Below are 72,089 nucleotides of genomic sequence, written 5' to 3'. Positions count from 1 at the left end.
TCTAACTGCCAACTACACCCAGCCATGTGAACTGGTTCAGGCTGTAGGTGTCAAATCTGGCAGAGGCGAAGAAATGCCAACTTTCTAAAAAATAAAATGATTTTTTCAAAATTGTAATTTAAAATCCAACTTTACCATTAAGGAAGAATTTTAATAAAAAGTTCATAGATACCGAACTTAAAATGCTTATCTGCCCTCAATCAAAAGATAGCATGTATTAAATGTAATAAAGCAATACAATGTTATCCTATGAGACAAGTAGACCTCACAGTAGTGAAAAATTGATTTTTTGAGTTTTTCACTACCAGGGCATGTAAAACTTAAAAGTACATGTCCAACCTTTTAATTACAATGCATCCTGCTCTATGGGCTACCTAGGGTCTACTATAGGGTTGAAATAGTCAATAAAAGGGTAGTTTAAGGCTTGACAAGTGGGTTATGTTGCCAAGTCAAGTTGTCAGTTTAAAACTGCATTCAGGGTGCAATGGCAGGCATGAGACATGTTTTAAGGAGCTACTTAAGTGAGTGGCACAATAAGCGCCACAGGCCCACTAGTAGCCTTTAATTTACCAGGCCTGGGTATGGCCTCTACAATGGACTTATAAGTAAATTAAATATGGTAATTTATTTATTTATTTTTATTTATTTAAGCTTATATCGCGCACAGCTACCCACAATGGGTTTCCCGGCGCTAGGGATAGACTGTAGAAGAAAGGAGGTATATCACCTGACTTAAAGCCACAACTGACTATTGGCCACGCTGAGTAAAAAGCAAAGTCTTCAAAGCTTTACGGAAGCGGAGTAGGTTGGTCTCTGATTTTAGTGCCAATGGGAGGGAGTTCCAATATTTGGGGCCCAGAGTAGAAAAGGAACGGCCTCCCATTTTTGTCAGCTTCCATCTTGGCACAGTGAAGTTTAATCAGGTGCAAACCATGTTGCCATGTTTGTGGGGGAGAACTCAAGCACTATAGCACTGGTGAGCAGTGGTAAAGTTCACAGAGTCCTATGGCCAACAAACATAAATTCAGCAAAAATAGTAGGAGTGCAGGCAAAAAGTTGTTTGGGGGTGATCCCGCAGAGGGAGGCGAAGTCCACTTCTCCCATAGAAAAATAGGCATGATGGGTACATGATGGGTACAGAAGTGGACAGAAGAAGAGAGTATGACACTGAAAATAGAGGAATAAAAAGGCACAAGTAGGAAGCCAATTGCGACAGAATGGGATCAAGTTCATTTCTCCTTTACACTAAATCAAGACATGGTGCAACAGGTGCCTGAAGGTTCGAAATTTGAAGAAGTAAAAACTATAAGAAAGCCTGAGTCAGAATGAGCAAATGACCTGCGGCCAGAAGGGTACTGCGCTAACTCGTTCTCCAGCTTTTCCCATTTCACCCATCCCATTATTTCGAGACTAGCAGCCCGTCCCGACGTTGTACGGGTGTGAATTGCTGCCGGCCAGTAGTATATTGTTTTGTAGGATTTCGTTTTGATAGCATTTCTTATCTGTGACAGGCCTGTGAAACGCTCCGATTCACAGTGCACTGCTGATGCACTTAAGAGTGCGCGTTCAGTAGTGTGTGAACTCGAGTTTCCCTACTTTATTTTTCCTTGCAATATTATATAGCGCGAACTCGACAACATGGCATGAGCACAATATACATTACAGAAGAACACATTCATTTGTGGTAGGCACGGGGAGACACAGCGATTTGCCTGGAATCACAGGGTGTTGAGCTGATGCCGAGATTAGAACGTAGCTCCCCAGCTCTAAAGTTCGCAATTGTAGAACTTGTGGCGGGATGTGTGTCTAAAAGTGTATGTCGGTGCTGGCCATCAATGAGAGAGACCTGTGCATTTTTCAAATGGGTGGTGAAAAAATATGAGTATGTTGCGGGAGATGCGGGCCGCCGTGCCACCAATGTACCTACCGGGGGAGGGTAAACACCCATTATTCCGCAACTTTCTTTCCGCATACCAAGACTCCGCATACTTTCATTACGAAAGTACCATGACTCCGCAATGCCATTATAACGCATGACATTACATTTTATATGCTTTTACCACGCATACATTTACAACGAAATTCGTTGTAAATGCATGAATGGTAAAAGCATGTTTTTTTAAATGTTTGGATAAGGTAAGTATGGGTATAGGGGTATATATTTTGGGGTCCTGAGGTATATGTTTTGGGGTGTTTGGGTATTTTAAGGGTTCAGATATAGTTTTTTATATGGGGTACAGGGGTAGTTTTAGGGTTTAGGGATAGGTATGGGTTTTGGGGTACAGGGGTATTTTTAGGGTTCAGGGCTAGGTTTGGGTTTGGGGTATAGGGGTATTTTAAGGGTTCAGGGGTAGGTTTGGGTTTTGGGGTACAGGGGTATTTTAAGGGTTCAGGGCTAGGTTTGGGGTTTGGGGTACAGGGGTATTTTTAGGGTTCAGGGCTAGGTTTGGGTTTTGGGCTTACAGGGGTATTTTAGGATTCAGGGGTAGGTTTGGGTTTTGGGGTACAGGGTTATTTTTAGGGTTCAGGGCTAGTTTTGGGGTACAGGGTATTTTAAGGGTTGAGGGCTAGGTTTGGGTTTTGGGGTACAGGGGTATTTTTAGGGTTCAGGGGTAGGTTTGGGTTTTGGGGTACAGTGGTATTTTTAGGGTTCAGGGCTAGGTTTGGGTTTTGGGGTACAGGGGTATTTTTAGGGTTCAGGGGTAGGTTTGGGTTTTGAGGTACAGGGGTATTTATAGGGTTCAGGGCTAAGTTTGGGTTTTGGAGTAAAGGGGTATTCTTGGGGTTTAGGGATAGCTTTGGGTTTTGGGGTACAGGGTATATTTATTGGGTTAAGATGGGTTAGTGTTTAAGAGTGTTGGGGTATTTTAAGGAGTAAAGGTGGGTTATGATTATGGGGTGCAGGGGTATTTAAAGGGAGCAGGGTGGGATTAGCACACGATATGAGACATGGCATGAAGGGCGGACCGTACCACACGCCCCCAGCGTTTGTCACAACCCCGGCACACGTCCACAGCACAACGCAGACACGTCCACAAGGGACTACTTTGCTGGCACGATTCTTTTACCTTTTAAATGTATATGGTGGGGGTCTGTATAGCCTATGTCCTTCTGCTGCAACTGCCCTTTCCTACGCTGTATTGGGTGTTGTTATTGGTGCTGTGGTTCCTGAGATTACCCGGCTCAAAGGTTTGGGCTCTCTCTTTATTATATTAGTATGGATATGGATATGGATACGCTAAATCAGAACACACAGGCAATACATACATACACATCGTAAATACACATCGAGAAGCTGAAACAGACCTTCCAGACTCAACTCAAAAAGAGAAAAAGACTTAAAGATTAATGTTTAAAGTTTTTACTTGTTGACTTAAACTTGAAACAGCGCAGGTAAGTACATAATGGCAGGCTTGAATATTTGCATAATGTAAATTATATGTAACATGATAAACTGGCCTAAAACATGATTATAGAAATTGCTTTTAAAAGTTATTAGTCAATCATTGTTTTTGACCCCCTCCCCACGACTCTTTTCCCCTCTCCCCTTGTTGAACTGTGTGAAACTTGAGATGAAACTTGAGTTTCCTGAACTGAACTTCACGTGCTAACACCCTCCCAAATTTCATGTAGCTTAATTAAATAACACTAGAGTTATTCGTTTTAACTTTGCCTCCTCCCACCTGTTGGACATGCATGAAACTTCTATACCAAACATTCTAAACGTCTGCCAAATTTCTTGAAGATTTGTTAAATGTTGCCACACTTATTAGCAGATAAAAACATACACATTGGTATCCTCCCCCCCTCCCCCCCCACATTTAACTGTGCCCTCAGTTGACGGATCTGCTACCACTGAAAATACTAAGAGTAAGTTAGACATGCTGAGCATGTGTCAAATGTTGTGGAAGATTGTCAAACAAAGCTAAAGTTATGGGCAAATCAAAAAAGTACTTTTCATCTGTCATGATATAACTAACTTTTAACCCTTTGAAGTCCACCTGATGCATTTTTGTAATGCTTATTTCTCAAAAGCGAGTGAACTGACTTACCCCAAACCAAACAAAGGCTCTCTGAGTTGCTCCTTGCCAAGTTTGATGCAATTTTGTCCATGGTCTATTTCTGTCGCCAACAGCAAAGATTCCTATGGTAGTAAAAATGGCAAGTGTTCATTTGTTGACTCTACGCTCCATCCGTTATTTCAAGTTTTTCAATGGAAGCTCTGATCCAATCATAAGATCACACCAGTGAAAATAAATGTGGCCAAATAACGAGTAATTTGGAACAAGTGTACTACTAAACACAGTTACTCATTATTACTAGACTGCAAATGTGCTATTTCCACAGTATTAAATGACTTAAAAAAACACTGCTTCATACCTCAAAGACAGTATTCTAGAATCAGCACTCACAAGGCATAGTTAGTGTGATTTTATATCAAGGCATTGGTTTAACTCCTGTAGGCTGGCTATTATTACACAGCCTTGTATACTTCTCCACATGAACAAATTATGGCATAACCCCTACATGCTGGTGTGCAAAGTGGAATATGCACCACTGATAGCATAATTTGAGTGACTAAGGTACAATATGAATAAAATAGAGGTCACTACATAACTTTGACTTACCTTTACAATATCGTGTTTTTTCAGGGCTTGCTAAAAATATCCTAGTTTTAACTCTTTCCCGCATTTCACTATATGCATTGATAATCAAAACAAGTAGGCCTAGGCCCTTTTCCAATAATTTCTTCTATAACAGGTCTCAATCGATCCTATACAGTACAGTTGAAAAACTTAGTAATGGTATACTGAAGTGATAACACCCCAGTCGTCGCCAAAGACAACGCAGCTTTTATATGCATGCCACAGTACTGTGCGTAATCGATATTTATCTTGAAGACTCCAACCTGTCTAAACAGTGTTACTGGAGTTACTCATCATCATCATCTTTATTCAATCTAAAATATTAGACCATAAAAGCACAACACAAATATACAATGAGTATGTAATCAAATACTCTCAGATATATTACATATCATATAAACTCATATATAGAAAAAGACAGCGTGTAAAATACATATAAAATGTCCTACGTACATAAAATATTCCTTACTATAATTGCTTAAAAGACATATAAAAGTAATATTAGATTGTGTTGATTAAAAAATTCTAGAAGTAAGGTGGTAGAGCAACACACAAGATGTTAAGAACCTCAAAACTGGGCTTGCCATACTATTTTGATGTGCCCCCCGATCCAACAGCTGTATATCACAGTATATCAATAGCCAACATGTCACAGAGTTGTTAAAACAGACTTCCTAGCATAGAGAACACTCCACAGAACAGATGACAGTCTTACTCAAATATTAATTGTTGATAATGACTGTAGAAATAAATATGCTGGGCGACATTGATGAAAGTATAGATGCTTCAAATAGCTTAATATGTAGCGCTTCCTCCATTCTTTATACAATTTACAAAAAAGAACAAGGTGCATTGTTGTCCGGGATGAGGCATTAACGCAGTGACCATTAGATAACATGAAGGACCAGTCATTTCGTTCTGGAAACGTAACCATGCGATGGAAGGTATCTATCTTAAAACGAGTTAGAACAAATCTAAGCTTTTGGTGTGTAACCTCCCGCAGATATAGTTGCATATCGTAACTGGTTAAGATTAGCTGTTTCTTTGAACTGAGGGTTTTACAAGTTCCGTGGACAACCTGATGTTTTCCAGATGTGCTAAGCAATCAGCTTTTAGATCTTTCCTGTTCAAATTTACTAAATTCAGGCTTATTAAAATATTCAGGGTGGCCTAGGTCTTTACAAAAACATTCTACATACTTTAATCAGGGAGTTTTTGTATAATGGGATGTGTTTAGACAATCCTTAATGACAAGTTGATTCAAAATGGTATACTCAGATGTCCATACTTTATGCCATAGCAGGAGCGGTTAGATCTTAATTAAATCCGCAAGGAAAGATAGTCCCAGCTCTGAATGACAAACAAAAGTTGGTGTGGATTTGGGAGTGGTGAGTAAGTACCTTAGAAATGTGTTCTCCACTAATTGTATAGTCGTGCAGTTTACGTGTCCCCACATGCCTGCCCCATAAACTGCTTTGCTAACACATTTTGCCTTATAGATGGTGAGCATTTCCCTCGGTGGATTAGTACCTAATCTTAAAGCAAATTTGAGTAAGGCCATGCAGGCACTTCTATAAAGCAGTAACCTTGTATTAATGGCTTGCCTCCATGAGCTAACTTTGTCAAATAACACTCCAAGATATGGGAAAGTGTTGGTAAATTCGATGGATGTATCCTGTATTCTCATAGGTCGGGAACCGCTTGATTTCTTCCCACACTTCATTACAAAGGTCTTGGCCTGGTTTACATGTAGGTCAAGATACTGCATGCATTTGACAAAGTCATTAAGTACCCGCTGCATTGAAATTGGGGTGCGCGCCATAAGTACGTCGTCGCCAGCATAGAGAAGTGCAGGCACAGCCAGATCTTTTTGGTAATCATACCAGAGCAGTGCCCTCGTTGTTGATATAAAGTGAATACAAAAAAGGTGAAAGGATACAGTCCTGCCTCACTCCTCTTCCTATGCAGAATGGCTGTGTACATTCGCAATGGATTCCATACCTAATCCTGGCATTGGCACCCAAGTATCATCCCTTAAAAAACAAATTATCTCAGGATCCACACCCATCTCCCAATGATTGCCCAGAGCTTAGAGTGATTTACACAGTCAAAGTCGGAGGAGAGGTCAACAAAGCCCAAATACAGGTTACCGCCTTTGATCTTTGTGTACTTCCCGATGAGAATCGACAGATTGAGGCTCTGTTCGATAGTCCCCAATCCAGTACGAAACCTATATTGTAAATCATTCAACACCCCCTTATTTTCAGTCCCCTCTTGCAATCTGTTCAAGATTATTCTGCCAACTATTTTGACAAGGGAGTCAAGGAGCAGATCGACCTGTAGAAAGGGTTGTGATGATCCCCTTTTTAATAAATGGGAACTATTGTAGATTCCGCCCAAGGTGGGAGGAATATGGATGTACAGCAAGCTTTTAGAACAATAATTAAAATGGGGCCCCACAACGGAATGTTTGCTTTATACATATCCACTGGGATAGCATCAGGGCCTGGTGCTTTGCCTCTTTTGCTAGAAGCTATTGTCTCAATCCCCTCATCTACTGTAAAAGGGGCAATAGATGGTAGCTTTACAGTGTCTGCATTATCATCGTTGGTCATAAAATTAGGGGCGGACTGTGCGGCATTAATAGCAGTGATCCAGCGGGTCTAAAGAAATTCTGTCTCATATATATTCTCTACACCAAGATACTCACTATTATTTATAAGTCTATTCACTAGGCCCATTCTTTACAAGGATTTGTATTTTTGACCTACTGAATCATATGACCTAATTATTTCAATCTCACACATACATTAATTAAGTCACATATAAAGGCAATGGATAACTAATGGTAACGCAAAGAAACAATCAAGACCAGCTTGTCATTTCAAAAATCCATTTTATTAATTTATTTCATAAAGAAAGCTTAAACTTTTATTTAGCAATTTCATTTTCAATCATAAATCATTAGTGGCACAAAAGGTCATGGTAATTCAATGAACCAACATCAGCATGAGAAAAAGCTCAAACAGTTATTTTTTATTTCTCCATAGCCTATTTCCCTAACTTAGCTAAAAGAGGAGACCTGTAAGTAAGCAAAATTATAAAGTCTTACGTGAAAGGGAAAACTGGCAGCGTCTCTGGAGCACAGGATCGATCGAACAGTGCTCTTAGCAAGGGGGCAATTCTTATAGTATTTTCCTATCTAAAACTAACTAAAAGAATACAAATATTCGAGTAGAACTGAATCTCATTGGCTGTTAGATGTCTTTCGATGCGGTCATCATCCGTTTCTCACATAGCCAGAGTCACTTTCAAAAATACTATTGTTCATGAGTATGACGTCGGCAGCTTCCGAAGAAAGTAACATTTAACTAAAGCAAAAACGTCCTTCGTCCGCTCATGCTTTTCCGTCTTTCCGCTGCCGAACAACAAGTACGGCCTTGACCAAGGAACAAATTGAACCAAATGTCCTAAACTTCCACACAGCCTTTGTTTGCAAGCCTCTCTCCAAGAATTAATGTAGATAGATATAATTTTTTTTTCATTCCTGCGTAGCTGTGCAAGGCTCACTCTGGTCAGGCTTTTCTGTCATCCATTTTAGAAGTATGCCTCAAGCCTTTTGCATGCAATGCAATGAGGGTGTCTAGTATGCAAAGAAACACAAGACAATAATGAATTCAAGAAATAATAATTATTCTGTTACCCACCCTTTCCACTAAGTTTAACCCATTGGCTATGTTACCTAGTTTTGCAAACAAACAAATAAACAAACACATACACATAAGACGACAATACGTAAACAAAAGCACATCTAAAGAATGCACATGCAATTATTTCCAAAACGGCTGCAGTTAGTAAATAACAAACAAGAGACAAAGTAAATGTATTGTTCAAAGCAAAACGACAAACATAATAAGAGCACAAATGATGAAACCCACGTGTTCATGATGGTGTATATTAATCTAGGTTGAGTCAGTAAACATATAAATCATGCAACACACATTAGTAAAAATAAAAATCACGAGAGTTTCATTTGTCACGAACTTTTTAGAAATAAATCTGAAAGTCCGCTCCATCAGCAGAGAAGTGTTTAATCCAGTCGTCCTCTGGGACTGCGACCACAATCCCTGGATCAATGCCTTTGCTCGGTGGGGCAGAATTTATTAACCTCCAAAATGTATTATTATCATTTAATCTACTTGCTTTTCACAGTGCATCCCAGGCCTCTTCTCTTAACCTTATTTTCTGCTTTTTCAAAGCGTTTCTGTAGTTCAGTCTACACTGATTGACCTCAATGGTGCTCCTGGGGATTCTGTGAAGTTCCTAGTTAAGCTTCTTATTTGCCTTGGTACAGTATGTGTAGAACCATCCAGCTCTACTCTTCTTTATTTTTGTTGTCAACTGCAAATTCTCTTTCACAGTCTTGCTAATGGCTAGAAACGAGTTAATGATGTCTTTTTCGGGTCCACTTTCGTCCAGGCATAACGCGAAAGCTTCCTCTGCATCTCCATTTAATTTTCTGAGGAAGTCCTCCGGGATGATCTTGTGCCACCACAAGGAAAAACCGTTGTCCGTACCTAAATCAAGGTCACTACAAAGAGCCTTATCAGCAATCTTAGCATCTATGTTCAGTTTGGACTTTGTTATTTGAACAGATTGAGGATAGTGATCACTAATGGGCTAAAGTGGGTTTTAAAATGTAAGACTGCAGAGCTCAGATTGTTTGAGATTAGGACATAATCAATAATACTGGGGTTGCCTCAACCGTTAGAAGTACATTTAAAAGGCGCATATGGTACTGACATCTCATCATCGAAAGATAAATCAAGCAAATATATCAATTAAATCAACTTATCTTCATAATTGTTATGTAAAAAATGTGTTTTACTTGAGCCATCTAGATTGTTCAAACCCCCATATTTTCTCATCCGGAGAGCAGCGTAATTGTGCATTAAAATCACCCCTCCATACAATCAATAGGTTTTTTTATTAGTATTATCAAATTTTTCCAGACACTCGTGGATGGTTCAGATGAGACACCATGTCTCCATTTTGGGTGATGTTATAAAGGTTCACCACAGCCATCCTAGCTCAACCTGTCCCTTCACATATTACCACAAGAAAGTAAGGGTAAGGTTGCCTAATAATTAGTTTAAAAGTTGGTGGGTCATTGGAAGCAAAAATACATTAACCACCTTTGGGTCTACCATGACTCCCTGGGACAGCAAGGACAAAGTATGTTCTAAAACCGTTTATATGTACAGGTTCAGTTAACCATGTCTCTTGTAAACATACAAAACTATACCCTGTTACAAAGTCTAACCATTCTTGGTTATTGATTTTAGTGTTAAGCCAAGCCACATTCCAGAACCGTAAACCAATACATTCATCCGGCAAGTACGGTGGAGTACGGCGGCTCTCCCTGTCTCCCTGACTCCCCTCACCCAGATGACTAAGCATATTTGTCCCCGACTGGTTCCGCTCCATTGCCGCATGACCATTTGCTGGTAGTCAGTCTATGTCCTCTAGGTTTTCAAGGCCCTGGAATCTGTTATAAGTTCGGACATTATAATGCTGGTGAACAGGAGGTAATTGGGTACTTTGTAAAGTAGTCAGTTGGATAGGCCCAATAGATCTGGTTGGTAAAAGTAACCCAAAGGTAGTGCAGAGATCGAGTTTGGGGTAATATGGGTTGGCCTAGTACTATTTACCACAGTCTCCACAAGTTTGGCAGTTTTAAAAGATAGGACTATGCAATCACCTGGTAGTGTTTTCTGTGATCTAACCACCCATTTAATTCTTCTCACCATCTTTAAGTCTGCAAATAAGTGTTTGTTTAACCCTGATCTTTTCCCCAGCCAATGTAAGGACTTCTTTGTAAGAGAAGTCCAGGATTCAGGGGTCTTATGATTTAGGGTCTGGACGTTTGCTAAAATTAGAACATATGCGGTAGCAGCAGAAGGGAGGTCAAGAAACTCAGTTGGATTCAGCAGCAAGGCATCTGTATGAATTGGATCATTGTACGGATGCGTCGGTCTAATGAGGATTGTCTCTTGTTTCCCTGCGTTGTTTCTTTGGCCCTGTGATATAGAACAGTGTGGGTTATGTGTACTTACATTATGTAATTGCCTCTCCGGATTACATTCTTTTACATTAATATTGCCCATCACAATCCTCGTAGGCTCGTTTATTGTTTGGGTATTTAATTTGTCCACACAGTTCGCACATTTGGCTTAAATCTCAGTTAGTAATATGTTAATACTTTCTACACTGTTTCTCACAAATAGCTCAAGAGATTGAACAGCTGTGAACAGTGTGTCCAATTTCCCATCGTTTAAACCGTCACTCTGTTTAGGCTGATCAGAGATGACCATAATGGCTTTTTTGGCAGTTTTATGTTGCTAGTAGCTTCTTTATTTTGAGTGTTAGTTGTCGAACAAATACGTGATTTTTTGATCTGTTTAGCCAGGAGTGGTGAAACTGTTTTAGAGGAGTTAATAGTATCTGAAATATTCAGAATACACCCGTTTACTTCTGTGTTGGTTGACAATACCGTTTTACTATCTAAACTTTGTGCTATCAATGGGGGTGGCAAATTCTGTTCTCCACATACTAGAAGTGACTCTTCAACATATTTCCACATCAGCTTGTTAGGGATTTGATTGAGATTACAGAATGAAATCTGGTATAACTGTGATTTTATATTGTTTTTAATGTAAATTTTAAGGACAAATATATGAATATGGTTAGCTGTATCCTGTTTTGTTTTTGATATATTCTGCTGGAACTGTGTGTTTTGAATATTTCGAAATAAAATACTATTTGTGACTTTGTAAACTGTATACTTTTATGATTCTTTTTTTTTAATCGAATAAAGTTATCACTGACTGACTCTTCAACACTCTATCTGGCATTCATGGACCTCAAGGCGGCATTTGACAGCGAGGTCCATGATAAATAATGGGACATAATGGAGTTGATGGGTGTTGAACTGGCTATTTAAAACTTTATAAGGCAATCTTATGCACACGCTACAGCATCAGTGCGCTACACTAAAACTGGTGACTGTACACGCCATTTCAAATTTTCCAAAAAAGTGAGACTGGGCTGTGTACTGGCCCCTTTTCTCTTCTCCTTATACACAAATGGAGTTGAGAAGTCACTGACAGTGGCTACCAGGGAGGTTCCTATCTTCGAAAATCAAATGTTACCAATACTGTCCTGTGCTGACGACGCTGTTCTAATTGCAAGAAGAGGGATTGGGCTACAAAGGCTCATAACAGCGTATGTCTCCTTTATGGACTCATTACACCTAAAAGAAAATCAAGCAAAGTCTTTTATAATAATAGCTGGTAGCACTAAAAGAGACAAAGTCCCCACATTTTACCGCGGACACAGGGAAAATTGAGATTGTAGACTCTTCCCTATCTGGGTATTCTTTTTGACAAAGACTTGTCATGGGAAAAACTGATGGAAGGAAGGAGGCTGGTGATGGAGAGGGGTATCATGACCATAAAAACCTTTGCAAAGAAATTGGGTGCCAAACCCTTACTGCCAATAAAAAACATATCAGGCATGAGTAAAAGTGGCAGTGACCTACGTTGCTGGGGTAAGGGGGCACGGTTACACCACCACAAATTATAGAAAATACATTTTTTAAATCAGTAGTGGTCTTCCCCCTTCCTTTGCAAATGGCATGTTGCATACTGAATTGGCCCTCCCTTATATATCAGAATATATACAATTAGCCCTGCTCCTCCTATGGCACTCTATATGGAGTACAGATACAGTACCGTTGACCCAAACGGTAATAAGGAACTGTATAGCGATGGATAACTGGAAAAGGTCAAAGTGGCTAAGTTACGTGGAGTCAGCCTTAAAAGAAATAGGGCTCCACGAACTTTTGAAAGAACCCCTGGCATGCAAGAAGGTGTCTAAGCAGAAAGTTATCGGTATGTTTATGTTAAAGGCTGAACACAAGCACAGAGAATATTACCAAGAGAAATCTACAGCACAGGCTTATCACCTTAACCCGCCACCTACGGTGGGGGACTTTTCCTATTTAGCCAACATAAACAGCACACACCATCAATTTATACTGCTAAGATTCTGCACTCATTTAATTTCCTTAATGTTTGGTTATCCAGAAAAAAACATATAACCTTTCCAATCTAATCATGTGCCCGTGTGATAATTTATCACCCCAAACCGAACTGCATATAGTGTTGTTCTGTGGGCTCTATGAGAGCGAAAGGAAGGCCTACCTGAAGCCAATTCTAAAGAAAATGGGACACAAGCAGTGCCGGGTAGTATTACTCTTTTTAAAAACACTACCCGAACCCTTGGTTTGCTATTCTGTAGCAACATGTTTATGGGCCTGTATGAAGAAGAGGAAGGGGTTGACATTTAGCCCATTAAGCTGATTGTAAATTTTAATGAACTCATATCCGAGAAATAAATTGCCTTTTATTATGTTTTTTAATGCACTCTCATCTTATTCTAGGATCATATAGAAAATTTTGGGTATTATAATGATAATATTTTTGTAACAACATTTTTATTTATGTATTTATTATGTGTGCTTTTATGGTCATTTCTAATATGATCGAATAAAGATGATGATGATGACTCTTCAACATTAATAATTTGTTTTTCTAGTGCACCCATGGCTCCTGTTATAAACTTCATAAGTGAGGTCTGTGTTGGAGTATTAGATTTTCCTTGCTCCGTTGGTAATTTCCTTTTCCCCATACTTAGATTGTGGCGACCACTATTACGCTTCCGGTAAGCAATAGGGCAATAAATCGTTTTACAATCGTGTTCAGTGTAAGATCTACCCCGATATAGGAATTTAAATTTGAAATTAGATTATGTGTGTAAAAAGAGCGACCCTACTGGCCAAGAGACAGGGTACCACATCTAAATGTAACCGGAAAGCTCTCTTGGACATGCAACAACCATAAATCAAGCAAACACAACTATATTCTCCTTCAAACACACATATGCACACACATCAGGGAATTATTGTAATACAAAGACCATAAGGGTAAACCCAAGAGAGACAGCTGTATATTACTCAAAGATAAACATCAAAACCTATAAACTATGAGACACAAATAGGGTTTGTTACATAAAATACAAAAAAATGACAATAAAGCATTATAAACAATAAAATACATATATTCAAGTATAAAAACTTCCAGGAGAGACAAATCAAATGTGAGAAAATAAATTCATCAGAAGCAGTTCATTCCAATAGGAATCAAATCATAAACACCATCAGTCTTTTAGAACATGATCATTGATAGACATGAGGTAGCTCCTGGAAGTAACCAAGAAAAAACTGGCGTCAACGCACTTCGGTGGTAGAGAATTATTAAAATGCCACCTTCATCAGGACATAAATACTTGTCTCTCTCCAAGACGATTTAAAATTTGATAAACCACTAATCGTGTGTGAAGAAGAATCTAGTCACTCCTTTCAATACTTTAAAATAAAACGAGGTTCAGCAAATCCACCGTTAATATATTGTGCTGATCAGTATAGAGCCTTTAGTGATTCATGGATGAGATAATCAAGAGGGACTAAGGACTAATATATTGTGTCCGTTCTGCATATTCTGGAACAGTACACAGGATTGCCCACCTCCAATAGAGTTAAAGTCCATAATAGCTGGTCCCGACACATCGTCCCTTCACGTCTCCTCACAGTCGAAAGCAAACTGTTTATGATTTGATTCCTGTTGGAATAAACTGCTTTTGATGAATTTATTCTCTCACATTTGTTTTGTCTCTCCTGAAAGTTTTTATACTTGAATATATGTATTTGATTGTTTTTAATGCTTTATTGTCATTTGTTAGTATTTTATGTAATAAACCCTATTTGTGTCTCATAGTTTATAGGTTTTGGTTTTTATCTTTGTGTAATATACAGCTGTCACTCTTGGGTTTACCCTTATGGTCTTTGTATTACAATAACTCCCTGATGTGTATGCATATTTGTGTTTGAAGAAGGATGAAATTAGATTATCCCAATAAAATATTATCAGTCTCTTTGAATTTGTTCAAGTTAACTACCCAACCACACCAGACCGTATAATAACAGATAAGGTCAATTGATTTTCTTAATTATCTTAATTATCTTAGGCCAGGACAGGGGAGTGTGTCTCACATAGAAAAGTACCTGCAGCCTGCAAATGTTTTGGCTCCGTGACCGCTTGCTTAGCTGCTTAGATTTCACCTCCTCAGGAGGCCTGGCTGAAACCAGTAATCACGTAGCACTAAAAGTGATTGAACGGGGGGCACTTTTACAGCCCTGCCCTGCCTCCTCCTGTCGCTGACGGGCGCAGAAGGGCCCGCCCTTGGCCTGGGCTTTGCCCGCCCTTGGCCCAGGCTTTACCCGGGCACGGCAGCGTGCGTCCCACGCTGTGAGAGCCCTGCTGGTAATTTATGCGCCTCCTGAGGCGCAGTGGTGGCGTGATTTGCCCCAAAGTATCCTGGGGTCTGTGGTGCTGGCAGGAAAAGTACAAAAACGGGTGTACTCAAACAAGTCATTCTTTGTCATGACAATGTTTTATTCCATAATTCATGCAATTTCATGTTACAATACATACACTGTCGTTAAATCAGTAGTTTTTAAGGAGGGCACAGAACCTAGAATAAATCCCAAACAATCTATTTCTCCTTCTAAGGTCTAATGTATCGAATCTTATAGTCCTTCTTAGTGAGACACTTACATGCATACATACATACATACATACTATATAAGATTGTTCTGCAAGGAATTTTCTACTAGGCACATAGTCCTGAAACAGCACATTCACCAAAGTGAAGATCACTTTAAATCAATTCAATTCAATCAAGCTTTATTCAGTGTATAATATACAACCATAAAAGCATTCTAAACATAAACTTTTTTCCATAATTAATCATTGTAGTTTTTAAAAACCAGTTAAAAATAATTCAGTGCATAACAATAGTCCATCTTATAATTTCCTATACAAATAGCTACATCATTATTGGTCACAATAGTTATGTTGAATATGTGAAAAATACTTCAGTGTATAATAATTTCTCTACCTAACAGTACAATAATTACGTAAATTTAAGCTCACAAACGCAATACAAAGTGCAGTGCATAGTTATAATTCATGATGAGTAATTTCCCAATTTGCTTCTTATTTCAATTATGTAAACAGTAACTCTATAGGGCATCCTGACAAGTGCGAAGACGTAGCAATATTCTGGCATATAAATATTAAAACCTTATCATAGACATTAAAAAGACCTACTCATTTTCATATGTTAGGGCTTCCAAATAAGAAATGTCTTTTCTTCTCCTAATTGCCTTTTGTATGATCAGGATAACTGCATTACGAACTTTTACATTTTCCAAGCTACAGATGTGGTTGAAAGCTGATATATATGTATATAATTTATTATCAATAAAAACTGTCCATTAAATGGATTTCCTAATGTCCCGATAAAAATTACAAACAAGTATAAAGTGCGGTGTGGTCTATAGAGACTTTCCATCATAGGGGCAGTTAGGGAGATTAAGGCTCCACTTACCCATTTTAGGAAATGCAATCAGATAATGTAGGGTTGTTAAGTAAAATCTATGTTGCACATTTCTTAACCCCTTCCATGCTCATGACAAGGTCAGCTCGTCATGAGGCACAGTTGAGCTGTGCTTATGACGAGCTGACCTTGTCATGAAACTATAGTATTCAAGCAATTTCAGCACAGGAGGGGAAAACCCCCTAGCAGCCAAGGTGTTAATGAGTTAAGGTACGGTTGAATACCCGACGAAAGTGGGCCTTCACAAAATAGTCTAACACTTGATTATGTACTTATCTAAACATCCCTTATGGATTCCCTTTAATTTAATAGCCTTATTTTTAGGTTCCCTTTACTGTAAGCCTGAATAGACTTGGGATCATAGAAGTCAATGTCCACCTTACACTCAATTAAAAGATTATAGATATACTGTAGCCAGGGTATTTTAGTTACAGTAATCAAGGGCGAGGCAGTCCATTATTATTTCTTTGGTGAATTTGGTCTCATCTTTAGTTCAGATCCTATGCCATAATATAAGGGCTGCCGTACTAATGGAATCGCTAATGTAAGGTACGCACAGCTCCTTGTGGACTATATATGAAGCAACTGCATTAGGAACTGCTAAGACCCTCCTTAGAAATTTATTTTCAAGGGTTTGGAGCAGCGAAATGTTTGCCCTCCCCCATAATGCTGCTCCATAACATGCACCTGTGATACACTTATTCCTATATAGTGTGAGGAATTCCTGTAGTGGCTTATTACCAATTGTTTTAGAAAATCTAAAAATGCGCTCGCTCGATCGTATACATTTTAACTTACATAGACCAATATGTGCGCCCCATGTGCCATTCCCATTAAAGAGGAGTCCCAGATATGAAAAGGATGTTATTCTTTCGATATATACGCCTTCCACATGAAGATTTCTGCACTTTGTTTTGCTTTTCCCACAAGTCATGATGACGGTTTACTAAGATTTAATTTTAAGTGTTTCTCAATCATGAATTGCGTGAAGCTTTGGAAACCGTTTGCAGTCCTAGACAGTAGGACTGCATCATCTGCATATAAAAGTACTGGTGTTACATGTCTACCTACAATAGGGGCATCAGCGTTTAAATTATGTAGAAATAGGTCAATAATATTAATATATAGGGAAAATAAAAGGGGTGCAAAGACGCAACCTCATCTAATCCCACTGGTAACTCTAAAATGGGAGGTACATTCACTGTTTGGGCCATAGCAAATTTTCAAAGTTAGGAGGGCATATATTTGCAATATATGAGTGATAATATTGTGTGGAGCACCCATCCCTTCCAATGTTTGACACAATTTAACATGATTAACTAAATCAAATGTGCTAGTAAGTTCAACAAAACAAAGGTGAAGTTGACCTTCTTTGGCGATGGTATATTTCCCTATCAATAACTCAAGGTTTACGCACTGCTCTTTCGTCCCTATAACCACCCATTCTAAATCCACACTGGGCTTCAGTTAAGATATTATTCTCATTTACCCAGCTATCCAGTCTGTCTAACATGATTCTACCCATCAATTTAGTTGTAGAATCAAGTAGGGATATTGGTCGGTAGCATTTTGCGTTTCCTCTATTGCCTTTTTAAAAAATAGGGCCAATTATACTTTCCACCCAAGTATCAGGTAGCACCCCTCCAATTGTAGCATTAAAAAGGCTTACTAAAATAGGGGACCAGAAGTCGATATTGAACTTAAAGATATCGACAGGGACCCCGTCTGATCCTGCGGCCTTACCACTTGCACTTTTGTTTAGAGCAATTTTAATTTCGTCTAGGGTGATGGGTGCTGTCTTGACAGTGTTCACTAGTATAACATTACTATTATCATTGATCATGGGGTCTTCCTTTTATTGGATTAAAAATATATTCAAAGTGTGTCAGTCATTCCTCAGGAGTTACTAATGTTTCTATTTTAGCGGATGATATGTCTTTGAAAAAGTATTGTTTTCCAAAATAAGAGTTGCGTGTCTCTGCAGCTTGGATCAATTTTTCCCATGCACTCTCCTGAATTTCTATTTTCCTTGAATTTAAGGTTTGTTTATAGCTTTTCCTTAGAGTGCAAATTTTCTCTCTGTCCCTCGGTCTTGCTTTCAGTGCTTCCTTTAATTCCTTGTTTAGTTTGGAGCACTGCTGGTCAAACCATCTAGGATGATGGTCACTGTTTTTCTTACTTCTCATTTTTTAAATCTCCAGAGATTATAGCTATGATATTGTGGAATATCCTTACAATCTCTATATTTGGGGAGGATCCATCCAAACAGAAATTTATGTTGCCATTGTTTTTTTGTACTATATTTTACATAAATACTGTGGGATTGACTCCTGATCATTTATAAGAAATCCTATTCTCACCTTGTGTTTTAATATCAGCTGCAGCTATACACAACTTTTCCTGTTGGCACAGACTTGATTTCAATATCAGAAGTAGGGGATGATAGTCACTGAACAGGCTTGCCTACATATAAAGTTTTTGGACAAGATCCTTACCAAAACCCTGATACTAAGACATGGTCAATGTTCGACGAGGATCTCAACCCTTCATATGTTTGGACAACAGTTTCTCCCTCATAGTCACCTAAGTCCAAAATTTCTAAATTATGTTTGTACATGGCACAAATAATCACTTCTCCCTAAGCCTTATGGGGGAAATGGGAGCTAAGGTCATCATGTTCACCACTGTGGCCACATTGTTCCCCTATTAAAATTGTACACTTTTCACAATTAAAATCACCAACCCAGATAAGCAGGTGATTACACCCTTCCCCTTTAAAAAATCATCCAACTCCTCTTCCAGTGACATAATTACCCTATGTCTTGTACTGTCAAAAACATTATTGTAAACATGCATAACTACTATGTACTGTTTCCCCTTAATACAGAAAAGTAATAAATGAAAAAACTTTGGTTTAGTGTAGACTTTTTTAATGTTAATGGTGGAGTTATAGAGACTAACGCTGCTAAGCCTCTTTTTGATCTCCCTACCTTCCATGGAATAGCTTGTGTAGAAATCATTTTGAAACCATTAATAAAAAGGCATTCTGTAAGCTAAGTTTCTTGTAATAAAATAATGTACAACTCTGTATCGTTTTAAGCCATTCCCTATCATGTAGCTTGTTTTTACCCCTGCAACATTTCACAACAACACAATGGTTAAGGATCCATATAATGAATGACCATTTAAGTTGTTATCATCAGACCTAATGAGAGGGGAGACATGATTAACATTTATCTGTTGCGCTATATCATCCCACAGTCAATCAATTTTGCTGCAGCGTCTTAAAGGGGCAAACCTATTAGGCATACATGGTATCTTAAACAGGTCTATATTATTGTAGTTGCTGCTAATTTTTAGGGGTGGCTCATTTCTAGGTTTGTAAAAATAGCCAAGTGGAACAGCAGTGATAGTATTGTCAGGGCGGTTAGATGACTGTACATATACAGCTGAGAATTCTTCGATCAGGGATCCCACCACCTCTGGAGTATGAAAATTCATAACAATACAATCTCCTTTACATGATTTCCTCGTACTGCCCACCCAACTTACTCTTCTTATTATTATTATGTTCTGAGAGAGCATATTAATACTTAGGGGCCCATTAGGCTCTCGGGCGGATCGCCACCACCCGCATGGCGGTGGCGATCTGCCCGAGATCCTTCCCCGCACAACCCATTTCCCCCTGCCATATTACTATGGCAGGGGGAACGCGGTGGACAGAAAGACCGCCGCCGCTTTTCCGCCCGGTCAATGAGTTGACCGGGCGGAAAAGGGTTTAATATGGTGGTGGTGTCTGTTAGACACCGCCAGCCATATTACCTTGGGTGCGGAAAGATGACTTTCTGTGGCAGCATTGTCGCCACGGAAAGGCATGCAGGAATAGACTGCGGGGCCCGTTGCGGTCCTCCAGGGACTCAGGGGGTTGCGGGTTGCGGGGTGCACATGGGCGATACCCCCCTGCAGTTCCATGCTCAACATGGCAGGCACCGCGCGGTGCCTGCCATGTTGTGCATGGAAGTGCACGACATGCCTTCCTGGCATTGTGGCGGGTGTTAGTCAGTGCACCGCCCACCACAATGACAGGAATGCAGGATGCACCCACCACTGTGGCGGGCGCATCCTAATGGCCCCTACGGGACCCCCGCCCTTATAGCGGGCGGTCCCATTACCCGATAGGATGGCGCTAAGTTAGAGTTTAAAGTGAACAAGTGCACAACCCGATTTTTTTATGTCCCCCAAGTTTCTGCGGTATTATCTGTCATTTTCAGGACATTTTTTAAGACGATTCCATAGGGGATTGCTTGGGGAGGTAGATGGAGAGAAACCTCGCCAGGCTTCATTGGCCAGTAGTTCGCAGGGTATTCTTTCTCGTAATCTGTGTCTTCAATTTCTGAGCGATTTTTATTATGTAAGTTATAGTTCCTTGATTTTAAAACAGGTTGAATTCTGAGTGCTTCATTTAATTGTGGCGCAGTTGCCATTGTTGAATGGGTTTTTCCAATTTTGGCTAAGGGACTGCTTGTATCTTCTCATCCGAATCATTACCGCACGTTGCTTTTTGGGGCATTTTTGTGGACAATGTATTTGTAACCAAATCTGTTAGGTGAGTAATATCTTTTTGTACTGACTTAATCTCCGAAATGAGTTGTCTTTCAATATTGTCAATTTTTCCTTGTAATTTGTTGACTCATCCGCCCCTATTCCTTTGGTCTCTATTTTGGTTCTTTTACCTTTTTGTGCTTCATTTTCAAGTTTTTATTGAATTAAAGAGGGTACTTTTATGTTTACAGACTGCTATTTACTCTTTTTCGCTGGTGGAGAAACCAATTCAGAAATATTTGATAAAATAGATATCTCAAGTGGAAGTGTCGATATGCATGGGCCTTTCCTTAAGAAATCTATATTTGGTACATTGTCCTCCTTACTTTTACTAATGCCTTGATCTTCCGAGTCAGGATCAGATTCCACAGGGTCTACCGACTCTGACTTAGTCTCTTTTAGGTCTGCACTTAATGTCATTTTAGTAGCAGCCAACCGCTCTTCTACTTGGACAATCTCATTATTAATCAGGCCCATAGCGCTTTCAGATAATTAGTAATTGGCACATGTTTACCTGTGGGATTTCCATTGGTTAGTGTTAGTTTTCTTTTGTCCATTTTCCCAAAATGATCAATTATACTTAGTTTAAAATAGATTAGAGTTATAACGGCTCTCCTTACCAAATCTGTATGTCTTCCAGTCCATTAAACCAAGGGGGGGTGGCCTATCCTTGTCCTGCCGCGAACGGGCGCAGACGGGCCCGTGTACGCCAGCACACGTCCCACGCTGCGGAAGGCCTTGGCCCCTTTTCAGCTTCTCCGGGCATGGTCACTCATCATGCTGGTGGCAGTCAGGCTGATAGACTGCTGGGATATTAAGTCCTCCCTCCTGCTGCTGGCGACAACGGGCAAACCAAGAAACGCAGGCTCCCGTGTTGTGGGAAGACCTGGCCCCTTTTCAGCGCCTCCAGTCGCGGGCAGATGTCACACTGGCGGCACTCAGGCCGCAAGACTTCTGGGAGATTGAGTCCTCCCTCCTGCTGCTGGCAACAATAAGCAAACCAAGAATCATGGACTCCTGCACTGCGTGAAGCCCTGGCCCCTTTTCAGCGCCTCGGGTGCGGGCAGACATGACGCTGGCGGCACTCTGGCCGTGAGACTGCTGGGAGATTGAGTCCTCCCTCCTGCTGCTGGCAACAACGAGCAAACCAAAAAACATGGATGGGCAAAATAGAAGATGCACAATTATTTTGCACAATTATTATACAAACTATTTTACCCTGGAGTTAGTGTACTTTCACTTAAGACAAAAACGTTATTTGTTAGTGAATAACATTTTAAAAAGAGTCTTGTCAAAGTTTGTAGTTTTTTTCTCAAGAAACCTTTGTATTTTACATACAGATTGGGATGCCTTCGTTAGCAGTATGACTTACAGTACCAACATAATAATGCCACATAAAGTGTCACATATTGTTGTAATTTGCTGTTCCCTGCCACCTCAATTCATAGTGTCAAGAACAGTGGTTCTGTCAGAGTCACAGCTTTTTCCGCTTTGCAGCACCTGTCTTTGTTTCTTCATTGCTCTAATGTGCAGTATATTTTCAATTTGAATTGATGAACTATTGATGGTGGTGTGTGATATATGTTTCTCTAATGATTCATTTAGTTGAGATACGAATCATATGTCCTCTTATGCTAAATGTGGTTTAGAAATGACCCAGAAGGAACTGCTGTTCTTGACTCTATACTTTAAAATGGAGCCAAGGGGTGATTTTATCCACAAAAACATTACACAGGATTCCAATGACACTATTTCTCAAACTTAGGACACATTAGTATTTTGGTAATGACTTCCATTAGTTGCACTTCCATATTTACTGTTGAATTAGCTTTCTTCTAATCAGTGACCAGAGTCCCCTCTTCACCTCCTGGTTCCTCAGGCTATAGATGAGGGGATTGAGCAGTGGAGTCCCAATGCAGTAGAGAAGGGAAAGAAGCTTCCCGCTAGCTTCAGACCCCCCAGCTTGGGTCCGTAAATACACCACCATGCAGGACCCATAAAAAAGCACTACTGAGGCCAAGTGGGAGCCGCAGGTAGAGAAGGCCTTGTACCGCCCCATAGAAGACTTAATCCGCAGGACAGTGGAGAGGATGTTGATGTAAGAGAAAAGGATCACAAGAAATGGAAGCAGAACCACAAATAAGCTGATAACAAAGAGTGAGATTATGTTGATGCTTATGTCTCCACAGGCCAACTTAAGTACGGGTGAGAAGTCACAAAAGAAATGATTAATTTTGTCATCTGCACAGTAGGTTACACTGAAAGTAAGGAGGACTTGCTCAAGAGCCAACACAAAGCCACTGAACCAAGTTATGGTCACTAGCAATATACTAGTGTGCTGGGTCATGACTGATGCATAGCGCAGAGGGTTACAGATAGCAATATACCGATCACAGGCCATCACTCCCAGGAGGAAGCACTCGGTCACCCCTAGTGAAGAAAAGAAGAACATCTGTGTGGCACAAGCAACAAGAGAGATTCTCTGTCCTAAGGGTTGGAAAGTGGCCAGGAGTTTTGGGACAGTAACAGTGGTGAAGATGACTTCCAGTAAGGATAAGTTCCTGAGGAAGAAGTACATTGGGTTTTTCAGGCGGGGGTCTGACATGGTGACAGTGATGATTAGGGTGTTCCCCACCAAGGTGCTTACATAGGCCAGTATGAAGATCAGGAAAAGCAAGGTCTGAATCTGTGGTGTGAGCTCTGAAAATCCAACCAGGGTGAACGCTGTCAGGGAGGTCTGATTCCTCCAGGGTGCAGAGATACTGAAGCTCATCTGAAATGGAAAGAGAGCAAGCACTGGGGAAGCTGCAAGAGCAAGAAAGCAAATTAATGGAGCAAACAGCTGTGATCTTGGCATCAGAGGAAATATCAATCAGGGGTACAAATTAATGTATTGAGGATGAGCAATGGATAAGTCAACAGCTGAAAAGACAAAGACAAACCATGGAGTACTAGTTAAGAAAGAACAGCACTTAACAGGAGTCACTAAAACAGTACTGTGCTTATAGGTATGGATGTTTGTTTGGGTTTTTAGTATCACAGAAAATATTTAGGGCCTAATTTAAAGTTTTTTAGATAGGGTTCTCTATCACAAACATGATGCAATACCCTGTCTGCCAAACTCTCAGTCTGTCTGTCTCATTTAGAGGTGGGTGATCCTTACGTTTCCATCACAGAATCCTCATTGTCTCCATCACCAGAAAACTTCCTTCGACAGCCCAACAGTAAGGAAGTCGTCAAAGGTAGGACATTACACTGTCTGTCCTATTTAGGGTAGATGATTTACTGTCTTTTTTCCTGTTATTTCCAGGAAAAGCCTTGCTTGGGGAATGAAAAAAATAATAATGACCCAAGCACCCTGGAAGAAATTCCCAGGGTGTGTGGGTTTTTTTTTTTTTAGTTTTTATGAAACAAATTCCTGCTTTGGGAGCTTGTTTCAGAAGAACACAAACCTTTGATGAGTTTGGTGAATTGCCAAGGAATGCTGACCCCTATACCTTTTGTACACTTAAGGAAGCACCATGTGGTGGTTCCTTTCAATGTACAGAGATGACCACAGGGCCATTGGTCATCTCTAGATTTGATGGACAGTAGTCCATCAGGATGGTGAATGTGATGTCCTCCTTCACCCTGACAAGTGGAGTACTATGCTAGATCAGGCACTTGCTCTCTGAAACTTCAGTGGACTTTCCTCTTCCCTTGAAGTCCATGATCTCCAAGGCTGTCAGTTATGGGAGATGCCACCCTCATCCTGCCACAACAACTTGAATTATTAGTTAGGCTGTGGGGCATATGTACAATGAAGTGTCGGAGTGCGGAGCTGCTCCAAATTTGGCAGCGCGCAGCTCTGACAATTTCCAAATGCAGGGATGTGCCTTATTTACAACAATACGGTGCACCCCTGTGTTTCCCTAGTGTTGGTACTAAAATTAGCTACCTAGCGCCAACACAGGCAATCTCGCAACATAGTGCAAGGGAGCCTGCATTGCAGAGAATGATTGCAGCATATTTACAAGGGCATTGTGCCACAGGAATGACACTTTGAACAATGTTTCTGTGACACACTGCCCTGCTTCATATTTACAAAGTGGCGTTAAGCCACTTTTTGAGGCATAACACCACTTTGTAACTATGGTACTGTTTCACACAGGTATCTGCGTGAAAGGTGCTTGCAATGGGTGTTGCTGTGGGCATTCCAGTGCAACACCCATGCCTTTTTGAAGCTGCCCCAAAATTAACACCATGCAAAAGTAGTTGTTATTATAGCTAAACATGGAGAAATACTTTCATTTCTCCTCGTTTTTGCTTTTTCTACGTGTGCTACATTTTGCAGCACACATAGAAAGAACAACATGCCAAAAATTACTGTTAATGTGCACATAAACATTCTAAAAGGGCAAATTGTTACTTCTATGTGTGCTTCAGAATGCAGTACACCTAGAAGTAGCACATTATCATTATTTAATGATTGTTTATGTGCAGAGGAAGGAACACCTTGCTGCACATAAACAATCATTCAATCAATCATGTTTATTATTTGCAACTGCCGGGCTTTCCCGGCTGTCCCAAACAGGAAACTTGTGTGATTATCAGGCCTAAATAGGGCAGATGTACTGAGTTTTTTTCAGTTTAAAATAGTAATTTTATTAATGGTAAACACAGTACAATAAGATAATAACATTTTGTTTGGTCATCGAATATAAAATACATTAAAAAAGAGAAAGAATGTATAAGAGGAGAAAAGTAATAAGTAAAGGGATGGACAAGAGAAGAAATATAATTCAACATTAACTTTAACAAAGTCTCATGGATCGTGTATTACAAAAGCAGACTGACTTTGTGTAAATAACTTAAGAAAGAAAAGCTACTATAAAGATAAACATATTATCAATAAATCAAGAGGTTTGAGAAATCTTTTCTGCAATTAGTTAGCGAGCAAAAGAGGGTTTTGCGTATTTATCTAGCAAAGTAGTAACGGGAGACCACAGAACAGTATGTTTATAGACAAAAGACATGGGATGTAAATATGCAATCAATGATTATAGCAAATTGCTTTCCACCATGTTCGAAAAGACAGTTGGGTGAGATCAGTTCAATTTTTTGTCATTTGCTGAAATGCTAGTGATTGGTTAAATATGAGTACACTCACCGTAATATGTTCTCAGTCTTAAGATAGACTTTCCAAACAAACTATTTATAAAAGAGAAAGGTACATTAGAATGGAAGATGGCATTAATCTTAGTCCATACTTTTACTGGAAAAAAGGAACATAAGAGCCTGTGAATAACAAGTGCTTTATATCTGCATACTGTGACATACAGGACCAACAAACATGAGGGAGATCTGCAAACATTTTGTGTAATGTTGAGGGGATAATACTGTTGTAGAAATAAAAAAAGTTTTGCATGGTATTCACTTTGTGTGAGGATTTTTGAATTGTGTCCATTTTTTTTGTCACAAAGAGAGAGGCCAATTGACTCCAAAGTATCTTTCCCAAGATGCCTCTAGTTCTCTTTTAGTTCTGTCAGCAGGTATTCATTGTAAAAGATTATAAATAGTAGAAGCTTAGGGAACTGTGAGCAAAAGGTAATTAGTAATTAGTGGAAGGTGAGGAATGACTAATTTATACTTGTAACTGATTATAAGCTTTAAATATGATATTTTACAGTATATAAAATCTTCTTTGAAAGGAAGAAGCAAAAACCAAAGAAAAGTTATATTTGCGGACATGACAGAAAATAATTATTAATTAATAATTGTTTAAACCATAGTAAACCATTTTCCTCCAGGATTTCCATTAAATATGTCCAGTGTTAAATAATGTTAACTTATTTTGACAAATAGTTGAATCCAAGAATGTCTTTATGTCTGTGAAAGTGTAAGACAGTACAGGAGTCAAAAATGTACACACCTTTTTAAAGATAGGTTTGAAATACATTGTGGTTTTCTGGAGCAGATCAAATATTAACAAAAAGAGAAAGGGGAAATATAACTCAATTCCAAATCCACCCATAATCAATAATAGTCAATAGATTTGAAAATCCTGGGATGATATGTTTAATAAAAAAAGCTATGTAATGATTACAAAGGTCTGGAAAGTTAATATCACCATCAGATTCGGGATGCTTCAATTTTAGCAGGGACATATGAGGGTTTTTGTTATTCCAGAGAAAGGAAGAGAGTATAAAGTTCGTTTTCTTAAAACATGGAAGGAATGTTTAATGGAATATTAGGAATAGTATAAAATACAATGGGAACTAGAATAATTTTAATAGTGTCAAGACGACCCCACAAAGAGAGGTGCAAAGGATGCCAATGATTAACTAATTTAGTTATGTATTTTTCTAAATTCAATGAGAAGGAAGTATTGAGAGAATGTGTGAACAATAAGCCTAAATATTTATTATTATCAGGTTTCATAAGAAATTAGTGGATAAAAAGTAATGCTTCAATGTATAGTTGATAAGGGGTAATAGCTCGTATTTTCCGTGATTTAATTTGTAACCTGATACAAGAGAACAAGAGGTAAGTTCCTTTAAAAATGTCTGAAGTGATGTTTTGGGCTTAGAAATAAATAATAAAATGTTATCTGCTATAGAAATAGTTGACAAAGGACAACCTTGTCTAATTCCTCTGCCTGGCGTAAAAAATGAAAAAGTTAGTCCATTAACAAAAATCGCTGCCTTAGGGAAAATATATAAAAGATAATTTAGAGTAATACTTTTTTATCTAAAGCCAAACTATTTGAGGGTATAAAAGATAAAAGGTCATTGAACTCACTTCAAATGTTTTTCAACGGGAAACATCCTGAACAACGACTCCGGGACAACGAGTTCGGGAGTCACGCAAGCCAAACAACGACTTGCCTGAACAATGACTCAGCCTTAACCACGCATGTGCGTTGTTAAGGCAGGTTCGGTCTATTGTTCTGGCAGGGTGGAGTTGGGCTTGCGTCGTTGTTCAAGATGCAACGTAACTGATCTCGTTTGAGCCCTCCGTGTTTTTGGAGAACTACTGCCTCATGTGCAGCGTCCTACTTTAACCGCCTTTGAGCTCAACTGCAGTCCATCGTCTCATCAAGCTGATGTCACCGTCCAAAGAAGTCAGTAGAAAAGAAACTCACCCACGTAGCGTCCTTCAGGCCGGTCTCAAGCTAATCAGAGCTTCTGATGTATGAGATGACTTGGATACGATATCAAATCATGTAGGAAAAAGATCACCCTGCTACATCCGACCTCCATGGCTGGTCATAATAATGTACAAAACAGAACCCGACAGCCACTGCGAAAATATATCTGATGACCTTTCCTCCCATCAAGAGTCCAGAGGAGGATGGCAGAGGAAAAGGTAAGGAGGTTGGGTTTTACTTATTAGGGATTGAAGGTAATCGTGTTTATTTATAGAGCGGAGGAATTCCTTTTAAGAGGGTGGGGTTTTAATATACAGGGGTAAGGAGGCTTTAGGATTTGTTTGATGAGTGTGTGGGTGATCAAATTAGATTTTAGGGTGTGGGATAATTCATTTAGTGTGTTTGGGTGAACGTGTTAATTTTTAGAGTGTAAGGAATTAGTTTTAAAGGGATGTGGGGATCGGGGTACTATTTGGAAAGCATTTTTTCTTAACACGCATTCCTTTACAACGATAAAATGTGGTAAAGGAATGCGTGGTAAAAAGAAAATTGTGGTTTAGACAAGGTCATGGTTGTGACCTCGTTGTTAGGGAAGTCGTTGTTGGGTAACTCGTGGTTCCGACATACAACCTTTTTCAACATCAATGGTGATTGCCGCTAAAGCTTCTGATGTATGAGATGACTTGGATACGATATCAAATAATAAACGTGTTTTATCTGATATACTTCTTCCTTTAACAAAACCACATTGTTCTCTGCAAAGTAGTTTAGGTACAAAGATCACTAATCAAAGGGCTAAAACCTTAGAAAACAATCTCAAAATCAATATTTACAAGAGAGTTAGACCTGTAACTTTTACAGTAATGTGCATCCCTTTCCTCTTTTGGAATGAGACACATAAGGGTATCTAAAAAAGAACCAAATGATTTGCTTGTATGTAATACAGAAACTATAAGAGAGGAAAAGCTTAGGAAGAAGTAGTTGATAGAACTGGGAAACAATGTGGTGGTGAAACCATCTGATCCTGGTGCTTTAACTTTTTTTTAAGTGACTATAAAGAGGTATGACGTTCTGCAAGTGTTTTATCAAATTCTAAAGTTGAAAGGTGTAATTTGGTATCAAAGGATTTCTATACTGTTCAAAGGTAATTTATATTTTCAAGATCAGCTGAAGAATTCAAGGTGTATATAGTTGTCTATAGGAATTAACAAGTTCACTAAAAATATCATGACTCCTAAACCTTGGTAGTTCGAGACTATCTAGGATAGAATCAATTTTCGTTCAGTTTTTTTTATTTGAAGGTTATTTCAAGATCAGCTGGAGAATTCTCGGTGTGTATATAGTTGTCTATAGAAATGAACAAATTCATTAAAAATATTATGATTCCTATACGGTGGTTGTTCGAGACCATCCAGGATAGGATCAATTTTAGTTCTCTTTTTTTCAATTTTAATTTAAATTGCTAAGAGTTTTCCAGACTTGTTCTGGCCTCCCTAATATCTAGATTTAAAATATATGCTGATGCATTTTCAGTGGACATCGTGTTATACTTTCATTTGACACTAATCAATTTCTGTAAACAAACTTTTGATCTGTATGTGTAATACGAATGTTCTAGTATTGCAATTGTTGTAAAAACAAGACATTTTACCCTTTCTAGAAGCATAACCAATATTAAAATCTTTTGCAGAAGCTTTAAAAGCATCACAAAGAATTTAAAAGGCAATATCTTCACTTTTATTGAATTGAAAATATTCATGAAAAAAAATAGGTAAATAGAGAAGGGGAAAGGGCATGGTCAGGGATTCAAATGTATCTTATGTCTGCAGAGCATAAGCAAATGCAAGCATGAGATATGAAGATGTGGTCTATTCGTAATTGTGTATGATGAGCAAGGGAAAAATATGTGCATGTTCTTAGTCTTCAAGTGTCAGTTAACGCTCTTTGCTGAATGGCATGAAAAATAAATTTTTGAAATGTGTTTAGCAAATAAATAGATGTGAAATTTCTTTCTATGAATGTTTCAATATTGTGATTACAGTCTCATGCGAAATTACTATTATCTTCAGAGTAATGCATACATCTTTAAGTAATATTAGACCAGAAGAGACAATCAGTGACTGTCGTATTGTAGATATTGAAAATGGAGACTGAGATTTTATCATTAAAATCCTAGAGAGTAACAATCTTCCTTCGTCGTTTGTTTGTTGTGACACCAAAAGAACATTAGGAGATTTGTGACAGAGAATATAACACCATTTTTTACCGTTGTCTGGAGAAAAGGAACCATCACCAACCAATCCTTTAGATTCAAAGATTAAATTTTGTTAAGATGCGTTTCTTGCAGAAGTGCAATATTAGCATTAAGTTGTGATAATTCGAATAAAATATGTTAGGCAAGCTGTACAAAGCTTTTTTCAGCTTCCAAATGGCCTGATTCGCAGAATCGAGCCCTTTGTGACCAGAAAAACACATTTTTAAATGTTAAAAGCCCAATTGGTGAGTCAGTAACCTATTAGCAACTCGCAAAATAGGGTTTGCGAGTCGCTATTAGGAAGGGGTGTGACAAGGGAATTCCTTCCTAATAGCAACATGCTTGGGGATGTACTATTTTTTTGTCAATGAAATTAATTTCAAAACAATCGTAAACACAGACATGGTGGTCTGCTGTCCCCAGCAGGCTACCATCCCTGTGTTATTGCCTATTTCCAATTGGTCTCAAATTGCTACCTGCCTCATGAATATTGACTAAGCAGGTCAATTGCAACCCTATTGGGAATCACTAATGTGTCCGAGACAAATTAGTACATATTATTTTGAGAGTCTCTAATTGATAGTCGCAAAATAATACAACTAGAGACTCGCAAAAAAAAATGCACTTACATTTCTCCCGTTGTCTCTTAGTTGGTGAACCTAAACCCTTGACATCCCAGGATATATTTATTAGAAACATAAAAAGAGAGTAATTAAAAATGAATCAGGCATAGTGAAGAGTAACCATGTAGAAAGTGAGAAATTGTGAGATAAGAAGAAAAGATAAATAAAAAGAAGAGAATGATCAAGGAGATGAAAATGAGAGGTAAAAGGAAAAAAGGGAAGAGAAAAGAGTAAAAAGATATAGAAAAAACACCTTGAAGACATAAAAAAGAAAACCATGGTGAAAAAAAGGAGGAGGAAGAACATACCTATAAAAATATCAGGTAGGTCGGGAGGGTTCTGCTCACATGGAAAAGACGACACATCTAGGCTCCAGGAGGTAAGGGCAAGACCTATACCATACAACATGAGGGAGGGAACAAGCACAGGCACAGTACATGAAAAGAGCACCTGCAAAGGAAAACAAAAACAGGTGGGCTGATTAAAATGAGGAAAATATGTTAATGGGTGCATTTGAGAACTAGAAAATGAGACATGGAAATACCAGCACATGAGCCAGAACTAATTTGAACAATATATTAAAAGTCCACTCAGGAAAGCAAATTGATGAAAAATTAAGTATCAAAGTATTAACTCAACAGTCTTTAAGGAAAAACTTTAGGCATGCTGGATCTTTGTATGTCATAGTTTTGTTTTTATAAGTAACCTGCCTGCCGCTTAGCATATGTACATGTGGGGTGTACCATAGGTACTCCCCATGTGCCCACTGACAGTGGCACCAACCTGGGGGCCCTGCAGGGGGCCCCTGCAGCAATCTCCGCATGCCTTACCGTGGCAGCATTGCCACCGCGGAAAGGCCCACACATTTTGCCATCGTAATATGGCTGGCGGTGTCCATTGGACACCGCCACCATATTCATCTATTGCGACCGCAGCGGTAAAGTGGCGGACTGTCTTTCCGTCCGCCGCTGTCCCCTCCAACATCCTAATCTTGCGGAGGGGAAAACGAGAGTGGTTGTCGGGCGGATTGCTTCCGCCAGGGTGGCGGTGGCCACCGCCACCCTGGCGGAGGCAATCCGCCCGATATCCTAATGGACCCTTTAGTTTAGTATGAGAAAGCCTTCCCTTTCCCTGGCTGAGTGTACAAATACATGGAGGGTTGCTAGTGTGTAGAATGATCTTTTACTGAGGTACTGACACTGTCTGTTGAAAGAGTCTGAGTCAATATTGCGGCCGAGAAGAATCATTTGATCCGGGTAGCGTTTGATATAGTACTTGAGCCATTGATGTTACCTGATGAACCTGAATGCAAGGACAAACATTGCTTTATCAATACCACTTTTTCTCTTTCAAAGGTTGCTGGATCAGCTGAGCAGAATCATCCTTATTAGAGTCAGACAAAAACAGCACTCTGTCCCACGGAAGATACCTCAGGTGTTATTAAACTAAGTGCACAAAGTACTGAAGAAAGATCTGCTAGGTATCTTACATGATATTTCACTTGAATAATTCTCCTACATGCGCGCAGGTTACCAGGACGTAATAAACGTTCAATTGACTGCAGAAACAACATGAAGCATAAGAGCTTCTTCTAGTTTCCAATAATTGATAATTCCAAGAGAGTGACTGTCTATCCTGCTCCAAATGCAGAGGACAATTGAGTCTCCACCACAAGTAAGATAAATATTTTTAGCACAATTTGCCAAGATAAGCTAGTCATATCTAGATCCGTCTGATTTATTATAATGTATTCCCCATTGACGTTTCTAGTGGTCAATATTACAAATCCACCAAAAGTATCTGCTTTACTCGCCTTTAATACAAGAGGAAGGTGGTGAGGTAAATCCCTTCTCAAATCTCAGGAGACGTCTGATACCAGTAAGAGTATTTAATCAATGGTTATCAAGTGTCTGGCAGCAAAGTTCAAGAAAGCACTCCGAATTACACATGGGGTTATATTCTTATAGATCCTTAACATAAATATGTGATTAGTATACAACAAATGAGGCCCTACTTCTGCAGCCATAGTTAAGAAATAAAAAATCATTATGACAGGAACTGGTCCTGCATTAATCGTGCAGTACATCAATTATCATTAGTACCTAGCTAATTAGGCAATTTGCTTCAGCAATTTGTAGCAGCACAGCTCTCCATGAATGAATTTGAATCTAATGGGCGCACCTTTCAATTGACTAAGTTACTGATTTAGAATTCAGTTGACAGATTACGTCATCACAAATATGACAGCTATCCCGTCTGCCGCATAACAAGTGCACTAAATCCAATTTTGTGGCAACAAGGAATATGTTTGAATACCACAAATTAAATATAGTGTTTTAAATGCCACAAGCAATTTCTCCTCCGTATTTGGTGGTGGCAATGCCCCAGTATTTTGTCTCCATTGTTTTTAATGCTTTGCACTCAACCTCAGGAACAGAACAATTCTGTGGGTAGTATTTCCATTTCTCACATATGCAACATCATTTTTGTTCTATAAACTAGAAAGATTACTATGGAAATGGCCTCTATATTCAAAATCAGTTGCTGCCATGGTTATCTGTCCACATGATTTCCAAACTGTCATGTCAAATAAAAATATAGCCTCAGTAAAGGATACGGTGGTGTTTAATGTAAGCAGGCCACAATTATTGCTTTCTGGGACGTGTACACAGATCCAACAATTAGTCAAATTAAATACTTGTTGGTAACCCATCATCATTTGTACATAAATATTATCTTAAAACCTCCAATCATTCACTGGCGTTCTAGGTATTATTGTTCTTTGCTTCACATTCAATACCATGAAATTGGATAATGATGAGCTATATAGGTAGAGATAATTCACACCAACAGCACCTGTGATGGTGTACCGTTCACCACACCATTATAACCACTATATAAACACAAAGGCTTATCCTCAGGCTGGTTTCCTCCTGTGCACCTTCTCCTAATCACCAGGCTGCAGATCACAGCAGGCTTCCATTGATGATTGAGCCAATGCTGCAGAAACCTATGAATGGAATCTCATTTGTGATCAGTACTTGCCAACAATCCAGAATCGCCAGTCACCATTCAGCTGTAGATTTGTATATGGGGCTGCAGGGTCTCTCATATCGTTTCCCCCATCAATACATCAAAACTTCATAGGGGCTTACAGTTGTTTTTTTGTTTGCTGATGCTATATTGCTTGGGCATCTTCAAAATGCATCTTCGAACTACACACAGACGGAAAGGTTAAAGAAAAAAGATATTTATATGAGAACAATTATTATGAAGTAGACACCATCTTAAGTAAAACAAACTGTGCACGGTGAATTGATGTAAACGTATAAGGCACTCAGAATATGGCATGATTCCTCACACAATCTGCTCAGCAAGTTCAAGGGTATCTAACATGCTATTAATTCAGTAAGTTGTGTCTTGCCTCTTTTTCTGTTGAATAATAGAGAAGCAATAAGATTGACTACGCTCCAAAAGCAGATACTTACTAGGAGATGATTTTGTACATTGCTTCTTGGTGTTTCTAAAACAAACTTTAGCTCAACGTTTTCATGGATTAAATCTCATTTACAGAAGTAGGATTATGTGTATGATCCAGCCTTGTTTTATTGAATGTTTGCAGATGTGACTTGATAAAAGGTATTGATGCAAACATCCGGGAAGGAGCAAATGCAGAACAGTCAGTGACTGGTCTACGCAGAAAAATATGGGAGACTCTGTGGGGTCACTCAAAGGAGAGAAGAGTTGACCATTTTAGATTTAAAACCACTACCAACGAGTTCCATTATAAACAATTAATTCATATCAATAACTGTGAGAAATTGGCACTGGTTGAGGGAGGTAAAACCCTGCTCAAGCAGCAACCACAATCCTTGCCAGGGTGAAATCACAAGCAAACCCCAAATTAACCTGTGGTCTACCCTCTGGTAACTTGGAACAGAGCAGTCAGGATTCATTTGGAGGCCATGCGTAAGGTATTTATGCAGAAAGCCAAACAGTAATAAAGTGAAACTCAACACAAGAAACATGCTACACCAATTTAGAAAAATACAGTAAACTTTAATAAATGCAAACATCCAATAAGTAGAACCAGAGATATGTCATTTTAAAGATGTAAGTGAATATTGCACCAAAAAGCACAAAGTGACAGCTGTAATTAATAGATTTCGCCAAGCCAAGACAAAGTCACAAGTTTAAGTACACTGAGATGGAGTGCAGGCCGCCTACAGGGAATAGGTTTAGCCCGTTGAACAAGACTACCTGAAATCCTGGTTATGGAGCGTTGCAAATCCTGCGCTGAGGGAGCGTTGCTCAGCTTAAACAAAGTGAGGTCTTCTTGTGAAGATGCATTGCACAGTAACTATTCCTGGGAGCTTTGAGGCTGCAATGTGAGGTCCTGTGTCATTGTTGAGAATGCCATCGATGAGGGGCTTGCGATGTGAGGGCCTGCGTTGAGGATGCGTGGCACAGCATGGTTCCAATGAGCTGCGGTGCTGTGATGCAAAGTCCTGCATTGGGGCTGTGTCACTTAATACATCTGTACTGCTAGGGCCATAGCTGGGCTGGCAGAGCACCTTCAGACCCACTTACATGGGTCCAGGACTGGGTTGGCACCACATCGGAGGGCAGGACTTATAGGGTCAGATTTACAAAGGTAAACATAGACGTTTAATCTAAATGTAGACCAAATGTCTAAGTTTACAACTTTGGGAATCCACAAAGGGCATTTATGAGTACTATCATTATGTCCGCACTTGGGCGGAGATCCGGCCTGAGTGCAGATATTAAGATAGTACTCGTAAATGCCCTCTGTAAATTCCTAAAGATGTAAACTTAGACATTTGGTATATGGTTAGACCAAATGTTTATGTTTACCTTTGTGAATTGGGTGCAAAGCTGGCAGAGTCCAGGTGCTGTGGTCAAGGTTGTTGGAGCCTGTTCTGTCCCTAAGGCTCTGATCTGGAGGATAGCCAACTAGCCCTTGGGGCCACTCTGGTGGTCCTGGGTTCAAGATAAAGATCCAGTCCTTCTCACCCAGGCACGAGCAGCAGGACAGCACTGCAGTGCAGCGGAGTGGCAGTCCATCTTGTAGCAAGGCGCACAGCAGTCCTTCTTCTGAGTCTTCCCAAGGTTCGGATGGACACTGAAGTGTTGGGTCTGGGGGTCCATTATTGATACCTGGTGCCCACTTTAAAGTAGGAGAAGGTTTTTGAGGATTCCACTCCCCTGAGGTGTCAGGTATCACCTTTGTCCCTACCCTGGACCCAGCTTGTCTGGGGACACAAAAAATAGTGACAAACCCTTTGTGAGTGTGTTTAGGTAGGGCCTTTGCGATATGCAAGTTTAATAGGTGACACTCCGCACCCTCGTTTAGTTAGAGTGGCCCATCCTGCAAACATCTATCTTCCTTTTGTCTCAATGTCTGTGAGCAATACACAAAGACCAACTACTAGCTACACCTACTCCTGACTGAAAGTTATCAATATTACATTTAATAAGGAAACCCAAAGTTGTCCTATGGGAGAGGTGTGCCTTGAAGTGAAAAAATGAATGAAGAGTTTTTCACTACCAGTACTTAAAGGTACATGCCACACATTTTAAACACACTGAGTCCTGCCACCTGTGCTGTTCAAGGCCTGCCCTAGGGGTGACTTAAATGTATTCAAAGGGAAGGTTTCAGTCTGGCTCAAGGTTTATTTTGCCAGGTCCTAATGGCAATTTAAAACTGAACACACAAGCTGCAATGGCTGTCTCGGGACATGTTTTATATGGCTAATGGATATTGGAGTGGATGGCACAATTAGTGCTGCAGGTCAACTAGCAGAATTTAATTTACAGGCCCTGGGTACATGGAGTACCACTTTACTAGGGACTTACAACTAAATTAAATGCACTAAATGGTTATAAACTCATCTATCATGTTGAGGGGAGAGAGCACAAGCACTTTAGCACTGATTAGCAGTGATAAAATGCCCAGAATTTTACAGGCAACAAAAACAAATTCAGCAAAAATAGAAGAGGTGACGGCAAAATGTTTGGGGTGAACCTGCAGATAGGGCAGGACCGACATTACCCTACTCCAAACTACAAAGATTAGTCTTTAAGTATCTATAACCTGGAAATCTGACAATCAAGTAAAAATAATCGGCAAAAAATGGGAATTCTCCAAGGAGAAATATGCCACCAACAATTAAGAGCACTGCCGCTAAGGTATTACAAACTGCCCTATGACATGGGCAGTCCCGTGGAAACATGGTGCAAAGTCAAGGACTGCCGCATGCTTTCTGAAAAATACATGTAAGATGATAGAGGCTGCCCTGGCAAATATGAGAAGAGCCTGGAGGATACATAAAGGCATACCCTTGCCGCGAAGAAAATAGGTGAAACTATAGCCAGCAAGCCTGTGTCTCAAATGCTGACATGGCCCCTTCAGCCTCTGATCTTGTCAAAACCTGTACAATGAAATGAGGAGCACTGAGTTAAGGAACTGTCTCAGCTCCTGTTGCAGGATATGTTCTGTAGAAAGCACTATATAAAAAGAGATATTAATATTGCTCAAGCTCATATCATTTATTTTGACTGCCTGTGTGTTGACATTTTCTCCTTTTTGCACAAAGCCTTGGTTTGGAATTAGCATCACAAAACACCCTATATACATAATTCACTATTTATTTTTCAAATATCCTAGCTGTTTCTACAGGGGAACATGCAGGCGTCGTTTGCACTGACTATATCAGCCACGCACCTCACCTGCCTCTGTCTTCCTGGGCCTAAGGATAAGGAGTGCTTGGAAAGGGCAGCGTTAAATAGTATTTTCAGTGCACAGGGACCAGCTCCCAGCAACGCATAGGTCATTATCATATTCCCAGCCAAAGCTTCCTTATTATATCAGAATACTTTCCAAAGAATACACATACTTTGCAGTCTGCAGGGAGGGCGTTTAATGTGTGTCAGGCAACGTTCCAACTAGCAACTAGACACATCTGACATTAAAACACCCAAATTAATATAATTACTTCACTTCAATTCAATTCATTTCGAAATCTTTATTCGACCAATGTATTGGTCATAAAAGAAACCACAGTAAAATAAAATAAATACATTTATAAAAATACATGTAGCTAAAAGGACAGAAGCCAAATACCAATATGAATCTGTAAGGTGAATGATCTAAACACTTCAAAATACTATAAAAGTTTTTTTTTTAAACTGAGTGTAACCAATGTACAGCGACCTTATCATAGTTCTCCTTGCCTTAATAGCTGATCTGAAAAAAGCACAGACACAAAAACTCATTTAGGTCGAACTTAAACACTGCAAATGAAGCAAAGCTACTTTGCATCGTTGAAATCCTAATTTATAAAGCAGGGGTTTCAAAAAGTGCGTTTGTGGCAAACTATGCAATGTGCAGAAAAACTTCAAGTGAGGTAGTGTTTGTGCAGTTTGATAATCACATGCGCAGGGTGCAACAACTATATTTCCCTCTAAAGCTGGAATGCTGTTAAAATACTGAATCCCCAGTATATGGAACCCACTCTAAAATGAAGGAGAAGTGAACGTTCCCATTGTGTGAGATGAAAGGTTAGATATAAGGACTTTCACCTATAGCTAAAAATCTATAATATTTCCGAATTTAAGATTCCCCTAGTTCATTTTTTATTCGCAGGATTTAGCGATATTCCAGAAATGCTATTCTCACTTTTACTTTAGCAGAATTAGAGAGACTGCTGGGTTCAGTAAACAAGACAGACAATCCCAGAGATGCTATGCTAACCCGAAATAGTTCAACTATGGGATGGAAAAAGCCTTTTCAAGATTGAGACACTCGAGAAGGATATACCTACATAGCGATGCAACCAGATTAGTCCATAAACTAGCCCACAACAAAAGAGGCGCCAAGTGGATCTTATCTAGAATGAATCCCTGATTCCTCCCAGAGTGGACAATTAAACTAGAGGTGGATGGTGGTAAATTCAACAGGTAGCGAAGGAAACGATTCTCCTCTACTTGTAGGGAGCAGCTTTTATTAAAGCCCCACACACCTACACCATAAGTAGCAGTGCTAATACATTGTGAACGATACGCCTTCAAGGCCTGCCAGATAGTCCCTCTGGGACCAGGTCTAATAGGATTGGACACTGTCCCTGCAGCTCTAGAAAGTTTAAGATTAGAGTTTCTGATCTGGGAATGCCAAAACCATGACAAACTAAAGGTCTACACTCGTAAGTCCATGCCCCTTACTGATGATTTTATTTAATCTTGATTTGCCCGGCCCAAATGACATGATGTGATTTAATGTAATTAGTTTTTAAATCACGATCTTGCATGAAAAGGGCAAAGCGGTCCACCAGCTGCCTCAGTGCGATCGGCGTTAGGGCTGAAAGGACTGCATCATCTGCGTAGACTCCGAGTAAGGCAGACACAGAAGTGCCTGCCATTCTCGGAGTGTCTGCTTGAATAGAATTTAGGTGAGCTGTTAGCCCATGTATGGAAAAAATAAAAAGCAGAAGGGCCAATATGCACCCCTGTTTCACGCCCCTTTTCAAAGGGAAATCAGAAGAAAGCTCACCTTGAGTAGTTAAGCTCACTCCGGCGAACAAATCCGCGTGTAGGGAATACAAAAAATTCACTAGAGGAGGGACCACTCCTTGAGCCAGCAACATTAGCCACAATTTGGTTCTGTTTACTGAATCAAAGGCAGTGGACAAATCCATAAAGGCAAGATGGATGGGGTAACATCTGGCATTAATGTACTTGGTAACCGCCAGGGCTAGGTTCAATGTTCATTTGTACCTAAGTTTGGGCGGATTCCAAATTGAAAAGGAGAGAGGATGCCCTTGTCACCCGCCCAGCTGACTAAACGGTCGTATGTGACTCTGTCAATGAGTTTAACTGTACTGTCACTAAACGAAAAAGGGCAATAGCATTTAGGAGACAATCGATCGCCCTTTTTTAATATAGGCACGATCGTTGATGTGGACCAAGAATGTGGTATAATATTAGTTAAACAACAGTTAAACACGTTAGTGATAAGGGAACATATAGCTCGGGCATACACTTAATCACATCAATTGGTGCCCCATCTGGTCCAGGTGCTTTCCCGCCCTTACTGTGTTTAACAGCCTGTTCCACTTCGTGCAATAATATTAAGAGAGATGGTAAATTCTTTAATCTGCTATGCAAGGAAGCTGACATAGTCAGGTCGCCCTTGATATAATAAATAGAAGTGAAGTGCAGAACCCATTCTGAACCTGGTATGTTCTTTTGCAGGGTTGGCTTAACTGGGTAATTTTTCTTCTGATAGTTTTACTCAAGCAAGATCACCGCCGACCAGCAAGATCACCGCCGACCAGCTCACCACCTCCCTCAGCCAGAACCCACCCGCCAGCACATCAGACGTCAACGAAGCAGCCCGTAACTTCACGCAGTGGCTGACCGCCTGCGCCGATGACCTCGCACCATTGAAGAACCCTCCCAGCAGACCCAGAAGCAAGAAAGCCCCCTGGTTCACCGACAAACTCAAAGACTCCAAGAAGACCTGCCGCACCCTCGAGAAAGCCTGGCTCCACGACCGGACCACTGACAACATGACCGCCCTCAAACACGCCACCCGCAAGCACCACCAGCTCATCTGCACCACCAAGAAGAAATCAGTGAAGGAGCGACTGGACAACAACGCCCACGACAGCAAGGAACTCTTCAGCATCGTCAAGGAGTTCTCCAACCCCAGCACCGGCAACAACGACATCACCCCTTCTTAAGATCTCTGCGACTCCCTCGCCTCGTTCTTCCACCGCAAGATTGCCGACATCCACAACAGTGTTGGCGCACCACCCACGCACCCAACCACCGAACCAAAAAACCCCACCGCCACCCTCCGCACCTGGGCCACGGTGACCACTGAAGACACAGCCCGTACGATGAACACCATCCACTCCGGCTCTCCAACCGACCCCTGCCCCCACCACGTCTTCAACAAGGCCGACTCCACCATCGCACCCCAACTCCGGGACATCATCAACACCTCCTTCAACACCGCCACCTTCCCGGAGAGCTGGAAGCATGCCGAGCTCAGCGCCCTACTGAAGAAACCAACAGCGGATCCCACCGACCTCAAAAACTTCCGACCCATCTCTCTCCTCCCTTTTCCCGCCAAAGTCATCGAGAAGATCATCAACAAACAGCTTGCCGCCTTCCTCGAGACGAACGGATCCATCGACCCCTCGCAGTCCGGTTTCAGAGCCAACCACAGCACCGAGACCGCCCTCATCGCAGCCACCGACGACATCCGAGCCCTGCTCGACAACGGGGAAACAGCGGCCCTCATCCTCCTGGACCTCTCCGCTGCGTTCGACACGGTCTGCCACCGTACCCTAGTACAGCACCTCAACAACATCGGAATCCAGGAGAAGGCACTGAAGTGGATCATCTCATTCCTCGCCGGAAGAACACAGAGAGTCCGCCTCCCCCCGTTATGATCCGAGGCCACCGAAGTCATCTGTGGAGTCCCGCAAGGATCATCACTCAGCCCCACCCTCTTCAACATCTACATGAGACCTCTAGCCGCCATCGCACGCCAACACAACCTCAACATCATCTCCTACGCCGACGACACCCAGCTGATCCTCTCCCTCACCAGAGACCCCGACACCGCCAGAACCAACCTACACGAAGGGATGAAAGACGTCGCCGAGTGGATGAAGAACAGTCGCCTGAAACTGAACTCAGACAAGACGGAGGTCCTCATCCTGAGACCATCACCCTCCGCCTGGAACGACTCCTGGTGGCCCCCAGCCCTGGGCACCGCCCCCAAGCCAACAGACTACGCACGCAACCTGGGCTTCATCCTGGACTCCTCCCTCTCGATGACCAGACAAGTCAACGCTGTATCCTCATCATGCTTTCACACCCTTCGCATGCTTCGCAAGATCTTCCGATGGATCCCGACCGAAACCAGGAAGATGGTCACCCAGGGCTTCGTCACTAGCCAACTGGACTACGGAAACACCCTTTACGCCGGAACCACAGCCAAGCTACAGAAAAGACTCCAACGCATTCAGAACGCCTCCGCCCGACTCATTCTGGACATCCCCCGACGCAGCCACATCTCCAGACACCTGAGGGACCTGCACTGGCTCCCCGTTGACAAGAGGATCACGTTCAGGCTCCTCACCCACGCACACAAGTCTCTCCACGACCTGGGCCCCAAGTACCTCAACGACCGCCTAACCTTCTACACACCCACCCGCCAGTTACGGTCTCCCAGCCTCGCCCTCGCAACCGTACCACGCATCCGAAGAGCCACCGCCGGAGGCAGATCCTTCTCCTACCTGGCGGCCAAGACATGGAACTCCCTCCCCATCCACCTCCGGCTGACCCAGGACCACCTCGCCTTCAGGAGACAACTCAAGACCTGGCTGTTCGAGCAGTAGCGGACCCCTTCTCCCAAGCGCCTTGGGACCCTCCCGGGTGAGTAGCGCGCTATACAAATGCTGTGATTGATTGATTGATTGATTGACTCATCCCCAGAAAGATTTACTATCCTTCTCAAGTGCCACGATTTCCAGTAATTCCCAGTCTATTTTATAGAGTTCCTTCTTCCTGGATAGTAATAAAGTCTTGTACTCACGACGTGCTAGGAGCACCTCAGACCAGACCCTAGGCTTTACATTTAGGGCCATCCTAAGCAGGTCAAAGTTGGAAGTGTATCAGCGCTGCTCAAACCTTCATCCTTTTGCCGCTGATAAAATGAGAGGCATTACATTGAGCAAAGATTGCAGGATTTGATGATGCTATTTATTGATGATGTTTTATTTGGTGATCGTATATGGTGTATTGTAAGTTTTAATTAAATGAACGATAAAAGTTTTTACGAGTTACAAGTTACATGCAGCTTTTTCTTAAAATATGCAAGAGATTTTTTCATTGTTGTTGGGCGGCAAATGTAATTAGAGATAGCATTTAGTAATTGAGACGGGTTTTAATTCTCACTTCCATGATTTCGAGGTGTATTGAGAAACTGGATACAATGTGTATTTTAAGTAATCACAAAACGAGAAAACAGTCACATTTGAGGCATCTGAAATGTCAAACAATAACTGATCTTGAGTATCAAACCTTACTATTATATTTCAACTTTTATATATATTTCATGATGACGGATGTCGTGATCACAACTGCAGCCACGGGCACTTGTTAATTTCTCGGTTTTTTTGGCACTTCAAGATGGATGACTATTAGGAAGGCTTCGGCCGCCTCCAGACTGTCTCGCTAACGTGGATTCAGCTGACTGGCGCACATCTTTTAGTGCTAATTCCACCCACTCCCCATTCATCCACACAGAAGGCCCCTCCGTTCCAGCTGCTAAGAAGGGTCATGGGCTACCGCCTACAGGCTGTTTGTTGTCTGCGTTTCTCGGTGTACCTCAGTCGTAGAGCAGTGAGGGTGCTCTTTGTATCTGAGGAGACTGACAGCAGCCCACATCAGCCTTGTCCTCTCTTCCCCAGTATCTGGGGACCTTGATAATATGGCAGAGATTTGGCGGTACGCCGGAGCAAGAAATTGAGTTTTAGGGACACCTGCAGTCATGATTTCCACATCCCTGAAGGTTTTGTCTCAAATGAGAATCCTTACAAAGAGAGAAAACCATTGGCCACGGAGCTCAAAATACCCACACTTAGGAAGCATTTCAACTGTGATTATGATATTTCAGTGATGGGCTAGCTAGTACTCAAGACGGCTTCGGCCCTGATTATCAACCAGGTAGAGTGCAATTATAATATGCAATTGCACTGGGATTGATCATTCTCAGAACACTGCACCAAATTTTACGTGGTGGTGAACTGGGAGTTGCATAAGGCTTTATGACTGGTAAAATTGGTTCTACACAGTAATTCCTCATTCCATCAGTTTTAACTTGTAATTGCATGGTACTGGTGTGACGTTACCATACTTTAATATAAATATCACACATAGAGTTTGCACTCCACCTGTACTGTGCAGCTCGTAATCTGGGCCTTAGTAATTTAAAAGTTTGCCATTGACATCAGCTGTGATTTTCAAGTCACAAGTTTGCACTTAGTCCTTCATCCTACTGATTTCCCTAAAATTGAGCACTGAGAGAAATTTGGTTGTAGCTTGAAAGGTGGGTGACCCCTGTTCAAGCAACAGCCACAATCCGTGTCATGGTGAACCACAAAAGTCACTAAATTAACACATGCCTAACCCTCTGGTAGCTTGAAACAGAAGCAATCAGTCTTAACTTAGAGGCAATGTGTAAAGTATTAATGCAGCACACAATCAGTAATAACGTATAAACATAACACAAGAAAAATCTTACACAAATCTAGAAAAATAGAGTACATTTTAATAAATTATTTGACACCAAAATGACAAAAATCCAATCAGTAGAACTGCAGTTATGATTTTTCTACATCAAATTTAGAACCTAGAAGATCAAAGCACCTACCATGCACATCTCGTTGTGTGAGACCTGGTCAAAGGAAAAAAACATGGCCGGCCGGCATGGAGTACGGGTCAGATACAAAGAGTGGATCTCTGGTAGAGCTGGATACAAGCAGTGGAACAGGGCTCAAGCAGCAGGGTAGGCTTCTGAGGGTTTAAAGCAGGCTCCTGGTAGCAGTGCAGTCCTTTCAGGTGCAGCAGAGCAGATTTGTGGAGTACACAAGTAGGCCACAGAAGAAGGCAGTCCTCTGTGAGTGCTTCAGAGAGAAGTTTGTAGTGAATTTCGTTTTGAAGTGCTTGAAGTTTTCTGCTTTCCCGGCCGTGGCTCCTGCTGTCTGCATGAACAAAGCAGGGATGACAAGTCCTTGGTGTGAAGGCAGGACCCAGCCTATTTAGCCTCACCACACCATCCTACCAGTGATGGCCCATTCAGGCACAACCAATCCCTCTAGTGTCTGGCTGTCTGGGAGAAATAAACAAAGCCCAGCTGCCAACTACACCAAGTCATGTGACCCAGGAACAGACTGCAAGCACCAAAAAAGTATGGCAGGAAAATGCCAACTTAATGTGACATTTTCAAAATTGTAACTTAAAATCTGACTTAGCCATCAAACAGGGTTTTAAATTCATTTTCTCAGACACCAAACATGAAATATTTACCTGTTTCCAATGAAAGGTTATACTTATTAAATGTAATACAGCAATCTAATGTTATCCTATTGGAGAGGTAGGCCTCACAGTAGTGAAAAACGTATTAAGAGTTTTTAACAGTAGTAAAAAAGGAATTAAGAGTTGTTCACTACCAGGACATGTAAAACTTAAAAGTACATGTGCAATCTTTTAATTACAATGCACCCTGCCCAATAATATTACAGGGCCTACCTTAGTAGTGGCTTATATGCAATCAAAGTGAGGTTTGAGGCTTCCCTAAAGGGTTATATTGTCAAGTCAAACTGGCAGTTTCAAACTGCATTCAGGCTGCAATGGCAAACCAGAGGCATCATTTAAGGGGCTACTTAAGTGGTTGGCACAAACAGTGCTGCAGGCACACTAGCAGCATTTAACCTAACAGACCTTGGGTATTCGATATTCCACTGTACAAGGGGCTTAAAAGTAAATTAAGCATGCCAATCAGGGGTAAGCCAATTTTACTATGTTTACAGGAGAGAGCACAAGCACTCTATCACTGGTTAGCAGTACTAAAGTATGCAGAGTCCTAGTGATGTAAAGCTGAGAAGGTCCGATTCTATTTTGAGTAGTCCTGACACCATTTTAGGTAAAAGGAGTTGTCATATTCCAACTTTTATGCAGAATCATTATCATGTCTGCCGCTGTTACAGATGTTGTCTCGCCCTATCTTTCTAAGAACTAAGGAAGTGTCAAGCCATTTGGCTAATTACATAGATATAACACTGATGAGACATCAGTCTTGGACAAGTGTCTACTTATTACCACAGCAAGGTTAAATAAGAACCAATAGACAGACAGCCAAAATAGTGGAGTCTGAATTGTCATTCTTTCATCTTATATGTTCATAAGGAAATGTCTGGGATGTACACCTTGATGCATATAATCTATGACAGACATTCCTAAACTTATGTCAGAAATTCCAATCTCTGATAAGATTTATTATATAAGGGCTGCACTTGACCACTTGTCAGGAAAGGTTCATCGGACAAATTACCTCCCAAGATTCTGCCAGAGGCTGTCTCACCTACTGCCAGAACACGTCAAAGATGCTACATCTCACCCGATGCAGATAAAGCCGGGTCCATGGGAAAGACGCTACCTCAGCGCATGTTTCTACTTTGAAAAGAACACTGCCTTCATGCCTCCACTGATAACACCAGCTCTTGCTGTAAAAAAAGTATGCAGTGTGGCGCTTCTCCCTAGGAAACTCTAGACTGCAAGTTAGTCCACTCTCCATGCTCTTCTAGCATAGTGCATAGAAGTAGGCCTCAGAGTGTTAGGTTTTAGAAAACATTTTATTCATGTCAGAAATGTGCATTTTATTTTCATTGTTCACAATGTACCTGTTTTGCTGTTTTTATGATATATTGTGTAGTTATTTTAGATGTGCTGAAATACAGGTCTGTCCTGTTGTATTAAATGCATTCAGTTAAATATGTCTATTCTTCTTACTGCAGTGTGTATGTGTGATATTGTGAAAAATCAAATTGGTTTGTTTCTGTTACCATGACCCCCTTATTTCATTGCATGGATTGCTAGTAACACCAAAGCAATAACTTTACTCCAATTACGTTTTGTTTGGCGTCCTACCCGGCTACAATAACATTCGTTCACATTCAGAGCAGGTTCATTGAACCAGGTTTACCTGTGTCACCCTTGTGTAGGAAAATAAACTCCGTAGAACTACGCCAGAATTGTAGTTTACACAACAGTTGGCGTCCAACTTGGGGCTCATATTTTACCGGTATGCCTGCAGTAGTTCTTTCACAAATGTGAACCATTAATATGGAGAGTCCATAGTAATCAGGGTTAACTCCTACTAGGGATAAGAGAGCACCTATATCTGTAGGTTGGTCAAGCTTGACTTTTAAAAGGTTATTCCCATTCTGTGGTTTTTCCAATTCATTGATTTAAATTGCAAGTGAATCCATTCACCATAGCGGCACCTATTCTGGTAGGGGCCAATGACAAGGAAGAGGTCATTAAGCATCTCAATTCTAGCTATATGTCAGAGAATGGAAGTGGTTCCAGTTCAAGATTGTGAACAGGAAATATAGAAAATGATTGCAGAAGTGTATACCTCTATGAGTAACATACCTGGGGTACAAAACCTGTTAAGCCACATTTAAAACCTTAAATGGACACATAGGGTTCCATTAAAGAGAAATCTGCAAATAAATCCGGGAGCCTAGCAGGGGTGGTTATAACTTAAGAGACCGCAAAATAAAAGAAAACCTGAACTACATTAGTATTCTGATAATCACTCTTCACGTTCTTTTCAGGACACTGACATTAAACGAACGGAGGAGGGGGAGTGGATCCCAGTACCAAAGAAAGGAGGAGTGCAGTAGAAAAAGTGACGCAGGACGAGAGACTGATATCAGTGTAAAGAGGGAGTATAAAAGGATTGGGCTCTTAAACTTCATTATAGCGGAAAGTAGCAGGACTTTCTAAGAAACATACCGATATATAAATGAGTCCTCCTGTGAAACAGGACTTGGACACGAGTGCTTCAAGCCCATGCAGCAGAAGTCACAATAGTGCATCAGATGCTTCAGAGGTTTCTGGATGCAAATGATTTTGATGTCTTTATACAAATTGAGATTTCAGATAAACATTTGAAGCCTCCTGAAAAAGTTTATATTTTAAATACTCAAATTGAAAGGGATATAACACGTACCACCATTAAAGCAGCCTTCTGGTCATAATTATCCGATTACTATGACATTATCATAGCTTGAGAAGACTTGCTTCCACTCTTTATTAAGGAAGCGCCCCAAGGGGAGGAACTTAGAAGGGTAGATTTTTCACTCATAGCACCTGAATACATTAGGGAAGTTTACACCAGTGAATTCTGCTGTAAGAAAGGCTCCGGTCTTATACAGAAATCAAGCAGGGTGGGACAAATACTTCAATCTACATGACATTCACTTACACAGTGAGCCTCAAGCACAGGCCCAATACCCTGTGACGCCAGAAGCAAAAACAGGGTATAAAAGCAATATTAGTTCAATTGCAATACCAGAGCATATTATAGCTTTGTCTGTCACCAATGAGTACACCCTTTTTTCTCCATCTCTAAACCAGATGGCTCCTATAGGGTAGTTGCAGTAGATAGGAATCTAACTCTCATGGACATACACTGTGCAAAATGTGCATGGCACAGGTCTAATGACCAACCTGGTGCAAAGAAAATAAAAAATGGCCCTGAATATCTTCAAAGGGGTTTTGCAGTCAAAAAACAGTGCCTGAAAGTGAGTATCTAACAGCCTTTAGATTTGATGGGGTGCAGTTCTTATTTCGATTCTTGCCCAGGCCCGCACATCATGCAGATTTTACAACCAGATCCTGCGGTATTGTCATACATTGAAGATATCTATTGTACCTATGACGATTTAGATCTGCACCTAACTAGGATGGACAGAGTCATGATCATATCAACATCACGTTTACAAAATTCATTTTAAGAAATCAAAGATTGCCTACATGATGGTGACCTTCTCAGGATGCGAGTTATCCAGCGAGGGCAAAAGTACAGCCCCAGATTTCTTTAGCCGCTTTGCCGCCGCGTACATTCCGCCGCGGTGCTACAGAATTTGACGCTTGCGCAGATAAGACGCACATGCCCACCGTGACGTCGGATGGAAGTGGTTAAAATTGTGTTACTTTGCAGCCTCCCAATATACTGAAAAAGCTGCTATATCGGCTGGAATATTTTAACTTTGGACATACTTACTTGCCTCACTATGCTAAGTGAGAAAAGCCCTTCTATGCCTGATTTCTTCTATGTTCTTAGCCAAACAGTAGACAAATAAACATACTAATCTTGCATACTCTACACACAGAAATGATTGAGACTAAGGGGCTTATTTACAAGCCCCTTGCGCCGCCAATACGTCACTTTTTGTGAAGCACCGGCAGCGCAGTGTACTGCTCCATATTTAGAAGGACACCATGGCTTTTTGTGTCCTTGTAAAAAGCAGCATTCTATGTGAAAGGGGCGTTCCATGGGTGTTGCTGTGGGTGTTTTCATACGCAACACCCAATGAACCTGACATATTTCCAGATTTACATGAAATCGTAAACCTGGGAATGCATCAGAATACTAAGGGAGGCACATTTTGGGCCATCGAAGTGATGGTTTTCACGCTAAATGGAACTGTGTGTTCGACTTAGCAGCTAAGGCTACAATTGAGACTGTTAGAATAGCAGTCCTAGCCAGATCTAAAAAAAAGATTGACGCAGATATCGTTACAGCCATAAATGCAAACCAGCAAGGAGGGACTTTCCTCCCAAATACTCCAACACCCTTAATTTAAACAACTTTCCTGTAGTCACACTACCAGGAGTGGGAGATAGAATAATACCTTATAATCTGTCCATATTAGATGTAATCAAAGAAGCTCATCAGGGACTAGCATCTGCTCATGCATGGGTTAATGCAACTGTAGCAGTGCCACAGCAACGCTTCTGGTGGCCTGGTTTATATAAACAGACCAGGGATCATGTTAGGCAGTGTGACACTTCCGTGAGATTTATTTGGATCACATCGATTCACTTCATTCAGGTAAATGATATAAGTACATATTAGTGGCACTCGATCAATGTTCACGATTCCTATAGGGTTGGCCACAGAGAAATGTGAGCACTTCAACAATAATAAGAGATTTGCAGTCTCTGATAGCGATAGGGAAAGTTCAGTGATTTCATTCATATAACGGTCCAGCGTTTGCCTCCAAAGCTTACAAGGATTCATTGTCTGCTCTGGGTGTTTGTCTGCAATTCAACAACCAATTTGCAGATGACATTTTATTAATGTCAAAAATGTGTATTTTATTTGCGTTGTTCACAACATGCCTTCTTGCTGTTTTCTTGATATCCTGTTTAGTCATTTTAGATGTGCTGAGAAGTTTCAATTCTTCTTAGTGCAGTGCGCAGGTGATACTATGAATTACAAAATAGGTTTGTTTGTATTAGTACACTGCCCCTAATCCCATTGCAGAGATTGTTAGTATGACAAACACAATAACTCTACTCTAAATATGTTTTGGGTGGGGTTCTGCGAGGGTAAACTAACTTGTCTTTCACATTCAGAGCTGGTGCATTGTACAGAGTTCACCAGTGTCACCAGTGAGTGGAAAAGCAAACCTTATAGAACAATGCCTGAGTTGCTGTTTGCGCAACAATAGAGAGAACAAAAACACATTTCAGCACTAATAGGTGGAGTAAAGACAGAATTTGGGGGGGGGGGGGGGCGATCACCCTAAAGCTGACAGGTTCAGTAGGTCCCTAGGCAGCGGATGAGGTAGGGCCCAAAATCCACAGCTATATTACCAAAAAGGGTCCTTTTTCAGTGGAAAAATGTAAATAGTCCCTGTTGCATTTTGGCTTGTTTCCTCTCTCGGGCACTAGGCCTACCCACAAAAGTGAAGAACCATTTTTATCGGTAGACATGTGGAAATATGGAATAGTAGAGCATTTGTTATTATGAATTGCATTTTGCTGCACTTGTGCCTTCCAAATGTTAGCCAGTGTGTAAGAAAAATGTCTTCTGAATCACATGCTAGTACGGATAATCACAAATTCAGATATTTACAAATAGCACCTACACCTAAACTCCATATAGAGTGTCCATTTCAGAAATACATAGATTTCATTGATACCCAATTTTTCACTCTACATTTTTCACCATATGAATTTGGTCTATATATAGTACACAATGAAAAGGCGCAGCTCAGTTGTTGGCTCTGGATACTAATGTTCTTGAAGAACCTACAGTACAATACACTGCAATTTACAATACAATACAATTTATAACAAGCATTTGCAATACAATCGGTCTCGCCTTTGGGACCCTATATGTATTTAGCTATGCAGCACATTAGCCTGGGTGCTAAAACATCTTCTGTTCTTTAACATGGAGGGAAAGTAAGCATCAAACTGCATGACACGCCAAGCATGGGAACACATGGAGAGAAATATTGCCTTTCAGCGGGAAATGGTACAGTCCAAAGTTCTATTTTTAATATAAAATCAGGGCCTTCGGTAGTCATATCACTGAAAATACAAGATTTGAAAAAAATATGATTGTCTACGGGTGCTCGTAGAAGACAGTTTCTATGGACTGGAATCTAGAGAATGCTAAAGTGATTCTGGTACTTTACTTGCCCCTGCTGGTCGTTTTCTATCAAGAAAGTTAAATAGAGGCAGTTGCCAGAAAAATTAAAAAAGGAAAGTCCCTCAGCAGAAAGCAATTCTGGTATTTTACTGACTTCTACTGGTCGTTTTCTATCAAGACAGTTGAATAGAGGCGGTTGAACAAGCAGAAAGCAATTCTGGTATTTTGCTGACCTCTACTGGTTGTTTTCTATCAAGATAGTTGAATAGAGGCAGTTGAACAGAAAAAAAGTCCCTATGCGGAATCAGACAAGTCCTAGGGCTGATCTCCAGAGTCCACAAAGTACATACACATATAAGTATATACTAAAGTATATACTAAAGTATATACAAGTCTCGAATGCTTGGCCTAAAAAGCACAACTGCTTCCAAAGAAGCGTCCTGGCACTCACGCCACATTGCCTGTCCAGTAAAATTAAGTAGAAAGCTATATTATAAACAGGGTTTTATCAAAGCCATTCAAACTCTTTACTCAGAACCAGTAGCGACACTACGAGTGAACAGTGGGTACACAGGAAAATTCCATATAAAAAGAGGTACCAGACAAGGGTGCCCTTGTTCACCCTTATTGTTCGCTATATATATGGACCCGCTTATACGTAAAATAGAGGCATCAGCGATGATAACACCAGTTACAACGCTTATCGGGCAATGTAAAATTTTAGCCTATGCAGATGACATCGCTGTTATCTCTCCAAACCCATCTGAAGCTATAGAACACCTTGAGCTTGAGGCGATGAAATTTGGAAGAATTTCGGGATACAAGTTAAATACAACAAAAACACAGATAATTAAAAACTCGTATACTCCATGCTTAGATAATCGAGTAACACAAGAAGGTACATATCTAGGGGTTATCATAATGGCAGACTTGGATAACTTGGTGGAAAGGAACATCTCCCCCTTAATTAAGAAAGTGGAAAAAGACCTGGATAGATGGGATAATTTACACTTATCAATAGTGGGAAGATCTAATATAGTAAAAATGATTATCCTCCCAAAATTCCTATATCTTTTTAGGGCAATACCGCTTTTCTTCGAAAATAAAATATTTAAGAAATTAGAGAGTATGCTAAATAGATTTCTCTGGGCAAAAGGGAAAACGAGAAGGGCTCTCAGATACATGACACTGTCAAGAGAAAGGGGAGGCTGGGGAGTCCCAGATTTAAAATTCTATTACTGGGCGGCAGCTTTACAGAACATGGCTGGCTTAATGGGAGGTGAACAGGGCAGTGGAGGAGAGGAGTGGAGTGAATATGGATCATTAGCAATCTATGGCCTAACTTTGGGAACGGAAGCGAAGGATGTTCTTCTAAAATTCACAGAGGCTAGTTATTACAAGAGGACAAAGTTCAAGATAATAATTGCAGCATTCGAAGTTTGGAAAAGTTTTTCTAAAAAAATTGGCTTGGGAAAATTTAATTCTTATACGAGATTGTTACATAATCCAACCCTTCCACAAGATATTTTTTCGGGATCTGTAATGGTAGAGTGGGAAAATAGGGGAATCAGAAGCATTGGAGATATTAGGGGGGAACATTGTTTTCTACAATTCAAAGATCTGCAAGATAGATACAACCTAGAAACAAGGCAGTTCTTTAAATTTTTGCAGATCAGGAGTTTCCTCCTGGCAAAGAAAGGTGGTGTTTTGGGATTCAGGCGTAATGATATAATGGAAATTATTCGGAAAGGAGAGGATTGCACAATTAAAAGATTGTATGCTGAATTGATGAAAGTAAAACAAGATGATCATCAAAAGTGGAGTGAAAAATGGAGGGATAATCTTACAATTAGTTATGAAAGTTTTGGAATCTCACTAGAAATGGGGAAATCACTATTATGTGCAGCACCATTACAGGCTCAGCACTATAAAACACTTTACCACCTGTACTATACACCGGCTAAAATAGCTCAATGGGGAGGTTTAGTGGGTATTACATGCTATAGGTGTGGAAGTTCGGATGCTGACTTGGAACATGTATTTGCTTTATGTCCCCGTTTAGATTTGTTTAAAAAGGAAATCGAAAGTTTTATAAGTAAAATAGTAGAAAGCGAAATTGTTCTAACCCCAGGAACTATCCTATTAGGAGTAAATGCTGAGGATACACGCTCTTTTCGTGGCAGGGAATTTTTGTTTGTTGCTATGGCTATTATGAGACTATGTATAGCCTCTGCATGGATAGATCCTGTACCACCTACCTTCCATAAATGGCTGGCTAAGCTACTAATAATGCATAAAATCGAGAAAGTGATATATGCAAGGAAGGGAAAAAAGGGTAGGAAGCTGGGCGATATAATATGGGATCCTATAACTCGATGGAAGGAGGAATAATAATGAGAAATGTTGGATTGCCTGCGGACAAGAGATACTAACTTGGCGTAAATACAATCTTGAGGTTGTTCAATATGAAAATACATGTTGCATTTATTAATGGTATTTTTTATGACCTAATTTGTGTTTGAATTTATTTTTGGAAATATTATCCTCACCTGCTGATGATTTAGTCATTGTTTTTTTATTTTTGACTTATGAATTAGTGGTATATACTTTTCCTCCTCCAATTTATGGTTTGTATTAATGATGCCGTGCTTTGTAAACAAATGCAAAATACTTCAATAAAAATATTTAAAAAAAAAAAGAAAGCTATTCCTAGAAAACCTAGAAACTCTATCTAGCCACGCAACCGGAAGGGTCTAGGGAACCTAATGGTATATTGGCTTTTGTAAAGCAGCCGTCATGACAAAAAGGTACAGATAAAAACATTGTCACAAATAGTGTTTTTCATACTTCTTTTCAATATATATTTATCTCAACAGTTAGTTTCTTTGGGAAAACCTTTAGGGATCTACCCATGACATCTCACTGAATTTAGAATTGTGTCTACCTTTAAGAAATCTATAGCTTTCCTGGATTCCCCCATGGGTTTCACACTGGTTTCCAACACAAACTGGAACGAGGTTGAAAGCAGTAAGATTATGTAGTATCTAAAGACATGGATAAATGATGTTAGAGATTTGGAGTGCATTGTCAACCACTTGTATTGTGCTGGCAATCTGCACTTGGGACAATTTTCTGGAAAACAGGTGCCTCTCTTCACCGGTAGGTAGGTGCCAGTGTACACGGCTAAAGGCCTGATTGCGAGTTTGACTGCCGTGTTACAACGACAGCGGTCAGATCTCCATGGCACCGGCGCAACCGCCAGGGATCCGCAATCCATGGCAGTGGCGCAGCAGTGTGAGGCCACAATATGCTTTGCCAAGAATATTACAAGTTTCCTCACTGCCAGCGGTCTCATGGCGGTGTTCACCTCATGAAACTGCTGGTGATGAGGAAACTAAGGGGGTCCTACAGGCCCACCTGGTGCCTCAGGCCATTGTGTGCCCCCCTGTCTAAATGCACACCCAGTTCCTTAACATTCCATTCTGTGGAGGAACTTGATTTGGCATTCCCATTGTGGTACCTTTGGAAACACCAATGGACCACACGCCAGATAACAAGGAAACTTGTAATCTGGCCGGCAGCCGAGTTTTGGTTAAGCAGTAGCGGGTCGGTGGCTTGCCGCCTCACCGCCAAACTTATAATCAGACCCTCTGTTTCTATCTTATTGCAACAGAGCCATAGCCAAATTTGCCCAGGGTGCCTTGACAGGAACACAACTCCAGCCAACTGCTTCCACACCCACCAGTCTTGCCAACACATGAAGTTAGGCACTGTAATAGTTTGTAGTGAGAAGTGGGGGGACCACTGCCCTTATTCTCAGTGTTAAGCTAGTGGGTGACAGGCGGGCTGGTGGCAATCACCATCATTCGGCTCCATCACAATCTGACAATATGTGACATTGCCATAAATGCACTATTATCCGGATACTCATAGGGTAGGTGGCTGAGGTTGCAGAGGACCTCTTTGCCTCTCCTGCAACACAACATATGGGGAACGGTGGAACCGTATACTGGTTGCTTCGCTGCCCAACAGACTATAGACCTAATTTGGAATTTTACAGACGGTACGCTGTATATCAGTGTGATGAAGGACATTGCCTCTTCCATACTTGTAGACTACTGTCTGACACATTTAGAGATGACCAACAGCTCAGCGATCATCCATGTACATTGAAAAGAACCTCCATTATGGCAGTTCCTTTCAGTGTACAAAAAACTGCAGTTTGCCAAACTTTTCAAATGTTTTAACTTTTTCTGAAACAAACTTCAAAAGCCAGAGTTCTTTTCAGAAAAACAAAAAATGGCACTGTCCTTGTCTGCCTCAGCTCACTCTCAATAGTGTTCACTCGGTGCAGATAGGGACAATGAGCTGTATTATGGAAAATGTGCACTCTCCACAGCACATGTGCTATAACAGTTCACACTTGTGCTAGAAAGAGCACATTAGAAAAGGAAGAGGCCACAGTTTAAAAACTGCCGATCCAGTTTTCACTGCCAGCAGTCCCAACCACATTTTCAATAGGAGACAGGAGTCTCACCTCCGGGAGAGAGTACTGAGTGACTGCAATACTCGGCTGGAAGATAGGGAGGGGGCCCTGGACTCTCATAACCCACTCCTAAGGGGCCCTCAGTAGTTGCACTGACTGTGTGCCACCCCATATATAATTTACAATCAGTACTCCTCCTAATGGTGTCTTTGATCTTGCCCCTGCATCTTTAAATTAGGTTACCCTCATTTGCATGAGGCCATAAGCCATGCAAATGAGGGAACTCTTGGGATTACACTGGGTAACATTTTGTTTTGCTAATATCCCTTTTCCACTGAGGGCTGTGCAAGTGTCTGTGGCACCATTCTGTAATATCAAAGAGCGGCTTAGACCGGTCAGCCTTAGAGAGGTGTTTGCTTTACTCTTCCATTTGTGATTATCTCATTTTTGTTGGCCTTAGGACTCTGCACTTTACCACTGCTAACCAGTACTAAAGTGAGTCTCCCATAACACTAGTAAAATTGGCTTACACCCAATTGGCAAATATAATTTACTTGTAAGTCCCTAGTAAAGTGGTACAAACTGTACTCAGGGCCTGTAAATTAAATGCTACTAGAGGGCCAGCAGCACTGATTGTGCCACACACTTAAATAGCCCTTTACACATGACTTAGGCCTGCCACTGCAGACTGTGTGCGCAATTTGTAAACAACCACTTTGACCTGGCAAAAACTTATTTGCCAGGCCAAAACATTCCTTTTCAAGACATATGTCATCACTAGGATAGGCCCTAAACACCCCATAGGGCAGGGTGCAGTGTATTTAAAACATTAGACGTGTAATTTTAAACTTCATATGTCCTGGTAGTGAAAACGTCTTACATTCGTTTTTTACTACTGCAAGGCCTACCACTCCTAAAGAATAACATTGGGTTACCTTATAACGGATCACTGACACAATATCGAAAACAACATCGTGATACAACAATATTGTGTCAAAAATATCGATTACAAGAATATTGCATCCCTATCCTTATATTGGTAAGTACAAAAATATTGGAAAAAATATATAGTTTCACATTAATATTGTTAAAAACAGAAAAAAAGAGCAGAATAGACAAAACAGAGGGCTGAAAACGAGCAGGAAAGGTCAAACAGAGTAAAAGAGGGCACAACAGAGGGCAGGAAAGGCAAAACAGAGTGCAGAAAAAATATCAGAAAAGGCAAAATGGAGGGCAAAAAAGAAACAAGCAAGAAAAGTCAAATTAGAGGGCAGAAAAAGGCAAATCAGAAGGCAGAAAAATTTGCAGAAAAGGCAAAACAGAGAGCAGAAAACGGACGGAAAAGGCAAAACAAAGGAAAGAAAAATTTGCAGAAAGGGCAAAATGGAGGGCAGATAAATGAGCTGAAACAAACAAGCTGGAAAAGGCAACACGTGGGGAAGAATAATGAGCAGAAAAGGCAATACAGAGAATAGAAAACTAGCAGAAAAGGAAAAACAGAGATGAAGAGGGTAAAACAGAGGTTAGAAAAATGAGCAGGAAAGGCAAAATGGAGTGCAGAAAAATGAGCCGGAAAAAATGAAAAAACAGCAGGAAAAGGTAAATCAGAGGGCAGAAACCCGAGCAGAACAAGGCAAAACAGAAGGCAGAAAGGGAAAACAGAGAGCAGAAAAGAGCAGAAAAAGACAAAACATTGGAAAGAAAGATGAGCAGAAGAGGGCAGAAAAGTAAGCAGCGAAGGCAAAACAGAAGGCAGAAAAATTTGCAGTGAAGGCAAAACAGGGGCAGAAAAACGAGCAGCAGATGCAAAACAGAGGGCAGAAAAACGAGCAGGAAAGGCAAAACAGAGGACAGAAAATGGCAAAACAGAGCAACAATCAAGCTGAGGAGGCACAAACAGGTAGACAGGCAGCAGTCAGACTGTGGCCAAGCTGGACAGGAGAACTGGGGGAGCTGGCATGAGGACCTGCTTAATTTTTACTGAAATTAAACTTCAGCAGCTAATACTTACATATATAAATATAGCAGTTGCACCAATTGAAGCTCTACTTCTGTAAAGGACAAATGATCCTGACCTTGACAAAGGAAAAGCATGTGTGTTTTCTTTGCAATTCCACATTGAAGCTGAAATGTTTTGTGGAGGTGAATGCACCGTTGATCTAATGGAGCGCAATGTGTAGTGACTATGACAAGTAGGTTCTTTTTTGTTCTTTCCTGGTGAGAGCACAGTCCATAATTCTGCCTTTAAATGACTGTGAGTATACAAATGCGCAAAATCACTTGAAGCTCCGCCCATTTGGCACCACCCCATCAACCTTAGTAGTATGTAATGGCCTGCCCACCTTTTCCAGGATGATGGGTAGCTTATCAAATGGTCACCAGCACTTTTCCCGCCAATTTTTGATGCATTCTTGATGCTGAGGAATATGAGAATATCGCAACCAAACAAAGAAGCACTTCCTTCATATAGTTAAGGGGAAGAACCTTTGTTTTCTGGAGATTTACCTCTTTGTATGCTTGTCATCTTCTCTATAGGAAGATTCAGGTTATCACAAATTTCTATAAAAAGACGTACAAGGAAGAATCGCATTGCCAAAACGCACACAAGTTCACTGGTGACATTTCCTTGTGCTCCATTAGCTAGCTGTAGTGTAGAATACGTACCGAACATTTACCCAAGGAGGTAGCACTTAGTAATTAACCAGTAGAAAGTACTTCACTTGGGTAGATATTTTGTGCAAAACTGTGATCTCTTTTTGGATAAATGGGCAGGTGCGTTTTGTTGTGGCCCAGTCACTGACACAACTACTGACATACCCATACAGACCCATAGACACCCACTCACACACTCAGGCACTCACACACCCACTGACAGACCCACTCAGACACTAATACACCCACTCACAGACCCACTCAGAGACCCACGCACATGCCCACTCACAGACATACTCAGACACTTTCACACATACTAATAGACTCACTCAGACTCTCATGCACCCACTCACAGACATACCAGACACTCTCACTGCCAATCACAAGCCACTCAGGCATTCATACACCCACTCACAGACCCACTCAGACACTCTCAGAGCCCCTCACAGACCCATTAGGATACTTATGTACCCACTCACAGACCCACTCAGACACTTACATCGACCCACAGACCCTCTAAGAGACTCATGTACCCACTCACAGACTCACTCTAGCACTCTCTCACAGAATGACTCACACACTCATGGAGGCACTCGCAAACCTACTCAGACGCTCTCACACCCACTCACAGACCTACTTGCACAGTCACTCAGACACTCATGCACCCACTCAGACACTCACACTCCCTCTCACACACCGATTGAGACATTTATGCAGCCACTCCCAGACCCATTCAGACTCTCATATACCCATTGAGACACTCATACCCTCACTAACATACTCACTGCGACACTCATGGACTCACACACACATACACTCAAAGGTTACAGGTTATATTTAGTAAATAAAATGAAAAAAAAACTTACATATTCACTTAAAAACCAAAGGTTACAGGGACATTATAGTTAGGAGATAACGTTAAAAACCATATACATGTACTAAAAAAACTAAGGTTACAGGGACGTTATAGTTAGCAAATAACATTAAAAAAAACTTTGGAATTCAATGGAAAAACAAAGGTTAAAGGGTCGTTATTGTTAGGAAATAGGATTTTAAAAAACGTATAACTTCACTGAAAATTGTTTTACAGTTACGTTACAGTTAGGCTCAGATTTCACTCATACGAAAGCAGTGAAATTCAGCAGTTATTGTTACATGAGTTAACTATAACTTACACCACCCGAATGCATTGCTTATGACCACACATATTACATCAATCATGACCTGGTCAGTGACATCACCATCATCATCGTCAAATTACATTACTGATGACATCATCCATAAAAATTTACTTACAATAGCCACTCCAGCCTGAGCAGCATTAGGGAAAGCGTTGGACTTCCGAGGGGTAAGATTTACTACTCCAACTCAAGTCTGTGCAACAGTGGGGAAAGCGTTGGAGTTTTGAAGGGGTTACACTTATTATTTCCACTGCAGTGTAAGCAACAGTAGGGAAAGCATTGGAATTCAAAGGGGTTGCATTTACTATTCCCACTCCAGTCTGGGCTACAGTAGGGAACGCGTTGGACTTTGGAGAAATATGATTTACTATTCCCACTCTAGGCTGTGCAACAGTATGGAAAGCACTAGACTTCGGAAGAATTACATTTATTATTCCCACTCCAGCTTGTGCAACAGTCGGGAAAGCGTTGGACTTTGGAGGGGTTCAATTTACTATTCCCAATCCAGTCTGTGCAATAATAGGGAAAGTACTTCACTTCAAACACGTTATAATAACCCTATTAGTTTAGAACAAATATAAAACTTCTAAAATGAACATTATTAATCAATCAAAGAATGTATATAAAAAATAAAAAACTATTACACAGTGTACACGATTATCAAACAATTTAATAATTAATTATCAGTTTAAATGTTTTAAATGTATTTATTACACACAAACCTAGCAGCCCATACCTAAATATAAGTATAACACAATTTACATAATTGATAATCAATGTATTAATTAATTAACAATTAATAATTATTTGTTAAGTAGGTGTTACTCAATTAATGTCCTGCCCTATACCCCTAATAACCTAGCAACCTGCAACTAAAATATAACTAAACTAAATCAATATTACATAATTAATGATAAACTAAATAATTAATAATAAATAAATAATTGTTAATTAATTATTACCTTTTCAGCCTATATCCGTACAAACCCAACAGCTCACACCAAAAATATAACTAATATATAAAGTTATTGTACAATGTATATATGTAATAATCAATCAAATAATTAATGATAACTTAATAATTTATTGTAAATAATTATGACTGAATTACCTTCCCACCCTTTACTACTACAAACCCAGCAACCCTCGCCTAAAAACAACTACAAATATATAATTATCACTCAATATACATAATTATTACTCAATTAAATAATGTATAGTACATCAATATTTAATTGTGGGGGTGTGGCTTAGCCGGCGATTGTAATGGCTGCGCTGTGCTGAGCTCTCCTGAGTAATGTAGCTCATCCGATGCTACAGGACACGCTGGCGGCCTGTTCCTACTCCTACACGGTGTCGGAATGGTGCGACGCCCGATGGAGACTTGTTGCTCCGAGATCTGACCAGCCTGCAGCGCGAAATCGATTGAAGATGTCGCGGAGACTTCCGGCCAAGAGAAGCAAGATGGCGGCTCGGTAACATTTACTGGCGTCTTCCCTGGCTACTGACCCCGTGACTGGAGGACCGGCGCGTACTGCGCGGCTTTGGGGATAGCGAGGCCATATATCCTACTTAAGAAAAAAGAGGGGGATTGCCTACAAGGGATTTTGTTTGTAAAAATGTTTTTCTGAGATAATTTCTCAACGTTATTAATAAAGGTTACACCCTAATTAGTGGTGAACAGCAGAATCAATTGAAAGCAATAAATGTATACATTTCAAAGAAAAATAACATATATTGACATAACAATTTGAAAGGTAAAACACGGGGCGAAAATGTACTTCAAAGAAACATATATTTAATATATGATCACAATTTTGGGCAGGGAAAATGATAATCAAAAGCAACTAAACATAGTTTGAAAGGTGAGGTTAGTTGATCTATACAACAACTATGTTGACATCTTTTCTGATATTCAAAATAATCAATGTGTGAAGAAAAAGATGCCACTATCCTACTGGCGGCTGAGGGGGACGGACTGCCCGACCAGGTACCGGCATGTTGCCGCTTGGATCGCCCACGGACCAGGTGCTGCTGTTGCTGCGAGTGTGGATGGGGGTAAAAATGCGCCGACAACTGTGTGCATGCCGCCGCTATAGCAAGTTGAGTTGCACAAAACCCCATTGACCCCCACCCCCCCGCCCGCACTGGATGCAACACCATCGGATGACTGCTTCCCCCCTCCCGGTCCTGCATTGGTCTGATTGGGGGGGACTTCCTCCGTGCTGCGCTACCTGCTTCATCTGCGGCGCGGGGTTGAGCGGTGTGGCTGAGGGGGCACAGGCTGAAGGGCTTCAAGATAGTGCCCCGATGGGAGTCCCCGCTGTCTCCCCTGACCGCTGGCTCCATGTCTAGAGAGGTGAGACCCCAAGCTTAGTGTGACCATACATACTACTAAACGGAGGCCTGGGACGGACGGCCGAACAGAGTCTCCAACAACTGGATATTGCTCCTGCCACAACTATGGGAATGGCGAAAGACTCGACAGCAGCCTTGCACGAAGCTGCCACTACAAGACGCGGTGAGTGGTGAACATCTGCATTGGCCCCATGACAGCTTTCCACACAGTTCCGCTGAGGCCCGCTGCCCTTCCCCGCCGCACGCTGTCCTCACTGCTGCATGCTCTATCCACGCTGGGCTCTCTGCCCCAATGACTGAACCCCTTCATATAACTGACAGAACACTGATACATTCCTGAGCCATATGGCACACTAGGGTAACAGCGTATGCCTAACTCCCTGTAGCATTGACCACCGTGGGTCCGACCCGCGATACTATTGACCGCCGGCCTATTCCACCGCACGTGGTACATCCATCTGGGTTCCGCGGCCTTTCACCACCAACACGCTGATTCTGCCTGGGAGGTTCGCTGTCGATTTGAGATTCAGACACGGCGTCTTACTGATCTTGTAAATGCGTGCCATCACCTCTCTGCCCTCCACAGCTGGCTGCCGCGGCATGGGCCGCAAAGACTTAAAACAGAGCCAGCTCTCCTTTGAGAAGCCGATTGACGCAAGCAAAGGCCCACCTACCACTATGGTGGCGGGCGCCCAGAATCCATTTACACCCGCAGAAGATGCAGGACAACTGGGCCCTCTGTTGCAGGAAATGCGGGCAGGGTTGAACGCATTGGATGTCCGCTTTGATACCCTAGATAAACATATAGCTGACCTGGGAGATAAGATCCAAGTGCACGATCGTCGCCTGGATGTGATGGAATCTCGGACATCGGACTTGGAAGATGGCATGGCTCAATCCCTTAAGAGGGTCGACAGGATGGAGAGAATACTGAAGGAAGTAGCGATAAAGAACGAGAATTTGGAGGCCAGGAGCCGCCACAATAATATTCGCCTCGTAGGCGTGTCGGAATCTACAGCGTCTGGACGCATGGACAATCTGGTGGAAACCATCCTGATAGATCTCTTTGGAAGGGAGGCGTTCACCCCAAGTTTTGTGGTAGATCGCGCCCACAGATCGCTGGACCCGAGACCCAACTCTTGCCTCCCTCTGAGACCCATCATTGCCAGGATAATGAACTTCCGAGACAGGGATACTGCATTGCGGATGGCCAGAGAGAAGGGTGAACTCAACTGGCAAGGCTCCAAACTGTCATTATACCCTGACTTTACCACCATGGTGCAGGATGCCAGTAGGAAATTCCGGGGTGTCAAATTTACCCTTAGGAACTTGGGACTGAAGTATGGAATGTTATATCCCGCCAGACTACGTGTGGACATCAACGGATGCTCCCGTATATTCGAAAGCCCAACGGAGGTGCAGGAATTCTTCCGCACTTACAAACTCAACAACAAGGGTTCGCCGGACGCTGTCTCCTCCTCCTCTCTGCTGAGTGGGTCTGACGCCAGTGCGGACCTCTTTTCTACATCCAGCCCCAGCTGAACAAGTATCCTTTTACACATTGTCATCGCAGGTGTTCCTAAGTAGTATTTCTTGATGCACTGTCAATATTTGTTCTTGGTTACTACACTATTGGATAGTGAACGCCCCCCTGTTTGGTGTACACCTCTGATCTGTGTTCATTGTATTATTATGTACCCCAAAGGTTTAGTTTTGCACATATTTTGTATGTTCTGGGTACTGTGGGTTATTATGGACAATTGGATATTGCCTTTCCAAATGGGTGGGAAGGCTGGGTGGGGGGAGGCGGGATGGGAACTGTTCTTTTTGCATTGCACCAAGCTTAAACTTTGTATGATCACTGACACATTAGCAGAGTATAGACATAGGCTGTTCTTTCTTATTGCACTTCGACTGCAGTTATGGCACACATAGGACACACTATTGGCCCCTCTACTATTACCCTGGCTACATGGAATGTTAGAGGCTTAAACGACCCCCGGAAAAGGCGGCAAGTCCTGCATTATTTAAATCGGCATACCGTAGACATTGCACTGATACAAGAGACTCATCTCCCCTCGACGGATCGATCCCGGTTTGCAGCTGCATGGGGCCCAACCTGCTACTTCGCTAATTATAGCAATTACGCCAGAGGCACAGCTATTTAAATTCATAAGCGACTCCCCTTTAAATGCCACTCCGTCATACGTGATGTCGCCGGTAGATTTGTTTGTGTGGTGGGCACCCTTTTTTATTACAAGATTGCGCTAGGATGTATATATGGCCCCAATATTGACTCCACCGATTTCTTTCATGACCTTTATGAGAAGCTATTACAACTGGGTTCCGTCCCTCTGTTATTGGGTGGGGATTTTAACGTTACTTTTGACCCTTTCTTTGACATTACGTCATCGGCCCCTGACCCGAAGCCAAGAGCGCGCAAAGCCCTGCATTCCTTGTGAGATCGCCTCTCATTGATAGATCTGGGGCGGACACGCGATCCCAACCACACCACACACACACACAACACGGGAGCCAGTAATACTTGGACACGTCTTGACTATTGGCTAGCCTCCCCCGAGTTCTCCAGATGGTTTTACAACATTCATACATTGCCCAGGTCTTATTCCGACTTCTCTCCAGTTATGTTGCAAATGCTAGTCCCCCGCCCTGAAGGATATGATTCAGAAAAGGGGGTGGTGATGAACAGAGTGTCTGAATTAAGCAGACCACTCTTACCACGTCCAAAGATCAGGGCTTGATCCATCACCGTTATTTATCTCACTGCACCATCCCAGCTCAGAACCTGGCTATATGCAAATCAGTCTGTCCCTGGCCCAGTGCATCATGGGAACAGGGCAGACTAAACTACCAAGCCAATTCTTCACCAGAAAGGAAACAAGCTACCGGGGACCGGTTTCTGGCATTTCAGCCGTCTTCGGCCCGGCTTGCTTGAATCCTGATGGTGCAGTGAGAAAGGGACTCATGTCTGAGTATACCCTGCCACACCTATAGTGGCCAAAAATGATTCAGAAAAGGGGGTGGTGATGAAGGATATGAGCGGCAATGGAGATTCCCGTCACGAGCACTAGGTGATGAGCAGTTCAGGGAAGAACTGTCTGTAGCCATCGAAGATTTCTTTGATATAAACACGGGCTCGGTGGAGTCAGATGCTGTATTGTGATAGGGCTTCAAGATCTATATGAGGGGCGTGTGTATTTCAAAGAGTGCTGGGACTCTTAGGGATCGACAGAACACTCTGTCTCGATTACAAATAGAACTGACAGAGCTGGACACCATGCATCAGACGGCTACCGACCCAGGGTATGAAGGAAAGAGGGCAGATTTTCTCCTACAGTATAGAGAAGTGGCTGATAAAGAAATTTTATATATGGGTAAATATCACAACGCCAGAGTTTATGGAGAGGGGGTACGCCCAGGCCGGATTTTAGCTCAGATACGTAGACCTCCCTATGCGAAAGCATATGTCACAGAGTTACGATCAGAGTCAGGGCACACACTTACAGACCCCCTGCTGATACAGGAGGAATTCTTGTCCTATTTCAAAACTCTATACACTACCAAGCTGGGACCCGACCACTCGGTCAGGAACAATATCTTTCAGAAATAGCATTAGTCTACTTGAAAAAAGTTATTCAAGATTTTTTAGCGGAACCCTTAACTGCTGACAGCATACACGAGGCCATTGACGCATTGAATACATCCACAGCCCAGGGACTAGATGGCTTCACGCCCGAATTTTATGAAATATACAAGAAACTATTGACCCCGCGCTTGTTGGATATGTATGTAGAGGCCCTGGAGTCCCAACAGCTCCCTCCCACTTTGAGAGAGGCCGTAATAATATTGCTTCCAAAACCTAGTAAATATCCCCTCCAATGTAGCTCTTACAGACCACTGTCATTGCTAAATTGAGAGTATAAAATCCTAGCAAAATCATTGGCATGCCGCCTCTCCCTACTTGTAGACTCCATAATCTCTCCAGCCCAATCCGGATTTGTTCCACACCGATCCACTGCCTTTAATCTTCGAACCTTATTTAATACTCTACATAGGTTAGACCCGGAAACACCTGCAGCAGCGATTTTATTAGACACTGAGAAAGCTTTCGATTCCCTAGAATGGCCTTTTTTCCTTTCTATAATGAATCGCATGGGTATGCCCCGGGGTTTTAAAGCAACCACAGCCTTGCTCTACACACAACCTATTGCTAGGCTGCATTTAAAACGGAATGCTCTCTGCCCCCTTCGGACTATCATGTGGAACACATCAGGGATGCCCCCTCTCCCCATTATTTTTTCTTTTGGCAATTGACCCATTGATTCGGCATTTCCAGGAAAAACACCTTCACAGGGGCTTGGTATTTCGGACGGGCCCTCTGCTAGTTTCTCTATATGCTGACGACATGATTTTGTATGTATATGACCCCCAAACTAACCTTGATCCATTACTCAGGGAGATCCTAAGATTTGGTACCTTTTCTGGCCTTAAAATTAATTGGAGTAAATCAGTTAGCTTCCTGCTCACTACAGGAATGACTCAGTGGAACCCGGAGTTTCCACTAGAATGGTGCACTGACTCAGTGAAATACTTAGGAATCCACATTCATCGAGATACTGAGCAGATAGTGCGCCAAAACTATGGAGTAGCGGTTTCCCAACTGGAAACGCAAATTGACTCCTGGGTTAAACTTCCACTCTCTATGGGGGATTCGTAGCCCTGATAAAAATGGTAGTCTTCCCTAGATTTTTGTATTTATTTTTGAACATTCCGATTCCCCTGACCAACAAAGTTTTCAGTTCTCTTCGGTCCTTGTTGATCAAATTAGTTTGGGGGAACCGGACACCCAGGGTGCGCTGGCAAGTGATGACTCTTCCTTACGAACGGGGGTGGTATGGAGTGCCTGATTTGCACCTATGCTATTTGACTGCACAAGCCAGTTTTGCTCATGCCTGGTATCACCCAGATGCTAGAATCACCTATCTTCGCCCCGAATGGAACGTTGCTCTCCCCAATGCATTGGCCCCGGTTCTACCCTCGGGGGTCTCCCAAGATCCCAAAGTCATACAGCCTGTTTACACCACCAGTTGGACATGGCTGCAGCTCAGTAAAATCACACGGACGAGCACTCTATATTCCTCCTCCCTTCCCTTACCGAATGCTCCCTTTTTGCCCAATACTTCCGAAAAACTATTTCAAAAGACCTGCGCTAAATTCAATTTTCACACCATGGGAGATTTTTTTCCTGCTGGTCATATCTTTGACCCGGACGACATGCCCTCATTTTCAGAGGCCTCATTCTTGGATAGGTTTGTGCTGGCCAGGCTGCGCGCAGCACTACGTGCCAAGTTCCCTGACTATCCGCTGGAACCACCCTCTTTTTCCCCCTTAACATTGGTAATAAACAGCGATAAGGGATTACACCTCATATCACAGCTGTATACGGCCTGCTCCGAGGTGATGCCATTGGATGACACAAAGGTCCGTTCCGCATGGGAATCCGATTTGGGTGCCCACATCTCGGACGAGCAGTGGTTAACGTGTTGCACAGTCACTGGAACGGTATCAATTAATAGCAAACATAGACTGCTGCATTTTAAATTCCTCCGTAGACTCTATATTACGCCCACTAGAGCACACAGGATAGACCCCTCCAAACCACACACATGTCAGCGCTGTCAAGCACCACACGCAGATTTTGCACACTTGGCCTGGAGCTGCCCGCGAGTAGACGATTTCTGGGTGGAAATCCATAAACTCCTTAGTATAATGATTCGCATCCCCTTGGAACCGCTGCCAGAAATTGCGTTACTGGGGTATGTGGTGCAACTCCATTTAAAAATTCGTAGATCTGCTGCTATCTCTTTACTCCTATCTAAAAGGGAAGTGGCGATATCCTGGGGTGGTAGGAGAGCACCAACGAAGAAGGGATGGTTGCAAAGTACGGCAACTTGTTTAACACACACCGATATGTATGACAGTATTATTCCAGTATCTTCCAGACCCAGAGATATTTGGGGCCCTTTACATACCTTCCTGACCTCACAACAGCAACCCTCCCCTACACAACAATGTCAGGGTAAAGAGCCAATGGGGATAGGCTAAGAGGGTTATCGCATGCATGATGATATTTATGTACATACTGTGTAATTTTATGGGAACCATTACGAACGCAACTGAAAGTTAATGGCCTTTTGGAGAATTTACTGAGGCTTCCTCTGATTATATGCTGATTATGTTTACTGCCAGGTACTTTTCATTTCTTTCCTGAAATGTGTTTGCTGTATTGTGCCGAGACTGTACTGTCATATTTTGTAGCGGACAACGTATTGAACTGCCACTGTCGAGATGTACCTGCTTTACACTACCATTGAATTCTGTGCTTTGCTTTGTATTATCGAAACTTGAAAAATAAAGTTAAAAAAAATATATGTAATTGTTAATTATTACCTAATTAACATCTCACCCTACACCCGTACATCCTAGCAAATGCACTATGGCACTATAAATTACTGTTAGCAATTAAATAAAAAAATATAAATCATTTAAAATTACAAACTATATATAAAAATATTGTTAACAAATATGCATATGGATTCAGATATTTCCGTCTCACAATATTTACACCTCACTGTTTTGTCGTATTACATTAAATAAGTGAAAACTTTCAATTGGGAGCAGGTAGGAATGTTGAGTGTAATTTTATCCTTCTGTAATGGAAAATTGGATTTTGTAACAATTGGATTTTAAGTCACAACTCTGAAAATGCAACTTTTTGAAAGTTTGCATTTTCATGTCTCATCCATTTGGTCCCTGCAGCAGGTATCCTGGGCCACATGACTAGGAGTAAATTAGCAGTTGGTCTTTGAGAATTGCTCCCTGAGAGTAAGACAAAGGAGGAATAGGTGTTGGCAGGATGAGCTATCTCTGACTTGATAGTGGGATGGAGCTTTCACCTACCACACTTGCATATCACACTTAGTCTGCCTCAGCACACTCACAAAGCATTTCAGAATAGTCTTTTACGCCCCCTGACAAGCAGGGACCAAGGCAGGAAAACTGGAAATGCCAAACCCTACAGAACCTTTTCCTACCTCAAAGACTGCACCAGGTCATAATATTGGACCCTCAGACCCAACTCTTCATAACACTCAGTACTTGTGGTCTCTGCCAGGAAGAAGAAATGCCCGGCTGTGAAATCTGCCCTGCTGACCTGCTTGCTGACCAAAAGCTGCTTTGCTGTCATGGCTTGCTGTTGCTGAACCAGGATTCTTCCGTGCTGTGAGCTGCCCTGTGGAATTCAGCATGTGTGTGTGGATCCAGAACTGTTAAAGCCACACAGAGATTATAGGCTTCCTCAATGTTGACTTATCTCCACGAATCTCGACACAGCCTGCCATTGACTCAGGCCCAGCATGACACAGCTCTTCCTTAACGCCGACTTATCTCATTGTAAGTCCTCTCAAGCACAGGCAGCTTCTTTGAGCCTGATGCCGAACAACGCTGACATCCACCTACTGCAACACATCTTGTCTCCTACACTGACACGTCGCATTGCAAGTCTTCACCAACCCCACCAGCTTCATTGACCACAATGCATAATGTTGCATCACAGCTCTTTGTCAACGGTCATCGACTACATCACTGCACGATGCATCTAGATGCCATTGCCAAACCCTGCATCGCAGCTCCTCAGTGCCGGCCCACACATCTTGACACAAGGACTTTGCATCCTGACGCCCAGACCAACAAGGTACTTTCTCAGCTGACTGAACTTAGGGGCCCATTACGATGACAGACGGAAAATGCTTCCGTCCACCATGCTCGCTGCAAAAATTCACCCGCATGACCCTCATCATCTCTGTTGGTACAATCATAGTGCAATGCACGAAAAATCCTTCCACGGTGGACAGAACTCACAAATGACTGTCCGCCATGCTTGGAAGAGTTGCAAATCCCACCGCGGCGGATTGGCAAAGCAGTTCAAGGGACTTAAAAGGCCTCTCCTGCCGCAGAATGACTGGATTGCCAATTACAATAAAACCGCGGATCTGAAGGACAGAGCATTGCGTTCCGATTTCTTTGCTCTCGCATAGACCAAATGGTTGGCGGTAGTAACAAACTGAACAGCGATGCACAAAGTGTGCCTGCACTCAACGCTGCCCACAATCACATCACACATGCCACAATTATACACCCCAAATGTCCATTGGCAATGTAAGCCATGCCCAGCATAGGAGAAACACCTGGTGGACATCACACATGTGTATACACCCACATACCACAGCATTAAACCAACCCCTTCCTGGACCAGCATCTTTAGCACACTAGAAGCTGACACCATTTACACACACAGCACAACATCACATCACATACACCCATCTCCACACAACACCACTTCCCACCCACACACCTGACACACTTCACATAACTCCACCACCCCCTGCACCCTGCACTTTTCTCACCTTTGCACCATGGCCAAAAGTAACATGCCCAATTTCACCGACACTGAGTTGAAAGTGATGGTAGACAAGAAAATAAGGGCAGAACAACATTTGTCTGGAAGCCTGGTTCAACACACCTCACTTGTGCGCAAAATCCAGATTTGAACAAGGATTTACAACAAAGTCAGTGCTGTAGGGACCACCCTACGCACACCGCGTGACATCAAAAGGCAGTGGGTCGACCTCAAGGCCCGGGTCAGGCATCGGGCCCACAGAAACCACGAGACAGCCAATGGAACTGGTGGCAGCCCTCCCATACCACCACTAACCTTCACTGAATGGGAGTAGAAGGTGCTTGCCATACTGCATCCTGAGAGTCTCACAGGAATTGAGGTGGTAGTGGAGGCTGGTAAGTACAAACAAAAGTATCACATCCACTGTAATGTGCTGTTGTGTACAACAAGTGAGTCTCAATTGCCAGACAAATCAAACTCATGTACAATGCACGCTGTCAACATGAATGCCTCATAAGGCTAGCATTTCCTTCTTCTGCTTGACGTAACAGGTAGGTAGCCATCTTACTCAGGAGAGGTTTGTAGGGACCTGACAGCAAGACCACAACTCCCACAAGGCCCTCTGTCTTCCCTCCCAAACAGCAGGGAGCTATCTGACCACTAGATACCGCAATTGTGAGCCAACTCTGTCAAGCTGTATAAGTGGCAGCCAGTGCATACACAGGAAATACCATTGAGAGTTCACATGAATCACAGTGTCATTGATGAAGTCACATGTAACTGCAAAGCAAAACCCAAGAACGCAGTGGTCAAAACCTAATGTGCAAGTTCCATTATCCCAAAGCATAAAGGCTCACATCAACACAACACATGCATGCAGACTCAGTCAAACATCACAAACCACATGGGGACAGCACAAAAAAACACAACCGAAATCAGGAAGTAGCGGTATGGTAGACAAAAAGTCATAGCAACATCACAAATATCCTAGCATGAACAGAAGTGGATGATCAACAAGTTGGTCCCAGAGGACATGTACTTGGCGATACAATATCTGTACTTATGAAATTGTTTCTACAGCCATGTCAATGTGCTGACGAACAATGTATTTACCACCACATCATGTCCCATTACTGACAAACTGTCATGAATGACAAGTAATGCCAAGATGAAAAGTCATGTTGTCTCAATTGAAATGTGCCAAATATGAACATCAAAGTTGTGGTGTATACTGAGCATGCTGACAATCCAACCTCTGTTCAACAGGTGATTCGCCAGCAACAGCAGGCGCCCATGCCATGGACGAGCCCAGCCAGTTCCCCATCTAAGGAGCTGAAGCCTTGGATGCAGACTCCCTGGTTTTTATTGATGAGGAGGACCGACCAGGCCCCTCCAGCATGCCCAGGCAAGCGCAGTCTCTGACCCTCACTGTACCCACCACAATCCCCACAACAGCTGTAACAACAACGCTGACCCCTGCAGCACCAAGCTGTGTGGCAGCCACCTCCACCATCACCAACGGTACCTCCAACACTGTCCCTGTGCCAGTTGTAGTAAAAAAACAGACAGCCTCAGGATGCTGGGGACAATGTGTGGCAGCAGCGCCAGGCGCCACCACAGGTCCGTAGCAGCAGGAAATGTAGCAGGACAATTGGGGGACAGTCACAGGAGGAAAATGAGACAGAAGCCCTCCGTGCAAACTGTCCTTGGTGAATAGCAGCAGAACTTGGGCCAGATTCTTGACGAACTGCGTGAACTCCGCCTGCTGCAGAGGTCCATGGACACTCGTTTGGGACAAATTGCAGAGTACATGGGCCAGCTTGTGGG

The 72,089-nt window shown here is 41.6% G+C and overlaps 1 protein-coding gene across 1 annotated transcript; it reads right to left on the bottom strand.

Annotated features, from left to right (window-relative positions):
- Positions 1–22,641: 22,641 nt before the first annotated feature.
- LOC147712352 (olfactory receptor 10A2-like) lies at positions 22,642–61,774 on the bottom strand. Its single transcript, XM_086919645.1, has 2 exons — positions 61,660–61,774; positions 22,642–23,633 (listed from the first exon to the last, which is right to left on the bottom strand). Exons 1-2 carry the CDS (start codon positions 61,772–61,774, stop codon positions 22,642–22,644), a joined length of 1,107 nt encoding a protein of 368 aa, XP_086775771.1.
- Between the last annotated feature and the right edge of the window lie 10,315 nt (positions 61,775–72,089).

Source organism: Lissotriton vulgaris, chromosome 5 (genome assembly GCF_964263255.1).
Source record: "Lissotriton vulgaris chromosome 5, aLisVul1.2, whole genome shotgun sequence".
NCBI lineage: Eukaryota > Metazoa > Chordata > Amphibia > Caudata > Salamandridae > Lissotriton > Lissotriton vulgaris.
This window is presented reverse-complemented; position numbering and strand designations above follow the sequence as displayed.

Excerpts from the sequence above, each read along its gene's own strand:
- LOC147712352 (XM_086919645.1), bottom strand. The coding sequence starts at position 61,774 with ATGGAGCCAGCGGTCAGGGGAGACAGCGGGGACTCCCATCGGGGCACT. Across the intron at positions 23,634-61,659 it reads CCGCGCCGCAGATGAAGCAG|CTTCCCCAGTGCTTGCTCTC; the intron begins GTAGCGCAGCAC and ends TTGCTCTTGCAG.